The sequence below is a fragment of the Miniopterus natalensis genome, chromosome 7 (assembly GCF_054644295.1).
Source record: "Miniopterus natalensis isolate mMinNat1 chromosome 7, mMinNat1.hap1, whole genome shotgun sequence".
NCBI lineage: Eukaryota > Metazoa > Chordata > Mammalia > Chiroptera > Miniopteridae > Miniopterus > Miniopterus natalensis.
In genome coordinates this window covers 48,378,228-48,450,316 of record NC_142087.1, presented here as the reverse complement: position 1 = coordinate 48,450,316, position 72,089 = coordinate 48,378,228, and the positions used below count along the sequence as shown (strand labels likewise).

General features: G+C 35.8%; 1 pseudogene; it reads right to left on the bottom strand.

The window, feature by feature from the left end:
• Positions 1-17,411: 17,411 nt before the first annotated feature.
• On the bottom strand, positions 17,412-49,368 carry LOC107524186 (succinate dehydrogenase [ubiquinone] iron-sulfur subunit, mitochondrial pseudogene; annotated as a pseudogene).
• Between the last annotated feature and the right edge of the window lie 22,721 nt (positions 49,369-72,089).

Here is a 72,089-nt window from a genome sequence, read left to right as displayed (position 1 = left end):
ACTTCCACAGCTTCCCATGTGGTTAAAGAATGCTCACATATAGTTTACATGCCAAGAGCTAATAAAGTAAAACTGTTTCATTAGTTTAGCATAAAATATGGCATTTATAAGTACATATATGTGTATATACACACTAATGAATCAGAATTTGTACTCAAATGCAATATAAAATATTACATACTTGTACAAAACTTGCATAGATATATCTGTATAGTTTATATATGTATATGTATGTATAATTTGTATATGTGTTTTCTCTCTCTGTATAATGCCAATGAAATATATATCAATACCTACATCATCAAATCCAGGTATATTTTCCTGGATTACAAACTCATCACCCTAACTAAGGTAATAAAATGTATTCTTACTTTCTTGTTGCTAAAATCTTGATGAACATTCTAGCTAAATGTTAAATGCTATATAACTCTCCATCTAAGCATAGAAGCTGCCTCTAAATTAAGTCTGTCTTGCTTTTTTTATTGATTGATTTTTAGAGAAAGAGAAAGGGAGAGGGACAGACAGAGAGAGAATTTTATATATTCTGGATACAAGTACTTTATCATGTAAATTTCTTCCAGCCAGTGGCTACTAGTCTTCTCTTTATGAGAATCTTATAAAGAGCAAAAGCTATTAAGGGTGATAAAACCTGATTTCTAAATTTTTTGACTAATCATTCTTTTGGGGCCATATGCAAAAAAGTCTTTCCTTCACTGAAAGCCTCAAAAATGTTTCTCCTATGGTTTCTTCTTCATCATTACATAAAGGATCTCTGTGTCTGTTTAGGACTTCTTTGATTTCTCTCAGCACTGATTATCATAGTTATTTATTTTTGTGACAAGCTCAGCACCCTGCCCACAAGCAGAGAAAACAACCTAAGCCAACAGCGGTGACCTGAGGGAAGCAGGGCCGCGGCCCCTCGCTGCGGGCACTCCTGCAGCCCGGGGCCTCCGCGTGGGGCGGGCGGGGCGTCCGCAGGGGCCGCGCCTGGGGAGGCCGCCCGATCGCGGTATCCCCGCCACCGAAGGATGGTTATAGCTGTGGTTTTTTTAAATATACCTTTATTGATTTCAGAGAGAGGAAAGGAGAGGGAGAGAGAGAGACAGAAACATCAATGATGAGAGAGTCATTGATCGAGCCCGCAACCCGGGCATGTGCCCTGACCGGGAATCGAACCCGGATCCCCTGGATCCCAGGTCGACGCTCCACCGCTGAGCCGCGCCCGGCGGGCTGATTATAGTTTTTATGTATCGTCTCACACAGCTTCTGTCAAACTTATCTCCATTTCATGGTTCTTGTTACTATTATGTATGACGATTTGCTTTCTGTCAATGTCCAACTGTTTGGAGTTAACAAACGAATAAAATTTATTTTTGTATATTTGTCTTGCATCGCCTTCAACCTCCTTAAGCTCACTTACTAGTTCCAGTAGCATCTTTGTAGATGCCATATGATTGTTCTACGTAGCGGATCCCTTTCTCTGTACATAAAGACAAGTCTACTTCATTTCCAATCCGAATGACATTTATTTTTATTTCTTCGCCAACTGGAAGCTCCGGTACATTATTGATTAGTGGAAAGAGTAGACATCCTTGTCTTATTCTTAATCTTAAGAATAAAGCAATTCGTGTTTCCTTATTAATTATGTTAGCTTACAGGATTTTTCTCTTGATGCTCTTTATCAGGTTGAGAAACTTTTCTTCTGTTCTTCGTTTCCTAAAACTTTTTTTTTATTATGAAAGGTTTTCTTCGTTTTTATTTTATTTTTCTTTAATAAAATGCTTTTCCTGCATCTTGAGATGATTCTATGTTTATCTTTTGTTAATACAATTACATTGATTTATTTACAAATGATAAACCAACCTTGCATGTATGGAGTAAACTCTGCTTGATCATGATATATACTCATTTTTCTATATCCTTGAATGTTATTATATAAAATTTTATTAAGACATTTTTAGAATTATGTTCATAAGAGATATAGATCTATACATTTTCTTTCTTGAAATATCTACACCTTGTTTTGGTATCAAAGTAATACAGGCTTCATAAAATGAATTGCATTACATTCTTTCCTCTTCAGTTTTGGAGAAAAATAAATTGGCTAGAACAGTAATGTTTGGGGAAAACTGTCAAGTGAAACCAGAAGAACCGAGAGGTTTTTATTATTCACTTTTTAAAAAAGAGTTTAAACTATAATTCAATGTCTCTCATAGATATAGGACTATTCATGTTACTAATTTTACCTAGAGTGTGCTTGGATAGTTTGTATCTTGCAAAAAAAATATAGCAATTCCAGTGTTCATGATTACTGTTAACACGGTTTAAACATTTTTCTTTTCTTTTACTTTTCACTTATGTATGATCTTTTATTTAAACTGAGTTTATTGTGAGATGCATATAGAGTTGGGTCCTGTACTCTATTCAACCCAACAATCTCTGCCTTTTAACTGAGATGTTCAGAATATTAATATTGAATATCATTATCAATATGACTGGGTTTAAACCTGCTATTTTTTAATTTATTTTTTATTTGTCTCATCTATTCTTTCCCTTCTTTTGGATAGTGTAATTTTTATGATCAAATTTTATTGCCTTTGTTTGCTCATTAATTATAAATTTTTGTGCTTATTTATTGCTATAGAATTTATTGTATATATCTGTAAGTTATCTGAATGTGTGTTAAAGTGATATCACCATACTTCACAGACACATAACTGCTTTTCATCAAAGTTGGAAAATTGTGTCTTACTATTTCTTCAACTATTTTTTCTGCCTCTACTTCTTTCTCCAGAATTCCATTTATACATTATATATTAATCTAGCACCTCCCAGAAGACAAACCCTTCTTAATAGTCTAACTCTAACCAATGTCCCATGAATTATAAGAATTTCCACTCTGGCTGTGGGGGACAAGGACTGTACTATCCCTAGCTTTGTATGAGCTTTGGTTACATTCCCTTGGTCCTTTCATGTGGTTCTTTTCCAGCCTCAGGTATTTATCCCACATGTAGATGCTGATCGGTACTCAGCTAAATACTTGAAGGAACACCCTGCAAATCTCCGGAGTTTTCTTTCTAGTCAGCTCTCTCCTCTTTCATCCTTTGACCTGTGAAATGTCTCCTACGTGGCTTCCCTAAATTCTAAGCTTAATCTCTTCACCTCAGGAAGAGGAACATCTCCGCTTGAGTCCTGCCCAATCCCACCTCCCTTGGCTCTGCTCAACAGCCTAGAAACTTTCTCTAGGCATTTGCTTGTAGAAATGATAGATATCTTCTTGTTTGTGTCTTGTCTCGCAGAGATCACTGGCCTTCACTGTGAGATGTCTGGTGGCTAAGAATGTTATTACATGTATTTTTCTTCTGCCTGTTGTCTAGTTGTTTCAGGAGAGAGAATAAATCCAGTTATTGCAGTTCTGTTCGTGCTGGAAGCAGAATTAAATACATTTATATCTGAAGTAATGGAACTACATTCTATATACTATTTTACATCCCCCTTTATACTTCCATAACATTTCTCTGAAGTTAAATCTTACGCATTGAATTTCTTGTAATGATTCTTAAAAGAAGCTTTCTATTCCTTTAGAAAAGATCATAAATTTGTAAAAAGGTAAGTTTTTCATGTGTGTAGTACCTGGGAATAGAAAAATAAAATATATTAAAACAAAAGTGATGAAAAAGTCAGTGGGCAAACGTCTTACTTTAGTCTATTGAAACACTTCTGAGAGCCACTGTAATCAATAAATGCACGTCTTTGTCATTTTCATATTCCTTCTGCAATCAGTAATTTAGCATTTAAGGCATGGAATCTGAAAGGGACCCAAAGTTTTGCCTTTGAAGATATTGATTTTAAGCTGGTTTTTAAGAAACAAAAGACTCAGAAAGAACCTTTGACTCTCTCCCCTTTCCTGCCTGAGACATTAAGATAGAAAATACTGCTTCAGAAAGGAAATTTTAGGGTGGTCACCTAGACTAATTTGAATATAATATGGTAACTATGAGGCTTTCAGGCAAGAGATTGTTAGCCAATTACCCCGCCTCCCATTGTTTCTAGGTTCCCTAGCAGAAATTTTCCTGCCACTTGTGTTCAGCTCTTCCTCAACTACCTGTAAATCACCCATTTTCACTTCTAAAATCTAAGACCCCAGTCTCCATGTTTTCTCTTTTGTCCAAAATGTCATATATACCCAATGTTGCCTGTCTTTGGAATTTTATGGTTATGTGAATTCCCCATGTATTAAAATTTGGTTTTCTATTGATCTGTCTCATGTTAATTTAATTATTAGCCCAGCTATAAAAATTTAGAAGGTGGGTAGAAAAAGTATTATTTTAAAAGCCCCTATAAATCCCTTTCCAGAACAAAAACAAATTGTCATACCTGTGATTAGGACCTGATCAGCCTTGCATAGAACAGAGATTGAAGGAGCAGTATTGTCTACTATTATATACTTTAGGGTCATATCAACAAACAAAAAGCCTTTTAAATGTATTACCACTTTTTCTTTTGTATTAATAATATAGTGTATCAGAACTGTAAAGATTAAGTCACTCGTTAAGTCACCACTCCCATAATAAGAGCAGTTATATTACACAGGAGATAACTCAGTGGCTACAGACAAATATCACATGATCTCACTCATGCAGAATCTAATTAACAAAATAAACTGATGAACAAAATAGTTCTCGAGACATAGCAACATGGAACAGACTGAGGAAGCTCAGAGGGCAGGAGGGGTGGGTGGGAGAGATTAACGAAAGAATTTATATGCACATAAGCATAACCCATGCATAGTGTGGTAAAGGCCAGGCCTGGGGATGGGTGAGGGGAAAAGGGGGACATCTGTAATACCTTCAACAATAAAGATAAATTTTAAAAAACACATTATGTATCTATAGCATATATTAATAATAATCTTTTGAAGTGAGAATAACCCAGATTTTACTTGGAAAAAATATTTATTTAACTAATTATCTATCTATATCTATCTATCATCTATCTATCTATCTATCTATCTATCTACCTATCTATCTATCTATCTATCTATCATCTATCTATCTATCATCTATCTATCTATCTATCTATCTATCTATCTATCTATCTATCTATCTATCTATCTATCTATCATCTATCTATCATCTATCTATCTATCATCTATCTATCTATCTATCTATCATCTATCTATCTATCTATCTATCTATCTATCTATCTATCTATCTATCTATCATCTATCTATCTATCATCTATCTATCTATCTATCTATCTATCTATCTATCTATCTATCTATCTATCTATCTATCATCTATCTATCTATCTATCTATCTATCATCTATCTGTCTATCTACCATCTTATTTGGTTCTGGATACCATAACAAAACAACATAGCTTGGGTGGCTTCTCATCATAAATTTATTTCTCTCCCTGGCTGGGTGGCTCATTTGGTTAGGGCATCATACCCATACGCCAAGGTTGTGGGTTCGATCTCTGATTGGGGCACATATAAGAGGCAACCAATGAAAGCATAGATTAAGTGAAATAGCAAATCTCTCTCTCACACACTCTTTCCCCCTTCTTTTTTCTCTCTAAAATCAAGAAATAAAATTGAAGGAAAAAAAGAAACTTAGTTCTCACAGTTGTGGAGTCAGTGTGCCAGCCGTGTGCCAGTGTGCCCTCTGGATGGGAGACTGCAGATTTATTGACTCCTCACATAGTGGAGAGCAGAGAGGGGAAGCAAGCTCTTTCGTGACCCTTTTAAGGATGTTAATCCCATTCTTGAGATCTCCACCCTCATGACCTCATCTAACTTGGATCATCTCCCACAGGTCCCACCTCCTAATGCCTTTACATTGGGGAACACGATTTCAACACAGAATTTTGAAAGAATGGAAACATTCAGTCCATATCTATCTATCTATCTATCTATCTATCTATCTATCTATCTATCTATCTATCTATCTATCATCTATCTATCTATCTATCTATCTATCTATCATCTATCTATCTATCTATCTATCTATCTATCATCTATCATCTATCTATCATCTATCATCTATCTATCTATCTATCATCTATCTATCTATCATCTATCTATCTATATCTATCTATCTATCTATCTATCTATCATCTATCTATCATCTATCTATCTATCATCTATCTATCTACCTATCATCTATCTATCTATCTATCTATCTATCTATCTATCTATCTATCATCTATCTATCTATCTATCTATCTATCTATCTATCTATCAATCATCTATCTATCTATCTATCTATCTATCTATCTATCTATCTATCTATCATCTATCTATCTATCTATCATCTATCTATCTATCTATCTATCTATCTATCTATCTATCTATCTATCTCTATCTATCATCTATCTATCTATCATCTATCATCATCTATCTATCTATCTATCTATCTATCTATCTATCTATCTATCTATCATCTATCTATCTATCTATCATCTATCTATCATCTATCTATCATCTATCTATCATCTGTTTATCTATCTATCTATCTATCTATCTATCATCTATCTATCTATCTATCATCTATCTATCTATCTATCTATCTATCTATCTATCTATCATCTATCTATCTATCTATCATCTATCTATCTATCTATCTATCTATCTATCTATCTATCTATCTATCACCTATCTATCTATCTATCATCTATCTATCATCTATCTATCATCCATCTATCTATCTATCATCTATCTATATATCAATCATCTATCTATCTACCCATCTCTCCATTGTTATGGGTGGGGAGCTTTCCTCACCCCTACTGGTTGCTGATGGGCATGGGCTTTCTTAAAATATCATGAAAAAAGGAGGAGAGAGTGTAAGAAGCTTCACTGCTGTAGAATTACACCCCTGAGTTTCGAAGGTCCCATTTTTCTTTGTCCAGTCAAGGAAGAAGTCTCATTTTGTCCCACTTTGCTCTCAGCAGAGCTAAGATTAAAGCCATTGCCAAGAGTTTCTGTCCCATGTCTGCACAGTCTAACACAGTGCCAGGCTAGTTTAGTATATGTTCCCAGCTGATGTCCATTGCCTGTGAGGTCCACATGCAAGAATCAAGAGCACCAAGAGAATGAGAATTTCTTTGTCTAGGGGATTGTGTATCTGCAAACTTTTGCAGGCTTGCATTGACCTCTCACCCTCTAGCCAGTGATCTCTGTTCCCAGGTTTGACTGACAGGCACCTGCCCTAATCACCCCACTCACTGCATACATGCCCATCTTCCCCTTTGTCCAGTCCCTTCCCCCAGAGCTTTGCAGAGAATGGACCTGTGGTTCTCTGAGGAGTATAAAGTTGCAGCTTCCTGGTGAAGCTGCCCAAATGACATGCCCATGATGTCTGGCTTCCCCCTTTTCTGCTTTTCTATTATTAATAACTAGCTAATTACAACAGTATCTATTTATTTTCTATCTACTTATCTATTTTCCATGTTTGATGTCAGACTCTCTGCCATTACCCATTGCTCCCCTGGTTGCAAATCTCGGGGTCCCTTAGAGGTTAGGGTACACATGGTTGTAGGGGAAGGAGAGGGGGAAGGGAATGGCACAGGTGTGCTCCCTGGAGGAAGAGCATGCTGGGACCTTCATTTTCAGGGGTTTTATTTATTTATTTAAATATGTTTATTGATTTCAAAGAGAGGAAGGGAGAGGAAGAGAGAGAGTTGAGACATAAATCATAAGAGAGTCGTTGTTGATCGGCTGCCTCCTGCACTCCCCCAACTGGGGATCGAGCCCCCAACCCGGGAGTGTGCCCTGACCGGGAATCGAACAGTAATCTCCTGGATCCTAAGCTGATGCTCAACTGCTGAGCCACACCTGGCTGGGCTTCAGGGATTGTAAATGTTGGGCATTAAGGGGATGTTTTAGGGGCAGATCAATAGAATATTCATCAGCTTTATGCAGATGTACCAAAATGAGATTTATTCTCTTCATCTGTCTTTCTTTGAGTGTGGCTGGAAAATGGCACTAATTGGCTTTCTGTTATTTGAGTAGGGTGATTTAAGCTATTTACCCTCTAGTTGCAGAGGAGAAGTACAAACCACTTACTCTTCAGTATCCTTGGTTTAGGTTTAGGGAAGATAGGATTTACTAGGTGGCTGCAAACTACTGTTTAACTATCTTAGTTTCCCTATTCAGTTTGTCTTGGAGTTTTTCTAGCTTCTTACTATTCTATAACATAACCATTCCTCTCCATAGAGTAAGTAGAGGAGAAAATTCATGTAAGCTGATAACACAGTGTTGGTCCCTTTGCCTCCATAAATGCAAGCTATTAATTTCTGTTTCTGTTGAATGGACCTGTGGTTCCTCTGCTCCTCATTTCTCATTATTTGTGATTTTTCTCTCTGCAATGTGTTAACGCTGAGCTGAAGCACAGGCTTGCTTGCTGTTTGTTTGATCGCCCTTCAACCCAACCTCACTGAACACAAGATGATTTCATGTGAACATACTTAATTAAAATCTTGAGGAAATATAAAAACACTGTATTACAGCATTGCCCAGAAAACATTTTTAAAAATTGAAATATCACTGGTCATAAAAATCTGTAACTGTTGTGACCTCTGGGAATTCTTCACAGGTAGGTATCGCCAAGAGATTGCCCAGGTTCTCTTCTCTGTTTTCCAGCTGACTACCCACCAACACACCCTGTCAAATCCTTAGGAGGACAGCCTGGCCAGAGCCACTCACCTCAGTCTCCCAAGCCTCCCATTCTTGGCTAAATAGCTTTATTAAGTGTATTTGTAAACAATTCCGGAGATGGATTCTGTAATTAGCTTTTAAAGAATTTTTATCTTGTAGAAAAGAAGAAAGGGGGAAGGGGTAAAGAGGGAGGGAGAAAGGACAGAAAAAAGGAAGGAGGAAGGAGAAGAAGGGAAGAGCTGGAATTCTTAGGAAGCCAGCCAGTGGAGGTGTAAAGAACATTTTAAGAAACTCTCTTCATTCAATACAATGTAAAGGCTGTGTCTATAAATGCTGTGTCTTCTAGCAAAAGGCATCTTGCTCAAAATAACACTTTTCACGAATTAAATAATTTCACCTGATACTTGCTGCATGAATTGTCATCAATTAAAGTGCCCCATATGCTGAACTTCTGCCCAAAGTACCAATTCTGTGTGAGCTTACAATAGATACAACTTGGTCATGTTGCTTTTTCCCAAACAGCTCATTACACAGTAACTGGATTATTTGATCTTTTTTTAATTTATTTGTCTTTATTGTTGAAAGTATTACAGATGCCCCCTTTTTTCCCCCATTGAACCCCTCCACCTGTACAACCCCCCCCCTCCCACCCCGCCTTTACCTGTGTCCTTGGGTTACGCTTATAAGCATATGAACTCTTTGGTTAATCTCTCCCCACCCACTCCCGCCTTCCCTCAGGTTCCTCAGTCTGGTCTATGCTTCTGTGTCTCTGGATCTATTTTGTTCATCAGTTTATTTTGTTCATTAGATTCCACATATGAATGAGATCATGTGGTACTTGTCTGGATTATCTGATCTTTAAGGTCCTTTCAAATCCTAAGGTTTTAGAAGGATGTGATTTCCTTATGTATTTAAGAGCCTCACAGGAAATTTAAGTATTTTATTAGGCGCTATTTGAATTCGTGGAAAAGGCTGAATGTTGAGCTCTGAATGGTTTACTCAAATGGATTTATATGCTAATGTTACCAGAGATATAGCCAGACTGTATTTATTGACTTGGTGACTATTAGCTATGTAGACTTTTCTAAAATATTCATTACCATATTATCTAAGGAGCTCAAACTGTGAAGGCCATTTACGTTCAGAATTTATCTATATGTGGGTGTGTTTGTCCCATTAGTTTAGGAAATGATCATTTGAAGGCTTAACATGTCTCTTGGAACACAATGTCTCTCCTTGAATTCACCTCCCAAACAGTGAAATAAAGATACAGTCACCTGGTTTGTCTTGCCTCGGATAGGATTCCACCAATGCTGCAGTATTCAGGTACACTACATTTATTTATGTCTTTCCCAGGGTTTCTTTCACTAACTGTTCATATTTTTCTTCTTTTGTTATTCTGTGCCCTGTGGCAGAGCTCAGTCAATCAATTATTGCAGTCAGGGCTGATGCTGCAGGATTCAAACAAAGGCCCACTGGCAACAAAGAAACAGTGGCAAGAGCAAGCTGTAGTCTGTGTGTCTCCGGATCAGCTGATCAATCCATGATTGAATTGTTTTTAAATGTATGTCAATTCAAGAACAGGGCTCAGCAATATATTTGAGGCATGAAAGAAAGGGGGAGGTGTGATTTCAAAACAGTTTTCTTCATAACAGTGTAAAGCTGACCTTGCATTTAAAGATAGAAGATGGGGGGAAAGCTATATGAAAGTGTGAGCAGTATGAATAAGTGCTGTTTATAAAAAGCTGTTTTAATACCTTTGCTAAAGCTGAACAATACAAAGAGACAAAGCTATGAAAAATGCATGCCTTTCCCTGTGATTGATCCTTTTATGGGTCCATTCCTGCCCAGATGATAAAAAGCATTTACAGGGCAAACAAGCTTTAGTGCCTTCATTTTCCCCAAATATGAGAAATGTTCCTTATTTAGAATTTTGCTATTAAACCATTTTTTTTTTATAGTATACCCCCCATTTAAAAAAAAAAAAAAAAAGATTTGAAGTTTTTAACTGAAAAGCTGGAATCCCTTATAGAAATCTTTTTGTTTTGTTTTGCTGCTTTGTTTTTTTTTGGTTTTTTTTTGGTTTTTTTTTTGCAGTTAACAAACTCATTCTTGGCACAAGATACCAGGAGTGATACTAAAAATAAAATAGATTTTGAAATGAGACAAGCCTCCTTTGGAATCTAGATGACACTCTTGAAAAAACACCCAGGACAATTGCCAAATGAAAGTAAGCACTCAACCTACATTAATTCCTAGCTCCCCCTCTTTTTAACTATGTCATTTCTAGGTTTCTCCAGGAAAACATAATTCCATAATAGCAATACATTCCATATTACGTAGAAAAATTCGTATTTATTTAACATTGACATTGTATCAGATGATGGGCTAATTGCTTTTACCTATTGTACCACTCAATTCTCATAATGATTCTCCAAGTAAGCCCCCCACCTCCCCCATCGTGCTTAAGGAAATTTTATTCCGGAGTTATTGAAAACATGCTTCCTGCATGCAGCTGAAGGGGGGCTGGCTTTGCCACCCCCACCTATGTCACTTTGACATGAGAATTACTTTGATCTAAAGGTAATAAAAACCCAGCAGACTCAAGAAAATCCTTTACCTCTCTCTTAACTACCTAAAAGAACTTAGATAGGGGGCTTGCCCTAGAAAGAGAGCTATTGCCAGAGATAACTTTTTTATCTGAAAGGTCTATCTATATGGCAGGGCAAACATCTAATTACCAAACATCTGCTCTTATGGTCTTATGAATTACTCTCCTCCCCTTTGGCACCCCAGCTCCCTATCGCATTCCTTAGTTCAGGATGGCACATAAGCCTTAACTGCCAGGCTTGCCCTTGGGTCTCCTATTTTTATGGGGCTTCCATATGTACAAAATTAAATTTGTTTTCTCCTGTTAATCTGCTTTATGCCAATTTAATTACTGAACCAGCCAAGGGACCTAGAAGGATAGAAGGAATTTTTTTTTTTTTCCCTCTTTAACACAGCTTATAGGTGACAAAATGAGAGGTGAAAACAGATTTTGTTAAATTCAAGGGTGTTTTTATTTCTCTTCATCAATGGTTCTCAAATGTTAGGGCAAATCAGAATCAGTTGGAGGGCTTGTGAAAACACAGATTGCTTGGGCCCCAGCCCTAAGAGTTTCTATTTAGTAGGTCTGGGTGTGGCTTGAAAACTTGCATTTCTTACAAGTTCTCATGTGATGCTGATGCTACTGGTCTGAGGATCACACTTTGTAAACCCTGCTCTATACTGCATTGCCCTCTCATGAGAAAGCCACACTTGAGGTATTTTACATTTTACTACTCACAAGATTTCCTATTAAAGATAAAATACTTGAGAGTCTTTGGAAAGCTGAAATACTACATACTGATGAATTAAATTTTTATTAAATTCTCATTTCTTATGCACCTAGAAATTACATGCAATGATGATGAAAATGACTAAAATATAATTCCTGTCATCCAAGAGCTCATCAACCAGTTGAGATTACAGTCATAAGTATGTACTTAAGTTTATCATTTACAAGGCAAACACAATAAATGCTTCAGCAGGAGACTTTTAGAAAATGTACTCTGGGAATAAGAGAAAATTCTGCTTAAAAGCACACACACACACAAGTCTTACCCTTGTCTTGTTTCATTCTCAAGTCAGTTCCTCCCTCTGTCTCCTTTCTTTAGGCAACATCTACTGGAGCTACATCTTCAAATCCCACTTATACCTCAATCACAAAGTAAGGCTTCTACATCAAACATACCAGGAAAATGGCCATAGGAAAACTCACCCGTAACTTCCTAATTGCAGAACCCAAGGATCTGAAAACGGCTCTATGTTTCCGAGGCATTGGACACTACGGGTCCTTCTCTGCCTTGAAAGTGCCCACCTTGGCCCAGGTAACCTCGTCTTTTCTCCTGCTGCTCCTTCCCACTGACTCCGACCTTTAAGGTCACTTCTCTTCGTTGTCTCAGAACTTCTTCTGCCTCCATCTGGTCTTTAAATTTGCTGTTCTCTGAGTTTTGCCCTAGGCCCTCTTCTCATACCTTACAAATCTTTCTCTACCTCACAAATGAGTGATTTTTATTAAAACACAAGTCTGTTTACTTCCCTTTCAAAAGGCCCCCTGAATCCCAGCTGCCTGCAGGCAAGCACGGCTTCCCACCTGGTCTGACTCATTTCCACCTGATCTGCTGCTTCTCTTTTGATTGCTCAATTTGTGTCCGTCTTCATAGGTCCATTATTTCATTGCCTTTTCCTAACTTAAGATAGATATGATTGAGCTAATTGCATTGTCCACCCTCATGAATACACAAGAGGCTTCTTGTGCAAGGAAAACCTCAACTCAGTGTTTCTTGAGGGTCTCTTACTGCCACGCTCTCACAGAACACTTCGCTTATGACACTTCCAGTCACCAAATGTGTGGACGTTTCCCCCCACACCAAGCAATTCTCAACCGCCACATAGGTGTCCTACGGTTTAACTCAGTTCTGACACTATCTGTCTGAGACAGCATCAGATCCCACAGGTTAAGGGCTTAGTCCCATGAGATCCTTGCCTTCTCCCTGCCATCAGCACACACATTTCAGATTCCAGTTGCAATCCCAAGTTACCCACTGTGCTTCTGACCAACCAGCTATAGATGGTGGTTCCTACAATCTCCCTCCTTGGGTTTTATTAATTTGTTACAGTCATTCACGGAACTCTGGAAACATTTATGTTTACCAGTTTATTAAAAGATATGATAAAGAATACAGGTGAACAGACAGATTAAGAAATATGGAGGCCTGGCAGGTGTGGCTCAGTGGTTGAGCGTCAAACCAAGAGGTCAGAGGTTCGATTCCTTGTCAGGGCACATGCCCAGGTTGCAGGTTTGATCCCCCGTAGGGGGTGTGCAGGAGGCAGCCAATAGATGTGCCTCTCTCTTTGATGTTTCTATCTCTCGATCCCTCTCCTTTCCTCTCTCTCTAAAAATCAATTTTAAAAAAACTCATTAAAAAAAAAGAGAGAGGTAGAGGCCAAGCTATGTGGGAGGTGCGCAAAGCTTGCATGTCTTCTGTGTGTGCCACCCTCCAACACCTTCATGTGTTCACCAACCCAGAAGCTCCCTGAACCCTGTACTTTTGGAATTTTACAAAGGCTTCATCATGTAGGCATGATTGATCATTTCCAGCTCCGTTTCCACTCCTTCCCCTTCTTAACAGAATAAGGAGTGGGGCTGAAAATTCCAAACTTCTGATTATGGCCTGGTCTCCCTTGTGAGCAGCCCTCATCCAGGAGCCATCTAGGAGCCCACCCAGAGTGACCTCAAAAGACACTCTTACCACCCAGGACATTACAAGGGTTTCAAAAGCCCTGTGTCAGGAGCTGGAGACAGAGACCAATACATATTTTCTCACACTCCTCCTTTGCTTTTCTTTTATCTCCTATTCCTCTGATACGCTTCTGTAGCCTTAATACTTTATCGATACTCTGATTCTTCTCATGCCAATAGATCCCAGCACTAATAAATTAACATGTGTCCTTCCATTCCATCTTACCTAAGATTCATGCAATATATGTTAATCCTTGAAAATCACACACTGTTTTTTGTGGTATTTTGTTAAACTATTTTAACTAATCTATTAATTATACTTCTTAATTCCAATTTGTTTCACTTAATGAAAAGAACTTGAAATTTATTTTTCCACATAAAATTCTTCTTAATTTTGCAACAGTTTTTTTTTTTTTTTACTTTTCGTTCATGCTTAATTCTCATTGTTCAGACTTCATAATGCAGGTAATTTCCTAATGTTTTCTTCAAAATTGCTTTCAAAAATAAATATTTTATGATAAAAATTCTAAGGCCGTATCACTCAGTATGAATATTCCATACTTAAATGGTAACTTAACCTTCATACTTAAATGGTAACTTAACTAGATGTAATTTAACTACATATAATTTAATCTATGTTTAAATTTTCCTTGAAAATTTGAAAATATTAACCTATTGTCTTTATTTTAATCTTATATTTAAAGAAAATATAGGTTTTACCTTTAATATATATAATACGTAATATATTAACACAACAGTTTGGTTTTTTTAAGGTTTTTTAAAAATTTAGTGATTTTAGAGAGAGAGGGTATGGAAGAGAGAGAAAGGTAGAGAGAGAAACCAATTTGTTCTTCCATTTATTTGTGCATTCATTGGTTAATTCCTGTATGTGCCCTGAGCAGGAATCAAACCTACAGCCTTGAAGTACTGGGAGGATGCTCCAACCAACTGAGCTACCCAACCAGGGCCCTAATATCTTATATTATATGATTACATAATATAAAATAATTATATAATTTAAAATAAATATAGTATAGTATGTTATATAATTAAATACATTTAATATGCATTGTATTAAAATATATATTTACTATTAATACATATTAAATACAAAGAAATTTATAATGCATGTGTATGGTAAAATAAATAACAATGGAATAAACAATAGTGTATCTGCTGTAGTCTCAGAAATAGAAATTTAGATGTGTTTAAAGTCCCACCCCTGCTTATATTAGGGATTTGCAATCCTGACTTTGTATTTTTCATTCCATTTACTTTTACTTTTTGGTGTTTATCACATAATGCATTTAGTTTTCTACTTTTTGACATTCATATAAATGATATTAGCTGTATAAATAGGTGACTTGCAGTTTTAATCCACTTTATATTCCTGAGTCCTTGACACCTAGAGATGCATTTTATGTATTTTCATTTCTGTGTGGTATCTATTATAGGATTGCTATAAAATGTCTTGAATTTTTTCTCCTATTAACAGCATCTTGTTTCTGTGGGGGGGCAGATTTTGTTTTGTTTCATTTTATTTCTGCAAACAAAGCTACCATTTATATTCTTGAGCATGTCTTATGGTGCACATGTTCAAGTTTTCTGCAGGGTAGATGTTTAGGATGGATTGCTGGATTATAGTATGTGCATTTCTTCAGCTTTAGATGATGGCAAGTTATTTTTCAAAGTGATTGTTCTAATTTGTGGTCCCATCGGCAGTCTTTGTTGTTGTATATCTTCTTTAAAACTTTACATTTTTTGAATTATTTTTTGCCAATATGATAATGAAATTGAATTTTATTGTAGTTTTTGAATACCAATTTGCCAGTTAAATTTTTTTTAACATTTTTGGTAGAGGACATTTATATATCTTCTTCCTGGAAATGCCTGTGCGATTATTTTGATCATTAGTTTATTTATCTTTTTCTTTATAACTTTTATAGATTATTTTTACATCTTCTATAATAATCTATTTGTAAATATATATGATATAGATAATAACCTATCATGGATATGTGTGTGTGTGGATATGTATGTGTGAGTACACACATTGCAAATATCTTCTCCAACTTTGTGACTAACAATTCTGATTAATAGATCTACTTAGTTTCAATGCTAGTCATGTTTAAATTTTTAACTTATGTTTGATGCTCTCTGCATCTTGTTTAAGGAAGTAATTTTCCCACTCTGAGATTGTATAGTGTTCTGTGTTGTCATCTGAAACCTTCCTAGTTATACATTTAAATTTTTAGTTCCTTTGGAAATGTTAATAAAATAGGGATGAAATAAGGATCCAACATAATTTGTCATATAAAAAACCAGTTTTACCAAAAACATTTAATAGCCCATCCTTTCTATAGCTAATCTGTGTTGCTATCTTTGTCAGATATAAGCTGTTCACATATATTTGAGTGTGTTTCTTTCTACTTTCTTCACTCATCTGTTTGACTTATTTGCCCCAATACAAGATTTCTTAGTCATGCTAGCTGTACAGTAACTCTGGATATCTGGTATGGTAAGTTCCCCCACCCCATTTTTTCTTTGTCAAGAATACTTTGACTGTTCTATATCACTTGCTCTCAAATAAAAATTTTAGAGTTATTAAATCTCATGTCAAATTCTAAAACATATTTTGTAATTTTTACTTTGAATTAAAGTAAATACATAAGTCAATTTGTAAAGCATTTACAATATCATACTAACTTTTCTCTATATAAGCATGGTGTATATTTCCATTTACTAAGTATTTCAATAATTTTCTTTATAATATGCATTGTATGTTTTGTAAGACTTATATTTGGTTAATGTCAGTAATATTTTTAAATTACATAAATTACATGTAAATAAAATTTTTTTTGGATTAATTATGTATCCATGATTTTGGCTAAAAAATTTAATGACATATATAGTTCACTGTAGATTTTCAACTTAAATAATTATATAATCTATGAAAATAAAGGTTTATTTTTTCCCTTTCCAATACATATTATTTTATTTCTTTTTCTTGCCTTGCCATACTGATTAGACAATAATCTTCATTGCCTTTTTCATGAATATAAAACACATTAAAAATATTTTACCATTATTTATAATGTGTATATTTGGTATTTGTGAATGTCCTTTATCAGACTAAGTAAAATTCTTTTTATCTATATTTGCTGGTTTTTTGAAATCATAATTGGATGTTCATTTTTTGTTTTCTGCATCTCTTGAGATGATTAAGAATTCATAAATAAACCTCCAAATATGAGGTCGAGTGATTTTTTTGCTGTTTATAAAATAGAATAACATTTATTTATTTCTTAAAATGTTTATTATACATGCTATATTCATAGAAAATCAAGACTTGTGAAGGAACTCAAATTACATGTAAATTATGCTCAGCTGAGATGGTTAAAGTCATGTTTAGCATGAGAACAGTTAAGCTAACGCTTTCTTCTCCTTGTAGGTGGCCATCATTTTATTGATTTCAGCAAGAGCTTTTCCTGGATTCAGCCCCTTTGGACAGGTCCTTATGCAGTTCCTGATGGTGTGGCCAGGTGCTCCTCCATGAAGGTTTTTCTGGAATCCATCATCCTGCATAAGAACAGCAGGTCCCAAATATTTGTCTCCATGCCTCTGGGGCAGCTGCTACTGCAGCAGGCGCAGAGGACACACTCGTACAGCCCATCAGCTTCTCCAGACCTTCTGTGGACTACAGACACCACTGTTTGCCTTCCTGGGATTCATTCTTCTTCAAATAAGGCTCAGTGGATTTGTTCTGAGGATAGAAGCTACTCAATTCAGGAACAAGGTTCTTTATCACACACATATGTAAAAGAGGGTAGAGTTTTGAAACTTGGTTGAGGTCAGTGTCGATCCTCCCAGTGCAAGTCAGAGTGTCGCCTTCACTGATGTTCACTGCACAAGAACCACAGAAACATTCTCTGCATGATCTTCGGAAGGTCAAGGTAGAATCAATTTCATTCTTAATTTTATTAAAGTATCTTACACCATAGGACCACATTTACTCAAAACAATTTCCTAAGTTTGCAGATGAGGTTTACCTCCAGCCTCTTCTCTGAGTTCCATCAGTAGGTGGCAACTTTCTTGATTCAAGGAGCTGTGACTGCAGCTGCCGGGGCCCTCGGCAGACCTGCAGGCAGCCTCACCAAGGGCTGCAGCCAGGGCAGGCGCCCGGAGGAGACGCTGACCCACAACCTGAGCTCCTGAACAAGGTCAAATGATTTCTGGTAAGGAAGCAAAAAAATTCAATTGAGAAAGGACAGTCTTTTCAACAAATGATGCTGGAAAAATTATATATCCATGTGCCTCCAAATCAACCCCATCCGTACCTTATACTATATAGAAAAAAATAACTAAAAAGGAGTTATATTCCCAAATAAAAAAAGTTAATAACTCTAAAACTCCAGAACTGTGCAAAGTGTTTAGATATGACACAGAAAGCATAGTTTACAGAGAAAAAAACATGAATTATACTTCATTATGAATGAGGACTTCTGCTCTTTGAAAGAGACTGTTCAGAGAATTAATATACAGGCCATAGATGGGACAAATACTTGCAAATCAGTAAAATATGTTAAAATATGTTAAAAGGTGTATGTACAGGGTGTATAAGAAGCCCAGAAAAAGCGATGATGTAAAGGAACAATTTAATTTAAAAACAATGGACAAGTGATTAACAGACAATTAAGCAAAGTTAATGTATAGATGATGACCTAGTACATCAAAAGATGGTCAGCATCACTGGTCATTAGGGAAATGCAGTTAATACCACAACGAGGTTCTATAGCATACCCATTAGTATGGCTAAGATTAAAAAGAGTGATCATACCATGTGCTGGCAAAGATGAAGAACAAGTGAATTCTTACACATCGCTAGTGGGAATATAAAATGTATAATCGCTTTGGAAGACAGCTTGTCAGTGTCTTTAGAAATTCAGTACACACCGACCCTATGACCTAGCCATTCAACTACTAGGCATTTACTTAAAAGAAATGAAAGTCTATGTTCACATGAAAACTTGTATACAAAAGTTGATAGAAATTTTGTTTACAGTAGACAAAAACTGGAAGCTACCCAGGTATCCTTCAATAGATGAACAGATGAGCAAATTATGACATAGCCATATAATGGATTATTATTCAGAAATAAAACAGTATGAACTATTTTAATATGCAACAATGTGGAATAATCTATAAATAATTGTGTTGAGTGATAGTATACAGACCAAAGAACTGCATACAATATTCTATTTATATAAAATTCCAGAAAATGCAAACTAATGAATAGTGACAAAAAATAGATCTATGGTTGCTTAAGAATAAAAGATGAGAGGGGTAGGGGGATGGTTCATGAGGAAACTTTTGAGAATAATGGATATATTTATATTTATGATATTGGTTGTGCTGGTGAATTTCCAACTGTATACATATGTCAAAACTTATCAAATTGTACATTTTTGTGTGTATGTCAAAATGTGTATGTATACATATTATGTGTATGTCATTTATACATCATTATTGCTATAATAAGAAACCACTTAGTGAAAAATTTTGAATGCTTTTACCCTTTAAATTTGGGGTCAGAATAGGATGTCTAGTTTTGGGGCTTCAATTCAGCATTGCACTGCTGGTTATAGCCACTGGCAGGAAGGGAAGGAAAGGAATTAAAAGGTCTCAATGCAATTCAATGGAGAAAGACAGGTAAATCTTCATTATATGGCGCTGAATCAACAAGATAACAATACAGGGAAGGAACAATAACTCTTGACCATTAGTTACACTGTGCATAAATATTAATTTTTAGTGGAGTAATATTAATTAAATTCATGGATTTAAAGTAGTCCTATTAAAAAGCTAAAGTGCAAAGCACCTAAAAGACAGTATGACTTATTCAGTTAGCATAATGTTATGTTTATTATTTTGACGGTGGTCATGGTGTCATGGGTGTATGCTTATGTCCAAACTCATCAAATTGTATACATTAAATATGTGCAGAATTTTTTCTATATCAGCTGTACCTCAATAAAATTTACTTTTAAGAGTCTGAGAAAAAGTCTTGGGTGTCTCCCTGGAGACATTCGCCTCCCAGACTCCCCAGGTGGGAGGGCTGCCAGGGGAAGCTGTTGGTTGTTGGGTGCAGGCCGGGCAGGTGCTGGAGAAGTGCCCGGGGGTAGTGGAAGCCACAGGCTTCTTCCACTGCAGAAGCAGGCGGGAAGGATCTGTAACCTTGAAGCAAACCTTTTCCTCTTGCAATGTTTATCTAGCGCCCTCTATTGACAAAATTTAACATGGTGCCAATGGACAAAAGAAAAATCTTTAAATAACTCGGCTCCATTTTCATAGAGCAGGCCAAATTTGTGACTTTGGAACAGAGGTTATAAATCAGTAACCGGCACACTTTCCCAGCTATTTAACTTCCAAAGTTATAATTTCCAGGTATTTATTTCCGAAGTATATTAAAACATATTCATCATAAAATCTTTTGTAAAGGATGTTCATTACAGCTTTGTTCATAATAGCAAAAAAAAAAAATGGAAACAACACAAATATACATTATCAGAAGACTGCATAAGCACAATGTGGTATATTTATACAAAGGGTAATTCATATAGCAATTACAAAAAAAATCACATAACATATGCAAATCTCAAAAACATGTTAAGCTAAAGAAGCAAGACACTAAATAAACAGTGCATGTATAATTCCACTTAAATTATAGAAAATGAAAAACTAATCTTTTGGGTATGAAGAAGGTTGGCTGAACCTGGGGCAGGAAGTATAGATTAGAAAAAACTAGGAAGGCAGAGGGAATTGTTTAGCGTGGTAGTAGAGTTCAATCTTTTGATTGGATGCAGATTAAGTGACTATATACACTCATCAAAATCCATCAAACTGCATTCTTAAATGTGTATGTTACAAGATATAATTTTGGGATAATTAAAAATATACCTCTGAAGTAACTTGAAATATTTAGATCAATTTATCTAAATAAGGTTGTAAGAATAAAAATGTGTACAAATTCTATTTTTTTCTTATTGAAAAATTATGGCAGAAAGAATTTTAGTGAGATTAATTTTATTTTAGTTTTTGACCACATAGTTTTTTAAGTCAAGATGCAACATAAACAAAATTTTTGGACGATCATAATTATTGTCCTATACACTCACTGTTCACTGAAATGTGGCCTCTCTTAATTACTCATTTCTAGAGGCTTTTATATCACTGGAAACAAAGAAAATGAGGGCACATATGTAAACAATTTATATTTCTGTTGAAAGGTTTATATTTTAGGCATAAAACAATAGACAGTAAAAAGACATGTAAACAACAACGTCTCTGAAATGTGAAGTCAAGCAAACCCTGGTCTCCTTTCTCTTTTTTTTAACCCTCACCTGAGGATATGTTTTTCAATGATTCTAGAGAGAGAAAGAAGAGAGAGAGACATCAATGTGAGAGAGAAACATCAATTGGTCACCTCCCCTAGGCAGCACCGGGATTGAACCAGTAAAGCGAGTATGTATGTACCCTGACCCAGAATCAAACCAGATACTCTTCGGGCATGGGACGACACTCTAACCCACTGAGCCATACCAGTCAGGGCCCTGGGCCTACTTTTCACACTTTTTAGTTATCGGGGCACCATGAAGTGAATCAGAAAAAGTTATCCAGTTATTGTGACCTACATAACTTACTATTGCCAAGGGGAGTAAAAATGAGTTTAATCTATTTGAAGGTATGGTCAAGAGTTTTGAAAAACTGCTAAGCCGATAGTTCTGAATAATTTTATAGCACTAAGGTATTACAGATAAAGTCAGCATAATCTTTATAATATCATGACATGGCTATTAGAATTACAAGAATCTGTCCAGCAAATATTTTTAGAAGAAAATTTAACATACTGTGTGCTCTACCTCGTTTACCAATGTGCAGATTGCCAAGATACACTCTGTAGAGCAAAACATGAATGAAAGCAGGCTATCAGATATGTGGTGCAAGTCAGGCAGTCAAATCAAGTAAAGATCTGATTTTGTGTCAAAACAGAGCAATAATTAAATAATGGAGCTGCAAGTCTTAATATTCTCATATTTCCTATTTTCGTAGTAACATATGACCATGATCTGGGTTTCTGTGGCAAGAAGCAAGAATGATATAGAGTCATGGTGTAGATAAATGGCTCCTCATATGTGGTCTTTCTTATAATTATAGAAAGATACATATTAGAAATGAAGTTACGGCTATAACTAAAGAACAAAGCAAAAACTGTGTACCACCAGCAGACCTATGTTCTTGTCAGCATAGACGGTGCTGATGACAAGGGGGCTTGTACACTGTGAAGAAAAAGAAAAATGATTCTGACTCTTCATACTCTGTGACAATTGGTCATTTTCCTAGTAAAATAAATCGAGACATTGTATACAAGTTAAATAAAAAAGAAAGAAGCTAAGTCATATGTTTCATTTAGTTTTAACCTCAAGAGACCCTTTTTCTAAATTAAACAGCAAAACATAGAAAGACTCAGAGAGAAACTGTGGACAAAAGAAAATGTACTGTTTGGAAACCCTGACAAAAAAAAAATAGATAAATGTGAAATACAAAATAAAAATTCATGAAAATGTTCCTAACTGTGATTTTCAGACCATTTTAGTAGCGCAAAGCCATGTTTTAGTCCCATAAGTCACTACTGTTTGGCCATTTAAAATGGCAACATTTACTTGTAGGTATGCAGCTCATATATCAACTCACTTTTTTATTTTTGAGTAGCCAGTTACAGTCTTAAAATTTCTGGATAAATAAAAATATCAAGATTTTCTATTTTCAATAATATGTGGCTTTAGTCACTCATGGAACTAGAAAAACTAGTAGGCATGTGGAATTCCCGGTTGGTATAATTCCACAGATCTACTCTTTCTCAGGTTTTTGTGGGTTCAGTTATCCCATAGCTATCTTCTTTTGTGGCTGCACATGACAATGTACGGCTCTTAGAGCTACTTGATTTCTCATCCGTGTGCAGAGACAGTAAAAAGAGGAGAGAAACATCAGAGAGAAAAAAAATCAAGGTGGAGATGAAGTGATGATATAATTGCATAAATCTCACGCAACCATTTTGATCAAAGTTTAAGTCCCATTACTAAGTTAGCCACTGTGGTTAAGAAGAAGCTGTTTTTTTGGATGTAGTTACCATGTCCAATCTTGAACCAAAAACTGTGAAAAAGAGTGTGGAAGCATGCTGATATAGTTAAGCCAGAAATGGCCATCCTTAGAATTGAGTGATCGCTCCCATCTGAATGTCAGAATACTCAGGATCTTTTTGTAAGGAGGAGGTGGACTGGGCGCTGGGAATGTAAACCACAGTGCCCTGTAGCTAATACATTTGGACTAGTGATGGCTCGTTTCTCATGTGAGAACCAAGAGACCTAAAATCTCCCTTCAAAAATGTTCCACTTGTTAGAGAGGAGAATGGAAACTTTGCAACATAAGAGGGCATGGCATTTCCTTTCTAAACACATCTAATAAGTAATTATATTTTTTCATAGGATGTTAGCAAATAGGATGTCCTACAGTTTTATGTAGGAACAAATAAATTGATTTTTAGCCATTACATATTAATAATAGATAACAGTATGCATGTTATAGCTTTAGACTTAAATTTAGAAAGAATAAAAATTTAAAGAAATATATAGCAACATGTACTGTGTTGGCAAAGTATCATAAATAACATTTATTTATTTAAAAATTTTTATTGAATTTATTGGGGTGACATAGGTTAATAAAATTATACAGATTTCAAGTGTGCAATTCTATAATTCATCATCTGTATTTTGTATTGTGTGTTCACCACCCAAAGTCAAGTCTCTTTCCAACATCATTTATCTCCCCTTTACCCTCTCCTACCTCCCCTCACCTCCCTTTATCTCTTGTAGTCACTGTATTGTTGTCTGTGTCTACAAGGCTTTTTTTTTTCTTAATCCCTTCACTTTTTTCACCCAGCTCCCCAACAATCTTCCCCTCTGACAGCTGCCAGTCTGTTTTCTGTATCTATGAGTCTGTTCCTACTTTGCTTCTTTATTTTGTTCATTAGATTCCACATGTAAGTGAAATCATATCGTATTTGTCTTTCTCGGATTGGCTTATTTCACTGAGCATAACACTCTCTAGGTCCATCCGTGATGTTGCAGATGGTAAGATTTCCTTCTCTTTCACAGCTGAGTAAGCATTCCATTGTGTAAACCTACCACAGGTTTTTCATCCATTCATCTACTGATGGGCACTTGGGGTAATATTTTTTTATTATTTAAAGTGATGTTTAGCAACATGTTTTTTAGCCTCCATGTTTTGGTGTGTTTTTCAGTTTTTTTCTTGTGATTGATTTCTAGATTTATAACATTATAGTCAGAGAAGATGTTTGATATGATTTCAATCTTCTTAACTTTATTGAGACTTGTTTTGTGTCCTTACATGTTGTCTATCCTAGAAAATGTTTCATATGCACTTGAAAATGTATATTCTGCTGCCGTGGGGTAAAATGCTCTGAATGTAAGTTTGTCAATCTTTGAAATAATTCTGAGACTTCATTAAATTTTCATTGCAATCTATGTAACATTTATGTTTAATAAATGTCATAAAAGGTCTTGTTTCAATTTGTGCTTGAACTTTCTGCAGCCAACAATTTCCTCTACCAACACCTGCTAGAAATAATTTCACCCCTAAATATAGTAAGCTTCCCCCTTTATTTGTGTTTTGTTTTATGACCCAATTAACTCTAAATTAAGTAGGCTTTATGATGAAATAACACCATCAAGTTGACATATAAATAATGTCAATAAATATAAATATACATATGTCAGTGCTCAACTGCTGAGCCACTCCAGCTGGGCAGTCTTTAGCTTTATTTACAACATATACATAGACCCAGATCAGCTAGAATTACAACAGTTATTCTGGAAGAAAAGTGTACTCTCCCTTTGGAAGGAATGTTTTCAATACAGACCTTTTTTGTAAGTAAGATATATATATAATTTAAATAAACTTTAAATTTTAGAACAATTTTAGGCTTACAGAAAAAAATTTTAAAATGGTGCAGAGAGTTCTTGTATACCCTACACTACTGTTTTTCCTATTATTAATATCTTACTTTAGTATGGTGCATTTGACATAATTAATGAATGATATTGATGCATTATTACTAATATGAGTCTGTAGTTTATTAGAATTTTCTTGGTTTTTACATAATGCTTGTTATCTGTTCTGAGATCCCATTCCAGATGCTGTATTACATTTTGTAATTATGTCTCCTTAGGCTCCTCTGGGCCATGAGAGTTTCTTCAGTCTTTTCTTGTTTTTAATGACCTCACAATTTTGAGAAATCTTGGTCAGGTATTTTGTGGCATGCCTTTCTATTGGAATTTGTCTGCTAGTTTCCTGATGATTACACTGAGCTTATGGGTTTTGTGGAAGAAAGCTGCAGAGGTAAATGTGCTATTTTTCATCACATCATATCAAGGGCACATGCTATCTATATTATTTATGACTGCTGATGTTAAATTTGATTACCTGGCTGAGGTAGTGGTTGTCATGTTTTTACACTATAGTTACTCTAATTTTCCTCTTTTCATACTGTACTCTTTGGGAGGAAGTCATTATGAACACTAAATGAAAGTGTCATACCTACCTTTTTAATTCATACTTTTTTAAAAAGTCTTACTTTAATAGCTGTTATCTCAAGCAAATAGAAATAGTGATAGTGAGCACCCTGTATTGTTCAAAAATTTAGGTAGAAAGCTTTTAATATTTTATCTTTATTTTTGCTTTTTAAAAATACACTTTATTAGTTTAAGAAGCCACCTGCAATTCTTAAAATGTCAGGTATAGTCAGCCCTTCATATTCATGGTTCTGCATCTGTGGACTCAACAAACTGTGTATCAAAAGTAATTTTTTAAATAGTTATATTGTACCTGGGTTGCTGGTTCAATCCCAGTCCCAGTGGGGACAGCAGATTGATGTCTCTCTCACATCCATGTTTCTCTCTCTCTCTCACTCTCTCTCTATTCCTTTCTTCCTTCCACTCTCCCTCCCTCCTTCCCTCTCTTCCACCCTCTCTAAAAGTCAATAGAAAAAATATCCTCAGGTGAGAATTAATAACAACAAGAAAAAACACACCACTTATGAAATAAGTAGGCAAGTGGTAGACTGGAGGAAAATATTAGTGACACAAAAAATAGTGATAATAGGACTTGTATTCACAATATATAAAAAGTCTTAAAATTCAATAATAAAATGATAAAGAACAAAAGAAAAACTAACAAAAGTCTTAACTGGTCACTTCACCAAAAACACCAATGTGCATATGAATGATTCCAGCATCATTAGTTTTCAGTGAAACGGGTCTGCAATGAGGATTAGGGTTTGGTTGATTCGTTTTGTTTGCAGCTCATTTAGCACATAAGTTCTTCAATGTCAGTGACTGCATTTTCCACATCTTTAAAAAAATACACACACACACACACACACACACTTATTGATTTCAGAAAGAGGGAGGGAGAGGGAGAGAGAAACATCAATGATGAGAATCATTGATCAGCTGCCTCATGCAAGCCCCCCACTGAGGATCGAACCCCAAACTCAAGCATGTGCCCTGACCAGGAATCAAACTGTGATATCCTGGTTCATGGGTCAACGCTCAACCACTGAGCCATGCCAGCTGTGCAATCTTCCATAATCTTTTGATATTAGTAACTAGCATACAGTTGAGGTGCAACAAATATTTGAATGAAAGAATTACACAAAGTCAAAGATAGCTAAGGTAAAAAAGAAAAAAATGGAAAGGAAAGAAGAGAGGAAGCCTAAAAGGAGGAAGGGAATGCTGTCTAGGGAGAAGAAAGCAAACACTTTCTCAGGACCTCTGAGAAGCTGAGAGGTTGTCAGAGAGACAAGAACATGGTCCTTAGTTCTATTTGGTTTGGCACTGTGTATCTTTGCTCTTATATTTGATGAGTCACTGAACATATTTCTTTCACTTTCAAGAAGGTTCTTGCTTGAAATTATCCTTGAAAAGTAAGTAGTTACAAAGCTCTTCAAAATTTTGGCACAGAAACTGAACTCATTCCAGGTTCACTTTCAGTTCTATTGTCAGCTCTTTATTCTTGTTGAGAACTGTGATATCATTATGTTCTTGCACCAAGTTTTTCTTCAGGTTTTTAAACACCTTCTTCACGACTAGATCTGTGCCATAGTTTTTGCTTCTTGGTAGCGATTTTATTAAATGCTCTCATGACTGTGAGTCCCAAACTGAAACTCTCTTCCTTACACAGCTTTTACTATATTTCAGCCTGGGTTGACACTGTTGATTGACCTCATTGAGTTTGCCCTTTTTGTGTTGGAAGACCCTGATAATTATATGAAAACCATAAGCGACTACAAATCAGTTTCAAAACATGAGACTTATTTTGAGATCAAACACTTAGAGTAATATTAAAACCTTATCTATTTAATAATTATCACACATTAGTCAGTATATAGAAATTCTTTCAGAGCATGATGAGCCCTGCTGTGGTAAGTGCTCTAACATCACTTTTAAAAAATTAGATGCCTTTCTTTTTGCTGATCTGTGATTTTCTTCCTTAAAACATGAAACTCAATTAGTTTAAGATCTTTTCCCTTTGCAATTCTTCCTTCTCCAGATCTTTAAACAATGTGTTTACTTTAAAATTTGAGATATTTGCTAGACATTACAATAAAAAGAAACACAAAAAAGAACTTTGTATTTTTTCCCTTTCCATTCTTTTTTTTTCCTTCTTACTTTTTTATTGAGTTTATTGAGGTGACATTGGTTAATAAAATTATATAGGTTTCAGGTGTACAATTCTGTATCATCTGCATATGGTATTGTGTGTTCACTCCCCCAAATCAAGTCTCCTTCCATCCCCATTTATCCCCATTTGTCCCCACTGTGCCCTCACCCCCCTTTCCCTCTGGTAATTACCATACTGTTTGTGTCTATGAGTTGGTACTTTGCAAGATCAACTAACTAATTCTCTCTCGGTAACCTTTGGTAAGCATAGATGATTAAAAAGGTCTTATTATCTACTTGCTAAATATCAACTGACATTTTGTTGTCTATACTGATTTGAAGATTGAAATAGGATAAATACTTAGGTGCATAGTCAAGTTATGATACTTTATTCTACCCTTTCTTAAAAACTAAGAATAGATTTTAAAAACATACCCTGTTATAGATTAAAAAGATGGTGAGACATCTAATTTTTTTTTCAACAAAGTTTATGCAAAGAGATAACATAACCTCAGAAACTCTGACCTTTCACCTCGTTGGAAAGAAGGGTAGATCACAACAAATATAGCTCCAACTTATGCCGAATGCATGGTTGAAATTGCTTTGATATGTTAAAAGTGTTCTGTAGCTTTCAAGAAGCAAGAGTTCTTTTCTGACCCCAGGATTTTTACATTTCCCATTATGTAGATCGATTGTTTGGAAAGACCAAGGTGACTGATGGTGTCTGAGTTTCACAAGGTGGGAACAAATTTGATTGTCTGTGAACTGGGAGAGAAATGAATGCTCAAAGCAATTGTCAGTTACATTTTTGTTGTTGTTGGCTTCACATTTGCTCCAAATCCAATAAAGCTTTGAAGCCTCTAATAATTTTCAAATGGTCATTGAATGACAATTTTAACAAAATTCAAATGGTAGAAAGACAAAATTGAAAGTTATAGGTAAATAAAAAGGAGTCTTGGATATTATTTCTGATTCACATCACTTTTATTATCTAGCTCTGCACTAGAATGTAATGAAATATTTCCCATGCACAGAAAGGATTTCCCCACAGATGTGCTGGAGAAGTTTCTATGATGTCTCTCCTGTGAAGGACTTAAATTCAGAACAGCTAATATGAATAATAGTTTTTGAAACATGTCTACTCACAAATTTTTAGATATTCATAAAATTAATGAAAATAATGGTTGTTTAGTTTTTAAAAAAGTAATCTCTTAATTAATAAGAAGGATTCAAAATCACAAAATATTACATAGGAAAGTGGCAAGAAAAATTACTTTTTGTAATCTGTGTCCTCTCCTTTCAGGAATGAGCATGTGAGTAGTCACCAGCATGTGACAACCAATTTACATCAGATTTGGAGGTACTTTCTAACTTTCCTTGATCTCTTTTGTGTTCAGTGAGCAACACTTGGTTTACAATTTGTCTTCAAACACAAACTGGCAATGGGGAAAGAATGCTCAGACCACTGAACATGAAATATATAGTTTATTTGACAGCTATAATTCTTAGTGTAAATTATTTCACTCATATCTTCATTTATACAATAGTTCTCTAGTGTGTTTGGAATCCATGGAAGAGTGATCCTTGAACACACTGACACAATTCAATTTAAGGGCATGAAAAGTGACGATCACATCTTAGATTACCTACCAGGTACTGCAACTCTATAAAGTTCTTCCTAAGAGCAAACATTTCGCATCCTTGATTTTATCAGGATGTAATTGCAAAATTCTTGCTGCAAAATTCTCTTTAAAATCTATATATAGGGCTTCTAGTCAAGATGGCAGAGTAGGTAAATTTGGTACTTGAACGCTCCCACAACAACATCAAAATTACAACTACAGAATAATTATCATTCAGAACTGCCTGGTATCTAGCTAGACAGAAGTCCTATAACTAAGGATATAAAGATGCCACAGTGAGATTGGTAGGAGGGGTGGAGATGTGGAAGAGGTTGTCCCACACTTTCCTGTGGTGATTAAAAATTGAGAAGAATATTTTGGCTACAGAAGTCTCCTCTAAGGAGGGAGAGGTCCCAGACCCACACCAAGCTCACCAGCCCAGGATTCCAGTGCCAAGAAGAGAAGTCCTCATAATTTCTATATATGAAAACAAGTGGGAATTGTGGCTGAGTGAGGCAAAGAGCTGTTGGAGTCCCAAGCACACTTCTTAAAGGACCCACACATGTACTTCCTCAGACTCACTCTCTCTGAGCTCCACAACTTGGACAGCAGCTCAAAAGGCACCAGGGACAGGCAAGGAGGAACTAAATTATCTGGCATCAGGACAAGAGCTGAAGGGGCAGCTTTTTCCCAAACAGAAGTGCTGGCAGAGGGCATTGTTCTTTTTCTGAGCCCACCTCCCACAGAGTCAACAGGCAGGTACCAAATCTTAGTCTCCATCAAAACACTGCTCTGCCCTGGTGATTCCCTGAAACCCCTCCCAACCCAATTTGCAGGCCCACCAAAGCCTATTCCAGTGGCTTTTCCATACAAATTACCTGTCTTTGTTCATGCTGCAAACTTTCCTAAAACCTCTCAAAAAAGTAGCATTTGGCTTGGTGTGCCCCAAACATTTTACTAAGTGGCACCAGGCTTGGCACTAGCAGCAGCCGGCCTTGTTTCACAGCTTGGCCTCTCCTAGGGACCTCCAAGTCCAATACAAGTAGCAGCCATCTGCAGGTTGCTTTGTAGCTCATGCTGGGTGACCCCAAGTAGGGCACAGGTGGTGGCTGATCTCAGCCTGCACCTCCCTGAAGGCCTGAGAGAGAGGCCACCCAGTGGACAGATTCAGACCATGATGAAGCATTACCCAACCACCTCCATGAATGACACACTCAACGGGTTGACTCAGGGGGCACCAGAGCCCTGTTGAAGTGAGTCCTGCTCCATGGGGTTGGCCCCTGCAAAGCTGATCCTCCACAGTGTCACTGCCAGTCCTTCCAGCCGATCTGCCAGGAAGTAAATCCCTCCCATCAATGTGCCAACAGCAATCAAAGCTCAACTGCAACAGGAGTGTTTATAGCCCACATGGGTGGAGGGGCACACCTGGAGCAACCAATGAGGTGACTAAAAATCTGAGCCAATGAACCCCACAGGACACCTACTACATAAGGCCACTCTATCAAGATCAGGAGACGTAGCAGCTCTTCCCAACATATAGAAACAAACACAGAGAAACAGCCAAAATGAAGAGACAAAGAAATATATCCCCAATTAAAGAACAGAATAAAATTCCAGAAAAACTAAGAACTAAACAAAAGAACTGAACAATGTGGAGGCAAGCCACCTACCAGATTCAGAGTTCAAAATGCTAGCTATAAGAATGCTCAGTGAACTTAGGGGAAGGACACAGAAACTTGGAGAGAACTTCAACAAAGAGTTATGATACATAAAAAACATAAAAATAGAGATAGAAAACATTAAAAAGAACCAGAAATTAAAAATATATAATAACTAAAGTGAAGAATCCTTTACACAGAATCAAGGGTAGAGCAGATAAAACAGAAGATCAAGTAAGTGATTTGGAAGATGAGAGCCAAAAACAATCAAGCAGAATTTTAAAAAAATGAGATTGCTTAAGGAGCCTCTGGGATAACTTCAAGTGTACCAACATTTGCATCATGGGACTTCCAGAATAAGGAGAGGGAGTAAAAAACTGAAAACTTATTTGAAAAATAATGATGGAAAACTTCCCTAACCTGGTAAAGGAAATAAACATAAAAGTCCAGGAAGGACAGAGAATCCCAAACAAGATGAACCCAAAGAGGCCCCCACCAAGACACATCATAATTAAAATGCCAAAGATTAAAGACAAAGAGAGAATTTTAAAAGCAGCAAGAGAAAGTCAGTTACTGGCTCAGAAAAAAACATTGATAAAATAAATAGTAATGCTATGGTCTAAATGTTTGTATCCCCCCAAACTTATGTATTAAAATCTTAACCCTCAAGGATGATGGTGTTAGGAGAAGGGGCATTTGGGTGGTTCTTAGGTCATGAGGCTGGAGCCCTCATGAACAGGATTAGTGCCTTTATAAAAGAGGTGCCAGAGTGCTTTCTTGCCTCTTCCACCATGTCGAGAACACAGCAAGAAGGCAACAGCCTTGAACTAAAAAAAGGGCTCTCACCAGAATATGAACTTTTTGGCACCTTGATCTTGGACTTTCCAACCCCCAGAACTGTGAAAAATAAATTTAAATTGTTTATAAAACTACCCAGTCTGTGGCATTTTGTTAAAGTAGCCCAAATGGACTAAGGTAAGTAAATAGTAAATACAAATAAAATAAAATAACTCCTCTCCATTAACACATGCACAGTAATTGAGTGAGCCATCACTGAGGGAGTTTCATGTTAGAAGAGAAGGTGAAGTAGAACAAAATGATTACAAGTGTAAGCTTACACTCAGATTGTCTAGTATGAATCCCAGCTCTCACCTTGGGGCACCTACCAATGTTCTTTTTGTCTTGGTTTTGCATCTTATGATGGAGATGACAATAATGCTTCTAGGGTCTGTGAATAATAAATGAGTTTATATAGTGAAAGCACTGGGCAAATAGTAAGCATTAAATTAATGTTAGATCATTATGGCAATAGCATACCCTAGGAGTTTGCAGCTTTAAAAATCGCCAGGTTACAAATGGCAGACTTGGAACTGTTGCTTTCCTGGAATAATTTGAAATCATCTCTGTTTTAAATAAACAAACAAACCTCTAATGGTTAACACTACCAGTGTGGAGAGCAAAGGTAAATCTGTCTTTCTTGAGATCGCTTATGACAGGATGCACATCTACATAAATGATAAGCCCACCTCTAATGAAAGACTCCGTCTCCCACCAGACTATCATGTGTGACAACTGGTAAAAAAATATACTTACTGAAATAGAAAAATGTCTCTATAGGTACATACCTTATATTTTTACATTTTTGTGTGCTTGTCAATGAAATGAAATATTTATTGGTGTTTTAAGGTCTTTTTTATAGCAAACTTTAGGTATAGAAATGTTTTCACAGCAGATATAATGTTTCTTTGATATTTGTGACATTTTACTGTAGATTACAAGATTCTCTGAATACATGGAACAGTAGATATATTAATGCAGTCCAGTTTCTTTCCACAAGCAATACATCACCCAAAGTAAAATAAATGGTTTTCAACGAGAGATTTAATCATAAGCTAAAGAGAAATGGAAGCTTTAAAGACAAGATTTAAAGAAAAGAAATGAAGCCATAACTGGAGAGGCGGATGGGATGTGTGGAAGTGTATCCTGGCTGATTTTCCCACCTTATACTTTCTCCACAAAGACCTAGTGAGTAAGGGGTTGACTGGCATTTGCTGAAGACAGTCTTCAGCTGGTTAAATTTAAATTATTTATTGAATTAATCCCCTCTGTAATTAATGGTGTATCTATGTGGTCAAAGAATCAATTTTTTAAAAAAATATCAATTGACTACATGACAAAATTTTTATGAGTGAAAGAAGGAATAATCTTTCTCTGGATCATGAAGAGAATTAGAAATGGAACATCCTAAGATTTTCCCAGTTATTCTAGAAAAGCCCAAGTAAAAAGCCCAGTGCATGCTTACCCAAGCACTTCTACATCACAATGCCCCGCTTTCTCTGCCCTTGGAAGAGCCATGCAAACTTCAGGGCTTACAATTTCTCCCAATAGTCCCATTTATTTCTCTGGGGATTTTCTAGGTTGGGTTTAAAAAATTAAAAAACAAAAACAAAATCTGCAGCGCTCAAAAGTCTTTATAAAAAATGCATGTGTCTAATAATCATGTCTATATATTTTTTCTCATGTAGTGTATTACTGCTCCTTTTAATTAGAATTTTTTTAAATAAGCATTCAAATGTTATACTTGCAACACAGAGTTGGAGGCTCACTTTATATCATTTCTAACCGCCCCCCAACCTCTCCCAGCAGAACATTATTAAAGCTAAAACTACTTACACCAGGTAGGAAGAAAATAATCCCTCTAAAGGATTCGCTCTTTAAAATTATTCCACTGGCTAAACCAATCACACTATCTGCCCTAAAATGGTTGATTATAAAAATTTGTTACTTGGTTCAAAAAAGTTTCCTTTGGCCAAACTATAATGACTCCTCTTACTAAAAATAAAATATAAATAATAAAATAAAATAAAATAACCTGTATTTTCTTACTAAAATAACCTTTAGAATCTTCAACTTCGATTAAATTATTCTACAATTTTTGAAAAGCTGTTGCTAAAACTGCAACTCTATATCCAAAGATGAAAGGTCACTTAAAACTTCCAGTGTGCCAATTTAGTTAATGAATGCAAAGAGAAAGCTTCCCCTTACAAAACATGGTTAAAATCTGATAATAGTATTTTCTAAGGTGCGTGAATTTTAACGAGCTGACAGTTTGACCTTAGCTCTTCTTTTTTTAAAAAACCATAAAAAAGTTTCATTTCTTCCATCTTCTTTTCAGTCATTCTATTATTATTGGAACAAATGTATGTGGTTTTCAAGAACTAGAACTGAATTAATAGGGAAAACAACCAAGTTAAACAGGTTTTATGTGTTAAGAGAAATTCATATTGTACAAAATAATTTTTTATTAGAAAAATTAGCTTACAAACAGTGGTATACCTTCTGAATGGGGAACAATGTTTGCTACAAGAATATGCTATTTAATGGGAAAATGGCAATAAATTACCATGCATTAAAATACACGCTACATTGTATATTTTATCTCACACATTTTTGTCTGTTTCAAATCCCTAAACTTACATAATACAGGGAAACTGACATTCAAAGCAATCTTTATGAACAGTTTTTCTGTTTCATAGCTTCAAGATAAGAGCTTCCATCTGCTGCAAAAAAAGTCTCTGTCAACAGAATCCACTTGATCAAAGAGTTTTTGTCAGTTATTAAAAGAGGGAAAATCCACAAATTTGTGATTCTCTGTTATCTCTCCCATTTTCTGTTTACAGCTTATACAATTTTCATGCTTTCAAATTGCAACAATAGTTTAACATTTTAAGTACATTTTTGGCACATCATTTGAGAAGCATTAGGGATATTTGCATGTATTCTGTTCTTTAGTAGCTCGGTGATGGCTTTCATCTGTCCCGATTGCCCCAAAGGAAATGGAGCCTTGCCTTTGCCTATAGTCATCATCTCTAGAAATTTAAGTCACCTTTATTGGTGACTGAATTGACTCTGAGTGATTTACTCAGTTGAGGTGAATAATTCTGTGCTTAGCCCTTTGCCCTACCCCCCCAAAGCAAAGATGCCATTGCACTTAGGCAAAAATCAGTCTGTTTAAGAAAATCCTAAGACATTTACACAATTGAAATAAAATTATTCTTCTGTAGGTGACATGAAACATAAAATAGCAGTATGATATGGGAGAAAGATCTGAAAGCTTTTTCTGGCTGTTTTTCTACAAAGCAATAAAATAATACGCTATGTAGGGTAAGTAAAAATACTCATGAAAAATATATTTCTTTTTAAAAACTACAGTGTTGTTGTTGTTTTTATTTTGATGCTGAAAGCATTGTGGTCAATTTTAATCACTTTCAAATGAATCCTGACACACTGGTGGTTTATTCAAATATCTAATTATGTCATCTTCATCATGTATTACAATTACTAGAGAGGGCCTGGCCTAAAAACGTAAAATTGTCTTCTGTAGCTTCTCCTTCTCTCCTGTGAAATCTCACCTGTTTAGCAACTCTTCAATGTCATTGATCACTCAAAAAATCAAATCCAAACCCATAAGACTGTACCTAATCTGTCCCATACTCTTCCTCAAACTATACATTAGTCACACTCTTACTTTATGCCCTGGTCTGTCTCAGAGAATTTGGTTGTCAAAATTCACTATCACCTAATATCATTTTCACACATGCTTCCTCGGGCAGGTGAGTTCTTCCCTCCTCTCTTTAGTTGGCTAAATGTACCTATTGCTATTAATATTTTAATTTTAATTTTTGTTTCCATCAAGGCAATACATTTTTTTAAAAAAATCTAATGGGATTATGTGAAAAACAAAAGTTCCCCCTTTTCCTAACCTCCATGCACCCTAAAGTCTTGATTCCCTAGAGCACAGCCAGCTGCATAATTTGGTAAAAATGAAAACATGGGACCTTTTGTTCTAAAAGTAAGAAAAAAAAATTGTTAAAGTTACTAGAGCATAACACTTTTTTTTCTTTCTTCTGTATTCTCTCAACTTATTAGGTTTTTATTTTTATTTAATGTAATTTAACTAAAATTTAAATTATTAGATGAACCTTGCCATTTATTTTTATATTATGCAATGACAATATTAAATGTAAATGCAAAAACATTTAGCTTGTATATGGAATCACCCAAACGACAAAATTTGTATTTTATAGCTTGCATATAAATATGCATTTACTTCTTACCAACAGTGGGCATTCTGCACAAAATTAGCTCAATTGTTTTTATTTTATTTCTTCATGCATGCACATTCTATTACCACTCTCTACCTGGGGCTTATCTTTCCCTTTCCTTCTATCATCAATTTTAGAGTAAGTGGTTAGCTATTTCAGGGAAGTTCTACTTCAACTAACTCAGTGTAGATGCAACATGCATACTTTCCACTCACTTGAATCTTGCTGAATTCCCGCCTATCATGGGTCCACCAGAAGTCTGTGCTCTCAGTCTGTGCACCTCAAGCGTTATATGCAAATATGTTGGCAAGGAATGGTAGACACATATGCTGCATGTATCTCCTGCTTGCACACATGCTCTATTGTCCCATTAAACTTTCCTTACAAAACCTGAGCTCAAAGATAAAATTATTAAAAATTTCAAGACTGCAACAGCAGAGCATTAAACCAAACACAAGCACCCCTAGATCTGGGGTCCTGTGTGAATTCACAGCCCACATGTCCATGAAGCCAGCCTGCGACAGAAGCAACCACTTTTAACTATTTGAGTGGTCTTGTCTGAAATATCTAAATAATGCATAATAAACTCACTCATATTTTATCAGCATTAAATATTATTAATTACACTAAAAAATGCAAGGATTTAACATTCTGACACTGCATATTTATATAATTACCTCCTCTCAGTATAATTATATAATAATTTTATTAATTAATAATCAGTGATCAAGTTATGACTTAAAATCTTATTTACAGTTGAGCAAGGTAGTATATTAAAATTATAGAATCATTTTTTCTATAACTTTCTGTTTTCACTAAAGTTAATAACCTCCTTACTAATTTACTTTGTTTTCTCTTAGTTTAACTCCAAAATCTTTAGAATTTCTTCTTAACATGGAAGCTAATTATCAGCATATATATATATATATATATATATATATATATATATATATATATATATAAATTGGAGCCTGTATTTATATTACTCTAGATTTGCAAATCATTCACATTCTCCTGGACTTTCTACTAACATTATCCTGAAATTTTTTTCTCCTTTCTCTTATATTGAGTTCCCTGTTTCCTGGGTTCCATTTCCCCCCCTATTTCTTTGGATTATAATACAATATATCACCAATGAGTTCCTAAGAATGGGAACTTGGGAGGCAAAACTTTTGAGGCCTTGCATGGCTGAAAATATCTCCAAAATTGATTAGTAATTTGAGTAAAGAATTTGAAGTTAGAAATAACTTTCAATTAGAACATTGAGGGCTATGTGACATTGCTTTCTAACTTTAGATGTTACAATGAGAAATTCAGTGCCTTTTTTAATACCACTTATTTGTATGAGATTGATTCTTTTTCTCTCTGAAATCTTCTAGGATGGCAGGCTTTTGTTTCTTTTGTTTTTCAATACTTCGCTTGCATTGCTTTTGGTAATAAATCTACTTCCATCTTTTTTTGTTCTTTTGTGTATAGCACGTCTTTTTACCCTGGCTGTTTTGGTTTTGAGAAATTTGATAATAACGTAACTTGGTCTAGTTTTTTTTTTTTGCTTTGTTCTATGTTTAGGGAAAAGACATTTGGAGCTTAAGATTCATTGAGATTTGTGGACCTGTGGGTTTTTAGCTTTTGCCAAACTTTGAAAAATGTCAGCTGTTATTTTTTCAGACATTTTCAGTTTCCCCACTCCTTTCAGAAATTCCAATTACATGTACATAGGTCCCCTTGAAGTTGCCTCACATCTTATAATTACTGTTCATTTTTTTATAGTTCCCTTTTCTCTCTGTGCTTCATTTTGGAATGCTTCTTTTGTTCTGTCTTCAAGTTCTCTGATCTTTTCTTCTGCTATTAATCTCACTGAGTACATTTTTTCATCTTAGATATTTTAGTTTTCATTTTGGGAAGTTTGATCTTAGTCTTTTCATATATTTTCTTTCTCTACTCAAACTTTTTGAACATGTGGAATACAATTATAATAACTACTTTAATGTCCTTGTCTGATAATTCTAACATCCAAGTTAGTTCTGGGTCCGTTTTGATTAATTTTTCTCCACATTATGGGCCTTATTTTTCTCCTTATTTTCATGCCTGTTAATTTTTTATTGGATGCATCATAGGGTGAATTTTACCTTTTTGGATATTACATATGTTTATATTATTATAACCATTCTTAGTCTTTGTTCTGGGGTACAGTTTAGTTACTCAGAAAGGTTTCCTTCTTTTGGTCTTGTTTTTAAGGTTTTCTAAGTAGAACTGGAGCAAACCCAATCTAGGGGAAGTTCTTCCTCAGTTCTAAGGCAAGACCCTTCTGTGTACTCAGTTGGCCACAAATCATGAGGTTTTCTTGTCTGGAGGGTGGAAACAGGCATCATTGCACAGCCCAGTGTGAGCAAGAGCACTGTTACATCTCATTCTTTCTCCTTAGATCTCTAGGGTTTTCTCTCTGAGCTTCTCCCTCTCCTTCAGTCCCCAGCCCTTGAACTACATCTGGTTTGTTCTCAGAGATTGTTCTCTTCATGTCCTTTTTCCCCAAGTCAGGGGGTCTTCCAGGATCTACTTGAGTTCTCCCTCCCTGTGCCACAGCCTGAAAACTCACTCAGATCAATAGCTGGGCTTATTATAGGGCTCAGTTGATTTGTTTCTCAGTTTTCAGATTATGGTTCTTTGTTGTCTGATGTCCAACCTCTTAGCATCCATTGTTTCATATATTTTGTCTGTTTACCATTGTTTCAAGCAGAAGAGTAAATCTGTTCCTTGTTGCTCAATCTTGAAAAGAAATAGGAGTCCCACCCATGTTTTTAATTTCAGAGAATTTATTATTTGACACTATTTTCTATCTTTAAAAAAAAAAAAAAAATGTGATCAATGCTTTGTCTTATCTTTCTGAAGCTTGGTTTCCTGGCTTGTTTTTGCAAGTTGCCTTTGGCCATTTCTGGTCAGTGAAATGTGAGATATATGAGGTTGAGACAGTAAAAGGACCCTGACTGACTCTCCAATCTCTATCATCCTATACTTAGGAGTCCAGGAGTGCTCCAGATGGCCCAACATTTCTCAGACTGGATCTCTGAATGACCTCCTAAATACCTATAATGGACTTTGCATGAGTAAGAAATGCATGTTTATATGTTAAGCCCTGATGATTGGAGGTTGTTTTCTATGTAGCAGAAGTCTAGTCTATCTTGACTAATATCCTAACTTCCAGAGAAAATGCTGAAAGACCATAGTAACTTTATTTCCCTAACTTTTTGCTTTTTGCTTAATAATATATATTACAATGTGTTTTCTCCACTAAAATCTCTTTGAAGACAGAGATAGTAAATACCAATTACTCAGAAAATATTGTCTGAATAGATGAATGGCAGAGTTTAATTCTTTCACTGTAACATATTAAGCATAATTGATATTTATGATTATAATAACCATATGGATTGAGACAATGTAGATGTATTAGCGGTAAAAATGAAATATAATAATTTAACTGCATTTATATATAATATTTGGAGAAAATCCTTAACTTTTCTTTTCTTGGCTTTTTCTAATTCATTTAAGTAGTAAGGATTTATTGTACAACTAGTAATCATATGCTGTGCTTGTTTCTAGGATATGGCCCAAGGAATTAAGAGAGAATATTTGAATTGAATTCTAGGACTTACAACCTTATCTGGGATTTCAGGGCAGGGAAATGGCACAATAGACTTTATTTAAAAAAATGTATGGCCATATAATTTCAATGTTTTCTGCAATGATTTTAAATACTATTTTCTATATTGGAAAGATTACTTCTAAATCCAAAAGCATTTGTCTATGAGCTAGTTGTATGGAAACCTAAACAGAAATATAGCTCTAAATATGTTAGCTCCAAAACTGTATGTGGCAGAGAGTTTTCTTTATTTCCTTCTTTCTCTTCTCTTCTGTTTTTTTTTTTTTTCTTCCATGGAAGTAAACTTTTACTCTAATAAAATACCATTTATTACTTGACACGGATTCATTATTAGTGTCTGGTTGACAAATTTTGACAATCAAATTTTGTTTTAGTTGTTTCCTTGTTTCATGTACAGAATTGTAGCTCCCTGAGGACAGGGCAAAGGCTATAGAATATCTTTTGTCATGATCATTATGTAGCTGTTCACATAGATAATTTACATGGAGTTCTCTTAACTGTATGAGCTCAGAAAAGGCTTGATTAAATCTATGTCAGAATTTCTTACATTCATCTTATACAATCAACATTTTTAAGTGCACATTATGTGCAAATACTTTTTCTAAGTGCAGGGGTTATAAACAGGGAAATATAAAGGTAAACTCTCCTCTTTCATGAAGTTTACAATTCTAAAATATGAAGATCATATTGTGACAAGTGCTACAGGCAAATGTAAATCTAGGAAGGAATAAGAGAGTGCCGGAGGATGACAATAATGTTTTTAATAATTTGATACTCGAAGGTCTTACAACACAATGAGTATCTAATAGACTCTATAAAATGTTGAACATTTTTTTCATCATAAAAGGTTGCAGTCTATTTTCCTGAGACTGCTATCTACCTTTTCTTTTTATCTCTGTCCTTAAAATTACTGTAAATAATAAGTGACCTATAACAACTCCTTGGTGGATCCTGTGAAATACATTCTAATTAATGTGTTTAAAATGCACTGGCTTTAAAAGGGAAATACATATATATTTTTCATTGTATGGATTGAGTATTTGAAATCTAAATAATTAAAATGATCAAAGCAACATTAAATGAGTTAGTGTTATATCTGGAAATAGAATTCATATCTTTTAATTTCAGCAAGTGTGTCAAGTGTGCACATGACAAAAAAAGTGCTTTCTGAGTGCTACATGTTATTTAATATTAGAAAGCAAATATTTTTCAAGTTATATAAGTTTCTACAGTCTGCTATTTCATTTAACTTGACTTCAAGTGATCAAAACCTGGAAGAATAAATTCACAGATATTTCTTTTCAATTATATTTCTACGTGATTTGGTAACATCTTTTTTTGAACTAAGTTTTGGCCTCAGGAGATCTGATGTTTGTTTTCAACCTAATGATTTTTTTGACTGATCTTACCCAAGTCTTATAATCTCCTGCTTGAGTTTCCTCATCTGAAAAACAGAGATAAGAATAGTTTCTTGCTGTTACTGTTAGGATCAAAATGTGAATAGCTCTAAAGCTTTGGTGTACAGAAGAATCAAGATGGTACAACAAAACATGGTGTGTTGACTTTAACCTGATCCGGCACCTGGGGTACTTGCCCTCTACTGCCAGAGCAAATGTATCCCACAAGTCACAACTATTAAAGCTTGACTTTTGCAAAGGGCAAATTTAAGCCACCTGTTATGTTTGGTTGGTATCCCACTTTCATCCACTCTCTGAAATTTTAAAGTCAACAATAAAAGACATAGAGGAAAGGATAGCTGCGTTATTAATAACAAAATTGACTGTGTTCTCTCTCTCTCAGGCTCTCTGTCCCATTGCCATTCTGCATCCAGCATCTGTCTCCATGCTCAAATGGACAATTAACTGTGAAAGCTTTTGACACAGTCAGCTTCTCCACTCCACAATGTACACGGTTAAAATACATGCTCTCTTTACTTAAGGAGCTTAGGATCACATGGGGGAGACAAGGGTAACATGGAAAACAGCAACAAACTACTCAGAAATAGACACTAAGTCACTCTGATAGAAATGATAACTGATTTAGGAGTTATCACTTATACCTTATAATTAGGTATATTAGAACAAACTATATTTCTAACCATTTCATGCCATCCCTTTGAGTCAATACTATATACACTGTCTTTCTACACATTTATTTATTTATTTATTTATTTATTTATTTATTTATTTATTATTTGTTTATTTATTTGAAATCCTCACCTGAGGATATGCTTTTCATTGATTCTAGAGTGAGAGGAAAGGATGGGAGGAGAGAGAGAGGAAACATCAATGTGAGAGAGAAACAGCGATTGGCTGCCTCCCAAACACGCCCCAGTGGGAGACGGAAACCACAACCTGGGTATGTGCCCTGACCAGGAATCGAATCCTAGACCCTTCGGTGCATGAGAAGACGCTCCAACCAACTGAGCCTCGCTGGCCCGGGCATTCTAGACATTTAGAAGTCTCTTCTTCATTGCTGCCTCTTCCTATATCTAGAGACTTAAGTCACTTTCAACTTCTTAATTTTGCATTAAATTAAAATACTTTAAATATATACTTCTAATTACCACCACATTTTTTCACAAGTTTCTAAAAATGTGATTCTAAACTCTATCAGACTTAATACCTTTTGTTACAAATATATATATTTAAAATACTTATTATTGATTTTTAGCAAGATAGGACAGGAGAGGGAGAGAGACAAACATGGATCCTGCTGCCTTTTGCACCCCCTTCCTGGAGATGGAGCCTGAAACCCGGCATGTCCCCTGAGCAGGAATTGAATAGGCAACGTTTCGGTGCCAGGGAGGACACCCAACCGACTGAGCCACACTGGTCAGGGCTACAAATATTTTTAACACCCAAATTTCTATCCTAAACTGAAATGCAAAGATAATAACCTACATATTATGTCATATATATATGTATATATATATGTAGGTATGTATTGATCTTCACTTGAGGGTATGTTTTAATTAATTTATTTTTTTAGAGAGAGAGGAAGGGAGAGGGAGAGAGAAACATCATTGTGAGAGAAACATTGATTGGTTGCCTCCCGTACATACCTCCATCAGGGATAGAACCGGCAACCTAGATATGTGCCCTGACCGGTAACTGAGCCTGAAACCTTTTGGTGTATGGAACAATATTCCAACCAACTGAGCCACCTGGCCAGGGCATGTTATGTTATATATATATATATATATATATATATATATATATATATATATATTTTAAAATCAGTATAAAGCTCTAAAAGTAATATAAGGAAAGATGATAAAATTACCTTATAATAATGTACATTTCAGTTTGAAAACATTTAGACATGACTACACATAAAAGAAGCAGTGAAATAATAATATAACACAAGCTGTGGTGATATATTGCACCTCTCATTTGGCATGAACTGAAGAAAAGTTTAGTAGCAATAGCTGCTATTCAGCTCCAGGTGCTTGTTACCAGGTATGAATGTTACCCTAGTATTCTTACATCTTCTAATTTCCCACAAAAATCCAGAATTCAGGATTTTGATATATAATCTCTTAATTTTTAAGTATTTACAATTAAAAATTTCAAAACAAAGCATTAAAAAATAAACATCTTTTGACTACGTAAACCTCAAAATAACAGTTTTGATATAGTGAAAGTTGACTAACTGTAGCCATTTTAAAATAGGGCCAGAAAAGCCATTCTAGAAAAACTGCCATACATGTCTTTTCCTTGAACTTTTGGATTGTTTGGACTGGGCCAAACTAACATTGTCTTACGACTGAAGACAACAAACTCTCTGTCTGAAGACAGAATCAGTAACCAATCGTGTATAGCCCAGAGTAGCTGAGTTTATCAGCACCTATAGAACTCTTCCTTTCATGTCATTACTCCTTTCATTTTCTCATAAAATCCCCTGGCCTTTTTTTTTTTCTTTTCCCCCTGGCCTTTTTCTGTAATCGAGACACTATTTGGGCTGTTGCCTGAATCTGTGACCCCAGATATGCACTTCTTTGATCCCAAATAAATGCTTACTGCTTCTTATTTCACATTTTTAAAATTTCATGTTGACAACCTCTGGTGTCCATGCATTGAGATTAGCCTCAGTTCATGATATATTGGCCTTTTAATGAGAGAGTGCAAGGAAAGAAATTCCAAGGTTGCCTTGTGTTCTTTCCTTCCTAAGCAGATATTTCTTTTATAAATTTAATGTACTGAATAAAACTAAATACAAAGCTTAAGGGAAATGTAGCAACTAGGAAAAATAAGGTGACTTTTTAGCTAAAATAGACCCCTGCTCTAAAACTTAGCATCATTTGCGAGCATAAAGGACATCTTTATTTTTCTAAATCAAGCCTTTGAGAATGATATTCAATAAATGGGAAAATTATTTCATTCTTCATGTTCAAGTAAATTAGCATAACAAAGCTGCTTAATGTGAGAGTTCACAAAGCTCGATTAATACATTAATCCTTACATTTTACAATGGGCTTTATTTTTGCAAATTATTTCTATAAGAAACCTCCCATGCTTTTATTTTTTTTCTTTCTTTCAAAATATTAACTCTATAGGAACTGTCATTTTAATGAGTAATATACAAGTTTCAATCCAGGGTGTGGCATCCTCTTGGAGGAATGCTGGTGTGGGGAGAGGCACAGGGTCTTTTCCTTGCTTAAAGGACCTATGTGAGTGATACTTCAGTAAGGCGTTCATATCATGTATTGCCTTTCCATTCTATAACAGACCATGAAACAACTTTTTTTTTTTTGCTCAGCTCCTTGCTGGGCCAGTTCTGAAACTCTCTCAAATCATTCCTACAGTTATCACTACAAAATGCTTCAAGAATTCACTGAGGCTTCATTAGCCATGTGTGAGCACATAAAATATTCGAAATGTTTAAATTCAGGAAGATTAATGTGTAGTTCAGGACTCAGGTTTTTCTTTTTGCAATTTACTTGGGAAGAGGGCTTGATTTCAAGTCCAAGTATCTGACCAAAGCTGATGCTTTTACATCCATGTTGTCACTAACAAATAATTTCATTTAGTGAATATTCATTTTGGCATTTCATAGTCTACCCATTTTGAAACTATAAAATTGGGGAAGCAAAAATGAAAAACTTAAAATTTTTATTTAAACATGATTACGAGATCCTACTGGACTGACTTGCTGAGAAATTTAGTCTTCTTTGTTATGGTCACTCTTATTTTCCATAGGGTCATAAAAAATTTGAGAAAACTTGTCTGGATAGGGGAGAACTAGAGAAAAGCCTCTAATCATTGAGCCTTCAATAATATTCTCTTTTTTAAGTCTACAAAGTCTCTTATATATGGGCCATTTAAAGGCATACCATCATGGATGATAGGGGTCTCCTTCCTAGGAAAAAACAAACAAAAAACCTGTCTTGCCTGGCTGGCATGGCTCAGAGGTTGAGCATTGGCCTATAATCAAGGCGATCGAGGTTTGATTCCTGGTCAGGGCACATGTTGGGTTGTGGGCTCGATCCCCAGTGGGAGCCATGCAGGAGGCAGCAAATCAATGACTCTCTCATCATTGATGTTTCTGTCTCTCTCTCCCTCTCCCTTCTTCTCTCTGTAATCAATAAAGATATATTCAAAAAAAAACAAAACACACAAACAAAAAGACCCCCCACTTTGCCTTGATTCTAGAGGCCAATCTTTTCACAGTCCTAGCCATTTCCCTGGGGTTCACTCAGGAACAGGACCCACCAGACCCTGTCTCCTTCTTCCATATACCATGCCCTACATCAGTTCCACTTAGCATTATCCCACTCAGGAATCTCGTATCCAGAAAACAAAGCCTAGGAAACAGATTGTTTGGAGGCAACTTGTGTTTTAGCTTAACAACAAGCATCCTTTCAGCCAGCAATGCCCCAAAACCTGGATTCCTTACTGGAAGCAAGTGCAACAACCAGAGGTTACCATCTCCAGAATCATCCCATAACATTATTCAGTTAAAAAAAAAGTGCATTTCTTAATAGCAATGATGATGCTATGTCATAGTTCGTATCACATGGTTCAGTTACTAAACCAAAATTTTTCAAACCTGAAACTTCTTCATATAAAATCCATACTAATAGTTAGTTGGCTGAAAAGTTCACTTTTATATGAGGGGGTTGGGGATTTTGAGAGAATTGGGGAAATTGATTAATTCAAATTAATTAAACAGAGAGGTCATTAGACTCAGGTGGTTCCAGTGCCTTAACAACCTGTGGAAGCAATCCAAAACCTAAGGACAACCTCTCACAAGCAGACCACAAGGCTTTCCCAAATAAGGCAAACATTTAACCTGTAGTGAGTCAAATAAGTTTCTTGCTTTGTTTCCACCTTTTCTCTATAGAAGCTTTTCCCCTGCCTTCTTGACACTTCCACTTTGACATCGCCTCATTCAAATTAATTTTTGCTCAAATAAACTCTTAAAAATCTAAATATGTCTCAATTTCTCTTTTAACACTGCCCAGGCTATTGGGTTTGAATATTTATTTTTTATTTTTATTTTTTAAATATATCTTTTTGATTTCAGAGAGAGGAGAGGAGAGGGAGAGAGAGAGATAGAAACATCAATGGTGAGAGAGTCATTGATCGAGCCTGCAACCTGGGCATGTGCCCTGACTGGGAATCGAACCCCAATCGCCTGGATCCTAGGTCGATGCTCAACCGCTGAGCCACGCCCGGCCGGGCTGGGTTTGAGTATGTTTTAACAAAACATCTAATCCCATGATTGCCAAGTGGCTTATAAATCTATGTGCCACAATATTTTGGCCACAGTCTGAAAATATAACTTGTGTGTAGTATTACTTTCAAATGTTTATGAATTTTGTTGTGATTAGTAAAATTTAAACTTATTTAAAAATATTAATACATGAATAATATCTTTCTACATTATGTATTTTAAAAATCAATGAATGATGAAAGTAAAATTATTATCATGCTGAGAGGGACCATGGTCTACAATTTTTTTACATTAAAAATTGGTGGTAAAGTAAATCAGAAAGGCCAGTGCTTCTGCTGCATCAACTGGAAAAAAAAGCCAGAGAATTACAAAATGAAATTCAATTTTTAAAGGCATCAAAGAAGTGTGAAAACAATGAAGACCAGGTAAACCACAATTATAGAGAAAAGAGAGTCACTCAAAGTGGGGACATTTGTCAATTCTGGATGTTGACTGAAGATCAGTGTTAGCCTAGGCAGGAGGACTCTGCTGCTGTGGGGAAAGGAGAAACTGGAGAAGCTTTTTGTTCTCGCTTATGACTTGAGCGGCAAATATGACAGTTGAACAAAATCAAATACACAGATACTTGCTGAGTTTTAGGGCACTGTGGTGGTACAGAGAGAGCTCAGCTGAACTCTCCTTAAAGACAGAGGAAATTTCCTTCAATCTTTCAATGATCAGAAAACAAAAACACACTAAATAGAAGGACTAGCGTAGTTCAGTATGTGATTGTCCACCCTTACAAGATATGGCACAAGTTCTCAAGCTGCTTAGGTGAAGAGGCTGGCGAGGTAAGCTGAAAATCTCTGAAGGAGTAAATTAAGTGTTCGGATATAATTTATTTTATTTTTAAATATGTCTTTATTGATTTCAGAGAGAGGGAGAGAGAGGGAAAAAGAGAGAGAAACACCAATGATGAGAGTCAGTGATCAGCTGCTTCTTACACGCCCCCTACTGGGGATCAAGCCTGCAACCGGGGCATGTGCTCTGACGGGGAATCCAACCTTGTCATAGGTCATTGCTTAACTGCTGAGCCATGCCAACCTGGCTTCCAGTATAATTTTAAGTTTCAGGAGACAAATACTGGGGAAGGGCCATGCCTTACAAACAGAGTAAACAGAGGTAGACAGAGTTTTACCAAAACCATAACCTAACCCCAACCCAGAGCAATTCTTGATGGATCAACCCCCACATAGTCTGTCTGCCTGACAACAGAGAGAAGATATACTCTGTGGAGGGTCACATCATCTGAACCCTCTAAGATTTGTACATGCATAAAGTCTCACATAATATAAAAAGGAAATAACAATTGTTATAAAATAAAAGACAATAGAAATAGATCACAGGTGACCCAGTAAATAAAAGAGTTAGTGGACAGGGGCTTTCAAATAACTATAATTAATGCATTCCCAAAAAAAGAGGAAAATATGAGTAATATAGGAGGAGGGATGGATAATTTATCTCTTAAATCAGTTGCCTCAGCTTTCCTGGTGAAGGAGAGAAGGGGGGATGAAGATGGAGAAGAGAGGGAAGAAGGAGAAGAAAATTGAGGAGGAGGGAAGAAGGGGGGACTGTGTGCTTTGTCTTGTGGGGATGTTTTAAAGGTTAGCAGACTATGACACCCCCCAAAATGTACTGCATTGGTATATTGATTATTTTGAGCTGTAGGCACTTGAAAAACAGCAAATGCAGGGAAGGTCTTTCTCTGAACTTCCCTTACCTGCCTAAAGACAAACTCTCCAAAAGGAGCTCAGTTGTCAGGAATCCCCTCCCCTGAAGTTTCATCAACCAGGGAAGATTGACTCTTATCACAGGAGAAGGAACTAGAAGCTGGCACCACCTTCATATACACTTTGCCCCAAACAGTGGTACCTCCTGCCTGCTCTTCTAAGGGTCCACTCATCTTCCTGAAAATCATTTGCTCTCCCCTGAGAGGCCTACTTACATTCCCTCTTCCCTTTCCCTATTAAGATGTCATTTAATCCTGAGCTTTAAGACAACTTGGGGAGTTACTCATTTTTCCCTGAGCATCTCCCAAGTATATATGAGATACATATGAATAAACTTCAGTTTGTTTTTCTGTTGTTTATCTTTTATTACAGGGGTCTCAGCTAAGAACTCAGAATTATAGAGGGAAAATAACTTTCCTCTCTTACAGTTTGGAATTTATACTGAGCAACCTCCATTTCTGCCCCTGTGTACTCTCCAACCTTCTCCATCTGGCTTTTTGACCTATAACTTGACCTCTGTGGAAGCCATCAGCTGAGCTCTGTTGAACTTTTTGGCTGACTTCTATGGTAGGCCTCACCTAGATTCCATGGCTTTCCCAGAACCTCCTAATGGTCAAACCTAAGAGGAAGCCATGAAGTCTAGATGAGGCCAACCATAGAAGTCAGCCCTGAGTTCAACAGAGCTCAGCTGATGGCCTCCACAGAGGTCAAGCTCCAGGTCAAAGAGTACCTGAATTGTGAAAGACTTGCATGATGAAACAGAACATCAACTACAATCTATTTCTTATGATGCTTGAATCCACCTGCTGCATAATAAGTTTAACCCATTTGGGAGCAGCTCCTCCAGGACTTTGGTTTCTTGACCTAGAAAAACTAAAAAGAGGAAAGTCAGTAGGCTGAAATACAGCTTGTGCTGCTGCAGCCAATCTCAAGTTATATACAGATTTTCATTTTCTCCCTCTTCTACATCCCATTCAAGAACCTGTGCCCCTTGGCTAGAAACTATGACAATCTGAACTTACCTGGTGAACCACCACGACCTTCATCCCTGTGTTATCTGAACCATTCTCAGGCAAGGTTAAACAGGTCATATTTTGCCATATTTACCTTATAAACTTTAGCAAATATAATGTTGAAGTGTTGTTATACACCCTCACTCAACTCATTTTCTTTCCTCCTTTCCAAGGCTACTCATCATCCTAAAGGACTTGAAATCTCTTGCATATTTTCCACACCATCTTTACAAGGAATGTAAATCTCAAGGAGGAACTCTCTAGGAGGTATTCGAAGGTACAGTGATGGCTGAACATTCTCACAGGGTGGCAATGCTTTTCCCAGTCAGATGAATGCAGAGATGGGAGTAGATGACCTTCAAAGAGGAGAAAAAGTATACACATAGTGGCTTCATAAAACAGTGTGCCTAAGCAGAATGACAAATATTTTAACATGTAAGCAGCTTTGGGTAACTGAAAGAGAAACATCTGAAAATCTATGCAGGGGCCATAAAATGAAGGGGACTCTGTTGCTCTGCTAATAGCAGTGAACTTTATTTTGTTTAAGATGAGGAGATACTGAATGATCTTAAGCCAGGTATTGAATTGGCAAGGGTTGCAAATCTGGATTCTGGAAGTAGTATGTCTGGATTCAAACACTGGGTCTGACTGAACAACAAAAAAACCCAAAAAGAGAGAAAGAACTCCTGGACGTGGACAACAGTGTGGTGACTGCAGAGGGGGGAGGGAGGTGGAGGGGGGTATGGGGGGATAAATGGTGATGGAAGATTTGAGCTGGGGTGCTGAACACACAACACAGAGTATACAGATGATTTGTTGTAGCATTGTGCACCTGAAGCACATATAGTTTTTAACCAGTGTCACCCCAATAAATTTAATTTAAAAAAAATTAAAAGAACACAAATGTTGAAATGTTGTTTTTTTTCCCCCCACTAGCAGTGTGACCCTGGGGAAATTATTTAATATCCCTGTTAAGCTGATGAGTTTTCTCATCTGTAAAACAACAAAAATACCACATATGCTGGTTGTAAGAATGAAATTTATTGAACTAAAACTTTTAAAGTGCTCTGAGCAGTTCCGGGCCTGCAGTAAGTGCCATATAAATTTTTGTTCCTACAATAATTGTTATTCTTTTTCACTTGAGTTACTCAACATTCACTTTATTAACTCTTTCCACATGCAAGGCACCGTAATACTCAAACCTTAACAATAAAAAGATGAGCAAAGTAAATATGTGCCCTTCACATACTTAACTTTCAGATATAAAGCTGTGCAGTGATTGACTGCCAGAATACAGGCAGATCCCAGAGGCTGCCAGGGCTGAGATGGAACTCAAGTCTTCCTGAGTGGAGAAGTAAGGCTTCCCCTTATCTAGACTTCATAAATGACTAAATTTTCCCAGGCAGAAAAATGGGTAGGAAAGATTGTCAATGTTAAAAGTGGCATGGTATCCTAGAAGAGCTTATCTTGGATGTTCTGCAAACTGAGTCATGTGGTTCTAGTTCAGAGTGTATGGAGAAGCCATTGCAAATATTATAAATAGGTAGGCAGATGCCAAATCATTAAGGGCCTTTAATGCCCAACAAGAAAGTAGTACTTATTTTTAGGCTTTTATATATCTTTCAAGGCTTTTACTAAGGACATCGTAAGGCCAGGATAAGTCACAGACCACTGTAGGCATTATTATTACTTTTTAATAACTGAGGAATATAGCTATAATTCAAACGAAACTGCAGTATATGATCTTGTTTGTGTGTATTTAGTTAGAAATATCTAAGAATTACTCAAACGACAAAACTATCTTTTTTAGTTCTTTAAAAGAATCACTTTCTTTATTCAATTTAATTTTATACAAAGGAAGAAAGAAAAGAAAAAAAAAGAATAAGAAAGAGAGGGAGAAGAGAAAGAAAGGACGCCAAAAGGGATATAGGGAGTGAGGTAATAAGCAAGGAAAGAACAGTGAAAGGAAGAAAATCAGAATAAGTTTTACAATTAAAGATGAAGAAAATTAGAAATTGTAGAATAAAAACTTCTTGGGCATAGCTGAAGTTAAAAAAAAAGAATATTCACTTCCAATATTGTGACAGTGCAATCTTTTAGTGTAATGAGCAGGATACCAAAAGGTGTCCTCCAAACAGTAGTTCCTTAGTACAATTAATCCTCTGATTTAATTTCTCTTTATATAAGAAAAACCCTTGGTGGAAACACGTAATATAAGAATAATACATTTTTACCTGTAACTCTCATTCGGGAATCCATATGCAGAATCTACTGCTCAGCCTCTAAAACAGCTAAAATTGACATTTTAGTGCATTAAAAATAAACCAAACTGATGAGAGTGCTTCCAATTCTGTCACCATTGCACCCATTCAAGAGATCAAACCCACCACATTTCTACCATTTCTTGGCTAAATTCTCTGACTTCTTGCAAAGTTTTTTCTTTTGTTCCTCCTTACCCTCCTTCATTAATAACCTCTCTAGATGATTTTGTGTAACTCTTAACAGGATATGTCAAACTGGGAACACTGATGTGCAACTGTGCAGTGTTTCTAACAGGACTCATCTGACACAGCTAATCAAGAGTCTTTGGCCCACAAGCTGAGCAACATTTTAAACCAGTTATTGGGTAGAAAAAATACTCTGCTGAAAAGCTGTTTAAAATTATAGTGCATGGTTGGTGGTTGATAGGAGAAAGTGTTGTCTCTTTTTTTCTAAACAAAATATTTTCTCCTTAGGTTGCAAGCTTTTTTTAAACTGTTATTAAAGTACCTGCCTTCCTATAGTAAAACTTTGTGTAGCAGCGAAGTCAACTGACCAAGTCATATTTTAGGCTAGCTATTGATGAGGCAATCTGTAAAACTTATGCAGTAAGCAAGACTATGGCAACCTAGTAATGTGGAGTTCATTAAGACAATTTGTCTGGGAAAACACAAAAACTGTATCTGGGATTCATACTCTCCTATGTATACCAAGAGGCATAGAATACAAACACAGAATTAAAATGACAAAGGAAAGAGATCTAATCTTTTTATAACTCCTGAGTGGTTTGGCTTTGTAGCCATGTCCTGGGACCCAATTACATTGGATCATTTATCAATGTGATTAAAAGCCATGCTGATAGTACTCTTATCTACTACTGATAATTATTTGTTCTGCTATTAAGCATTCATTATCCCATGTTGTAAAAAAATACAATAATTGTCATATTTTCAATGACAAGTTCAATTATAAGTGGGGGAAATCAAATATTCAGGGGATTTTTGTTTGTTTAATACTTGTGGCATGTGTTTGTTATTGTGGCTCTCAAATTACAATGCCAGTTCTCCATGGGAAACTTCTTAATTCCTTCTGTGAAGAATGCTTATAATTCATACATCTGTCACTAGAAGGTAAGAATGAGGCCTGATGTTGTCAGCCCAGATCGCCAGACTAGGTTTCCTTCCAATGAGGTAATTAAAAGAGAAATGTAACATTTGTGCTAACAATACTTTTGAATCTTAAGTCAGAACATATTTTTAAAAATATGTCCTGTTAACAAATACTCTAAATGTGGTCATTATATATATACTACCCAATCTAAACAATGTGATATTTTTTATGAAAATAGTTTTACTGTCAAAAAACAAAGGCCCAGCTGGGCGTGGCTCAGCTGTTGAGCGTCCACCTAGGATCCAGGTGATTGGGGTTCGATTCCCAGTCAGAGCACATGCCCGGGTTGCGGGCTCGATCAATGACTCTCTCATCATTGATGTTTCTATCTCTCTCCCTCTCCTTTCCTCTCTCTGAAATCAATAAAGATATATTAAAAAAAAGTTTTAAAAAAACAAAAACATAGATTAAGGTTATTAAAAACCTTTATAATTAAGACCAAGATTCTAATCCTTTTGCCATGTAAGGACACAGTGAAAAGTCCCTAACTATGAACCATCAGGAGGGTCTTCACCAGGAGGCAACAGCTTGATCTTGGACTTCCCAGCCTCCAGAACTACAAGTTCAGATATGGATCATTCAAATTCCAATTCTTGAACTGATATGATCAAGATGACAACATGGCCCGGCCGGGCAAAGCTCAGCATTTGAGCATTGACCTAGGATCCAGGAGATAGTGGTTCGATTCATGGTGAGGGCACATGCCCAGGTTTGTGGGCTCGATCAATGACTCTCTCATCATTGATGATTTTATCTCTCTCTCTCCCTCTCCCTTCCTCTCTCTGAAATCAATAAAGATATATTTAAAATTAAAAAAAATTTAAAAAAAGATGGAAACATGGGTCATCCTCAACTTTAGTTCCCCTTATAAGAAGACCAACTAGCAACTCTCCATAGATAAGATACAATTATGAAAATCCCACAACCCCCTGGAGAAGGCTGAAACACCCCCTTCAAATCAAAGTCCAAGAAGGGGCTCATTAGAAGGATAAGATGTACCATTTCACTCTGATTGATTTGCCCCTCCCCTAGGCCAGCACAGAACGGACACTGAGAGGAGTCTCCTGAGCCTATGGTTTCTCCAGTGGGAAAAGGGAGCTCTCGGTGAGCATCCAGTTTCCCCAGCAACATCAAATGTTTTCCAGGAGGTCCACATGGGTCTCCTCTTGGGGATTAATGGGGGAATCTTGTGGGGCTTGACAAATGGGAACCAGATAGAAACAGAGATGGGAGCAGGGCTTACAGTAACCAGGGATCTGATCTCGATGGTTCACATTCTTGCTAGGAGTAGTACCTGAGCAGAGATACTAACCAGTGACCCTGCCCATCTGCAGAACCTAGCAAGTGGCCCTGTCTTGCCAAGGAGCTTGGATGGCAGTACTGCCTGATTTGGACTCCCAGCCAATAGGCCATACTGGCTGTGGAGCCGGTTCTATGGGCATAGCTAGTCAGTGAAGCCATATTGGCAGCTCTGTCTAATTACTGAGCATAGCCTCCAGTCCTGTCTGACCAGGAAGCCTGGTCAGAGAACCCAGGCAGAGCTCGTGATTGTCCTTTGTTTCCTATCAGTTTGTAAAAATGTATATTCTAATAAATTCTCTCAAATAACCTTGAAATAACTTTTATTCAGGTTCCAGACTTTAAAATAGTCTTCTATTCCTTAACCTTTAATTAAAATGCATCTAAACAGAGCAAATTTTAGAAAAATTTGGGAAAAACCAGGAATTCCTTCACATCTTTGATAGGTTGCCAACTGAAGTTAAAAGAGCATAATATCACAAAAAAGAGTAGACTGATATATAAAAACATTTGTATTCTATTCTTTAAATTATTTTAAATCAATTTAGATATTTTATTTAAGGAACAGTTCTATTGTGTTAAGTTTTTCTTTGAACTTTCTTTGTGAATGAAGAAAATAAAGCAAGAATGTTAGAATTTTTCCTCCCAGTGCAGACAATTAAGATCCATAACCAAGCATTTTTTGGCACACAAAGTCCAAATTAATACCCAGTTATTACAGTAACTGAAGTTTCCCCAGTGTACATCTAAGTACATGAAAGAAACGAATATATTCCCTTCAGCTGTGAAAAAAGGTAGGCCTCTGTCTTAGTTCAGGCTGCTATAACAGATTACCATAGACTCGGTGGCTTATACAACAGGAATTTATTTCTTACAATTCTGGAGACTGGCAAGTCGAAGATCAAGTCACCAGCAGATTTAATGTTAGGGGAGGGTCTCCTTTCTGGTTCATAGGTGGCCAACTTCTCACTGCAGCATCACATGGCAGAAGAGATGAAGGAGTTTTCTAGAGTCCCTTTCATAAGGGCACTAATTCCCTCTGTGAGAGCTCTACTCTCATGACCCAACCCCCTCCCTATGGCCTCACCTGCAAATACCATATTGGGCATTAGGTCTCAACATATGAATTTTGGGGCAACACAGACCTTCATCCTGTAGCAGTCCCTTACTCTGGAACGGCATAGCCATGATAGACATAAGGATGTCATTTTAAGAATTACAGCAGGATCTACATCTCAATAATTCTTAGAAAATTGTGGGGGGAGGAAAAGAGGGGAGTGTGCTCTTATTGCACATCCAGTTTTTGAAGAAACACCTATATAATCCAAGGTGGGAGTATTTTAATGGCATTCACCCTCTCTCTTCTAATTCCATTCATTCATTGACTCAATCTTTTATTTACCAAGATAATTATCTAGTAATCTAAGAAACAAATTATCCTGAGTTAGATTAACTATTAAAATTTAATATAATCACAACAAATTTTAAAACAATGTTTTTTTGTTTTCCTTTTTGATCCCCTGTCCTATAGCTTAAAACTGAATCTGTATGCTTCAGACAGAGCATGTACTTGAAGAGTCTTTGAGTAACTCTCTGAGCAACTTATCCACATGTAGGAAAGAACAACAAAACCAAAACTAAAACAAAATCTATTAAAGGTGAAGCCAGTTTATCTAATTCATCCAGGTTATGTATTTGCCTCACTTAGTTGCACGTGAGACAATAACACTAAAATTATATCATTAAGTAACAATTGAATACCTCTTCAAAGACAATAGAAAATGTCCACAGAGTAAAATAATTCAGTGTACCAGCTAATTGTCAGAGTTTCTAAAGGTGATGTATTTAATGCAGTATGTAATTAAAGGCATTCTTTTAACTATGTGCATATTGTAAGGTTAGGTGCAATGATATGTGCAAAGATAAATAAAACAATCTATTCAACTGGAAAGCATATTTAATGAACCATCTTTTCAAATTGGAATAATAATTGAACCCCTTTTTTAATATGTCTTTTTAAATTGATTTTTAGAGAGAGAGGGAGAGAGAGAAGCACTGATTGGTTGCCTCCTGCTTGCCCCCTATTAGGGATCAAGCCTGCAACCACTGAACCAAACCGGTTAGGGCAAGAATTCCACTTTTAATATTAAGAAATCAATGTTATTTTGGCCCATTTTAAGCTAATATTAAAGAGTCATGAGGTGGAGAACTCAGACATATTCCACAAATAATATTAGATTAATGTTGGTCATTCTTTACAATGAACTAAAGATCTTAATGGATAGTTTGTTGAAATATTGAGGCCTTGTGTTATATATTAATGAGTTTAAACATAGATTTAAATTGTGTTCAGTAGGCCTACACTGATCCAGTGTTCCTAAAGCAGTGGAGAAGCCGCGTGCTTGTCAGCGGGATGCAGGGCGCCCTGCCTCTCCTGGCTCCTGCTCCCTCGGCACTGTCAGGAGCGCACGCACGTCTGAGCAGAGTGCTCCCGCGGCCTTTTACTACCTATTTGCTAATCTTAGGAGCTCGAGCTCATTTCCAGAAAGCGTGGTCTCTGCAGGGCGTAGAAACCTAAAAGATTGTAAAATTTTATAGAATTTATGTCAATTTATAGGTCACTTTATGCTGGTGGGAATTTTAGAATATATTATAATATTTATTCACATTTGAAAGAATTCAGAGTGCCGTTTTCACTGCTCAATGCAAAATAGTGTATTCTGGCCTCATTATGTCTTATACCAAAATGAATGCCATGATGATAGTACTGGGCTTCTTTTGAAAGTCTTAAGTTAATCTTTATCCTATCTCTTAAGTTCTCTCTGATATTTGTACTATACACTAGAAACTTAGGCAAAATTTGATTGTTACTTTCTCTTTGATCACTATACATTGTTATAATATAATATTTGGTTGGGAAAATTCTTTGGCGGGATTGATAATACAATGTGGTAGTCAATGGCTACTAGATAAATTAGATATTTACCCATATATTGACACTCATGTAAAAAAAAACAACAACTAATAATTTCTGACTTCTTCAACTAAGTAGAAGTGTGACCTTTGGGAATTTATTTATTCTACTGTTTTATTTTCTCCTTTGTTCACTATGGATGAAAACGTCTATCCCAATTATTTTAAGGTATTGTTTAGATAATCACCTTAAATAATATACATTCATTGGCTTTAAATTTATTATAAATATTTACTGAATGAATATTATAGTCACTGTTCTAATCAAGCTTAATTTTTTTATGTTTTAATTTATCTTTATTATTGAAAGTAATACAAATGTCTCCCCTTTTCCCGCATTGATCCCCTCCACTCAGCACACTACCCCTCAGGCCTTCACCACACTATTGTCTGTGTCAATGGGTTATGCACATATGCATATAAGTTCTTAGGTTAATTTCTTCCCACCCACCCACCCCTGCCTTCCCTCTGAGATTCTTCAGTTTGTTCCATGCTTCTATGTCTCTGGATCTATTTAGTTCATCATTTTATTTTGTTCATTAGATTCCACATAGGAGTAAGATCTGTGATACTTTTCTTTCTCTGACTGGTTTATTTCAAGTTAAAAATTTTTAATTTTCAAGTGTCCTTGCCTTATTTATCAAAGACTGTCCCAAAAAGTTTCAATTTTGATGTTTATGAATATCTATTACTGAAGAAAAGTTATGGGCTCAAATAAGTTTGGAAAAATCTTATTAAATCATGTTAAACAAGTTCCTTTAAATCAGTTTGTCTTAGAGCTTTTAATATATTAATGTGGATTGGGAGTCTCCAAGATAATATAGTAAGCATAATTTTTCCTTTATATATCGAAGGATATCTTAGGACTATTGTTCTTTAAATCAAACTTTGGGAAAATTTTGTTTTATCATAAACTCAAACTAATTTATGTAAAACAAATGCATTTTGGGAGAATCTTATAAGAGGTAGAAGTGACTTGAGGGTAAGCAATAAATGCCTGTATCCTTCAACTTAATCACATATAAAAATCTACTCTCATTATTTAAATATATTTTTTTCTAATTTAAAGTCTGATTTTAAAAATAATTACCTCATTTATTTTCTGTATTATTTTCTTATATTTCATTTTTCTCATACAATTTTCCTACTGAGAAATGAAAATTAAAAGTGCACATTTGGAGAAATTAATATTCTTCCTTATCACAAATTATCCAACATCTTTCCTAAAACAGAAAAAAAATAAGCATGAGAAGAAAAGTGTGCATATCAGGAAGCTCTAAGGTCACAAAAATTGTAGAATTGTAGCCATAAAAAAAGAAATGGATCATGGCCATCTCAAGAAAAAGTACAGAACAATATTTTATTTGGCCACAAATTCAATTCTCTTAGGCAAATATGAAATTAGAAGTAGAGAAAATCTACATGCATCGCTATACAAAGGCTTACGTCCTTCGATATTCTGCCAAGGACACAGAGTACACCTGGAGAATACAGTGGAACTGAAGCCAGCCCGTACCTGCTAGGTGCCCATTCCTGCACTGAGCTGACAAAGACTATTTCAATGGGCTCAGTAAATAAAAAACACAGCAAGGAAATAAAGGCTTATCTAAAAGTAACTATTATGTGTTCTAAAATGAGACAGCTATAATCTCTCAAAGAGTAGACAGAAAGTGATCTAACAATTTTTGTTTAATGCCAAAGGGACTTTCCACAACATCTTTTATAAGTTGGCCAACAGTTCTAAGGTGCTGTCACCACAAAACCAGTGGAAAGAATTTTTTTCCCAGCTTAGAAGTGCAATTAACACTGTCAAATCCCCTTCTCTCCCTCAAAAGGTTAGGCGGGAGGGATAGATGCAATTACAGTTTCCTGACAAACTGCTTCCAAATTTCCCTTCTAAATCAGCCCCATGCTTTCACAATACCTACAATTATGGAGACACATGGGTTACATTAGTGACTTTATAATAGGCAAAGCAAATAGTCACGTGTCAATTCTTATCTTTTTAACTTTTCACCGTATTTGCTACTGTTAAATTTCTGCTTACTTGGTGAAACATCCTTCTCTATAAACTTCCCTAAAATTTGTGAGATATTTTTCCCTTCTTCTTTTTTAAAAAATATATCTTTATTGATTTCAGAGAGAGGAAGGGAGAGGGAGAGAGAGAGAGAAACATCAATGCCAAGAGAGTCATTAATCGGCTGCAGCCGGTAACCCAGGCATGTGCCCCAACCAGGAATCGAACCCTGATCACCTGGATCCTAGGTCGATGCTCAATTGCTGAGCCACACCCAGCCGGGCTCCCTTCTTCTTATTTTGCTCTTTACTTCTGTCTTCTGTTTCTGTTTTTGGTTCTTAGGTACAAAGGGTTGAGTTAATTACATCTTTCTTATTATTATCCACATTTAAAACATTTCTCTTATCTCCAAGGATATAGCTATTATGCATGTAAGCACACTCACGTGGGGGTTAATATTCATTTATTGTTTCATATCTTTTTATCTCTATTTCCCATTTACATTCTCCTTAGCTCCCACAGGCAAATGTTCTAATGTATTTTATATGTTTCATTGAATTTGTATGTACAATTTTAAAGTAAGTAATTTGACTCACTTGTTACGTTTTTAGTTTTTTTAAATATGTTTTTATTGATTTCAGAGAGAGGAAGGGAGAGGAAAAGAGAGACGGAAACATCAATGATGAGAGAGTCATTGATCTGCTGCCTCCTGCACACCCCCACTGGGGATCCAGCCTGCAACCCAGGCCCGCGCCCTGACCGGGAATCGAACCACAATCTCCTGGGTCCTAGGTCGATGCTCAACCGCTGAGCCATGCCAGCTGGGCACTTATTATGTTTTTAATTAACTGAACTAATATTTTGTTAGAGTCCTTATTTTGTTCTTTTTTTGTTTTTTTCTATCACCAGTATTTCAGATTCAAACATGGGTTCCTTTTCACTACTACATGGCACTCCACAGAGTAACCTTCAGCTTTTGCGAGGTTGCACTACAAAAAAAAAAAAAAAAAAATCACATGAATTCCATTGACATAAAAACAAAACTTTTTTATTTCCATCACATGTTGCCTATGTCTCTGCTTTACATTCTCTTCACACTGAGATCTATGTGAAGGAAGGGCCCCTGTCTGCAGTAGAGTCGTTCTATGACCGAAGAAAAGAGCCACAGGAGACCCAAGCCATCTTTCTGAAAAACTTCCGCTTAGAAAGGCTACATGTCATTTCCACGCATACTTCAGTGGTGAAGGTAAGTCTCATTTCCAGTGTGAAGGGGATTAGGTGGGAAATATAATTTTTTTTCCCCACAGGATGGGCCCGATGAAGAGGGTCTTATAAGGAGTACAGTGAATATTTTAACGATAATACACCTGCCACACACCCTATGTATGTTCCACACTACCATTTCCTCATATATTAGTATTAGTTTGTCTTTAACTCCCCACTTTCACGAATGACAATTGGATAAATATTCCCCACTTGTTCCATAAGTGCCAAATGAACATTTCTCTGGATTATAAACTCAGAAGTGGAATTACTGAATTATAAACAAATACTGAAACTGAGTAAAAACTGAGATTATTCTGCAAGGCAACTACAAAACTCTATACTTTCTATATCAGTACATGAAAGCCCTTGGTTTTTATATGACAACCATCACTAATCACTATCCAATTTTATAAATTTTGAAAAACTGATGTATAATGAGTAATAGTTCATTGTTTTAATGGGTATTTTTCTTATCCTTAGTGATTTTAAGTATCTACTCATATTGCTATTTCTTTCTTATGTTTTTTATGCTCATTCCCCATATCCCAATGTCTCTGTAAATAATTTTGTTGTTTCCCCAGGATTTATCCTTGGACTTTCTTTTTTTAATCTTCACTAAGGATGTTTTTTCCATTGCTTTTCAGAAAGAGTGGAAGGAGCGGGGAGAGAGAGAAACGTCTATGTGAGACAGACACATCGTGATTGGCTGCCTCCGTCATGAGCCCCAACCCTGACAGGGGCTGAGGATCGAGCCTGTAACAGAGGTACATGCCCTTGGCTAGAATTGAACCTGGGGCCCTTCAGTCTGTGGACCAACACTCTAGCCACTGGGCCAGACTGACTAGGGCTCCTTGAGACTTTTTGTTTCATTTGCTGAGTATCTGTAGGAGCTCTCATTCCACACCTGTATCTTTAACAGCCACTTTTACAAAAATAGTTCTCACATTTATTTCTTTATTTCACTACCAACTGTTATCAATCACCCCACTCTTAGTCTGTTGAATGCTAATAGATCATCGTAATAGGTCTCCAGTAGCTCTTTGTTATAATCTACTCTGACTGGGCCTTCTCTCAAATATACCTCTTTCATTCAAGAATAGAAGGCTGCTGTACACACCCAGCTTTATGGATTGGTGAGCAAGATAATACCCAGCTTCATGATGGACAGCTCAGGTCACATGGTAACTGATGGCCCATGGTTAAGCATTCAGCCTCTGCTAAGGCTCAGTAGCAAGCCAAATGATATTTCCCAAATGGAGAGTAATTATCCACAGACGATGATAGCAGCCTGGACCTCTTACAGAGCCCTTTATTTTGGGGGGGTCTTCACTCAAAACTAGTAATTTTATGGGTCACTAGGTAAACAGGGAAGAGTAAAACACTCAGATGAGGAATATGTTGCCTCAAAAATCCAAAGAGGCACATTAGGTGTTGTGCCTCTTTCTGGTTGTAGGAGGGAACAGATGCAATGAATTATTCTTTACCTTAGAAAGGATATCCTGACATGCCCCACAGCACTGGAGCCCTAGAAATCTTACTGAAGTATAAGGCTCCTGAGCTTTTGTCAGTTTTATTTCCACCACCCCCAATACATAAATATCTTACCAATAAGTTTAAAGTAGTTGTCACTTCTTTACTAAGCTCAATGTAATGGGCCAGTGTGGTATCTTATGGAAGGGGAAGGCAATTAAGATTCGTATGAACTATATTTTGAAATAAGCCTGGAGAATTAATGTTGTGGACTGAATTTTGTCTCCTATAGCCCTTATGTTGAAGCCTAACCTCCAATATGGTATAATTAAATATAGGGCCTTTAAGGAGGTAATTAAAATTAAATAATGTCATAAGGCTGGGGCCCTTATTCAATAGAACTACTGTCCTTATAAGAAGAGGGAGAGATACCAGGATTACACATGCACTGGGAAAAGGCCATGTGAAAACACAGTGAGAAGGTAACTATTTATAAGCCAAAGAGAGAAGTCCTAAGAGCAACCAAACCTACTGACACATTGACTTCCAGCCTCTAGAACTGTGAGAAAATGAATTTCTGTTAAGGCATGCACTCTGGGCTATTTTTTATTATTATTTAAATGTCAGCCCTAGAAGACTGATACAGCTCACATACACTTGAGGTAGGACAGTGAAGGAATATTGTTGGCATATTTGAAAACTAACTGCTTCTGGTTGTTTTTATTAACAGGGATGGAGAAAAAAGCATTTGCCAGATCAATAGCTGCATATCAGTTACCAGGGAATGTATACATTTCCACAAACAACAAAACCACATCTGGCACCACAATTGGAGTCACCACCTGATTAAGCTTGTGATACTTCACTGTCATTCTCCAAGGTCCACTTCTATTCTTCACAAGTCAAGTAGGCAATCGTTTGAATGGGGATGTGGTCAGAATTACTACTCCTGCATCTCTCAAGTCTTTACTGGTGGCACTAATGTTTGCAATCTCTCCAGGAATGAAGTATTGCTTTTGGTTTACTGTTTTCCAAGGTAGAGGTAATTCTAATGGATTTCATTTGCCATTTCTCAACAAAGCAATCCTCATTCCACTGGTAATGGAACCAATGTGGGGATTCTGCCAGTTGTTGAGTATATCTAATCCAATTATTTATTTAGGAACTGGGAAAATAATCACTTGTTGTGGTTGGAGACACACTGAGCCTACTATGAAGCAGGCCTGAGCTAAAATTTCGTTGATCACCCAATCATCATAAACTCCTTCACTGACTAGTAAACCACAGTGACATTTTGGGGTCTCCTGGAATTAGTGTCAATTCAGAGTCAGTGTCTAGAAGTTCCTGAAATGCCTGATTATTTTTTCCCCCAATGCACAGTATTAGGTCCTTTTGCAGAAGGCTGGGAGGAAAATTAACAGTATAAATTTTTGTCAGTGTACCAAAGGACTTTCCAAGGGGAACTAATCTACCCTTTATTCAAAATGTTCCAGGTCTGTTAATTGGCTTATGTTTAAGAATGGATTGACAGGGCCATGACTCTCTCTTTTTATAATTCAGGTTAGACTTTTAATAACTTAACCTAAAACTTTTCTACTTATAGAGATCAACTAAAAATTTAATAGATTTTCTATCTATTTCACTTCTAGGAACAACCTGATCAACTAGCCAACACCATAGGTCTGCCCAAGTCATACGACTTTGATTGCTGCTTTGTTCTGCTGTCCATTAAGATAACTACATCTATTTTGACTTGAGCAATTGAGTGCTGCCACTTGGCCCCTGATACCCTGGATCCAATTATACTCCCATTGCATTTAAGTTTCTCAATTCAGCAACCACGGCTCTCACTGTAAGATCTGGCCCACAGAGAAAAGTCATTGCAGAGTTCTGTAAAAATGATTAAAATTTATTTCTTACGGTCATGGTGAAAGGTAAATCTTCTGAATTCTCTCAAGTAAGCCCTAAATGATAAATCTACTCTAAGAGTCCCACCTCCCTACATCTTTGTGTCTCTTTCTCTATAATATGTCAAGGCAGGTCTGATATTTCTAACTCATTTTACTGTGAGCTACCTTTTGGTCCATGTTTAGGTCAACCAACCCTTTCTAATGCTATTAGAGCCCTTTCTGACTCCCTGAACTGCAACATTAAATGCAGAATCTCTGCTTAGTGGGTCCATATCAATAAATTTAGGCTGATCTATCTTTATATTTCTTCCACCATTATTCCACTCCCTTAATATCCATTCTCATACATATTCCCTGAATTTCTGTCTATATGAATTAAGAAAATTCAAGTCATTATTTTGGAGAGTAGCACACCTCCTTATGTGTCATACTTTGCACTTCACTCAGGGGCTTACTGGAACTTGAATCTAGTTATAAGTATGGTAGCAAAAAGGGATAGGATAAGTCATGAGAAGAATCAGCGATGTCTTGCAAGACAACTGCTTAAGAGGACACCAGTAGAATTTCTTTAGGCAATACAAGGTTAATTCCTTCAGATGGTATGACGAGGCTGTTTCTACTGGTACATCAGAATTTAGGAGCTTGATGTCTCCAACTTGATCATGTTCTCACACATCCCAATTCCAATTTTGAGGATCCCATTTCTTCCCAATCAGTGCTCTTACTTGATAAAAGTAGATACTCTCTGAGTCTGGGAATACAATTTGGGTTGTTATTCAGCCATTAACAGGTTGAGACTTTGGATTTGTTTTTCCTCAATCTCAGCCCTATGGCTCCAGGTGGCAAGGTCTCTTTCAGGGTACACATGAAAGCTTTCAGGTAATTTATGTGGTGCTTGAGCTAGGACTTCTAACCCCTGAGTTCATCCTTTTTGTTCCCTACTTTGTCCAGCAACATTAAGAGTAACCAACCAATATCATTTTATTTGTCAGAAGTATCATATACACTGTAACCTAGATCCTTGCTTCCTATAAGTGTTTGATTAAGAGCATATGATAGTGATATTTTGCTCACCTCTATTGACAGATAATGTCATGGACTACCAGTGTTCTATTTATTAATGGAAACAGAGTCATTAGTATCTTTCAATCTAATCAGAGCAGACAGCCATTCTAGAAATCCTAGAATTAATTCAGAAGAGTCATCCTTAAAATTTTGTTCCTATAAAATCACTCTCTATATCAAAATCTGTATTAGTTAGAGTTCTCCAGAGAAACGGAACCAACAAGAAGTGTGTATACATGTACAAAAAGATCTATTATAAGGAATTGGCTTACATGATTATAAAGGCTGGCAAGTTCGAAACATGCAGGGTGGGCTGCTAGGCTAGAGACTTAAGACAGCCAATATTCTAGTTCGTAGGAAGGTTGGTAAGCTGCTGTGAGAAACTGGAAGAGCTGATGTTGCATATAAATTCCAAAAACAGTCTTCTGGGGAATTCTCTCTTGCTCAGGGAAGTCCAGTTTTTTGTTCTCTTCAAGCATTCAATTGATTGAATAAGAAGCACCCATGTTATAAAGGGCAATCTGCTATCCTCAAAGACCACCAGTTAAAACACAGGGATCATGACCTCAGATTTGGCAATGAATTCCAACAAAAGAAAACAAATCAACTAGACATCATCAGACTTAATAAATTTTGTGCTTCAAAAGACACACAAAAAGACAACCCACAAAATGGTAGAAAATATTTTCAAATCATATATCTGATAAGGCACTTATATCAAGAGTATGTGTGTGTGTGTATATATATATATATATATATATATATAAAGTATATATCAATTTCTTACAACTCAATAAAATACAACCTAATTTAAAAACAAGCAAAGGATCTGAATCAACAATTCTCCAAAGAAGATATAAAAAAATGACTAGTATGTACATGCTTGTTATCTTTAGTGACCAGGGAAATGCAAAACAAAATGCCAATGACATATTACTTCTCATCCAGTGGGATGGCTAGAATAAAAAAAGATAGAAAATAACAAATGTTGGTGAGATTATGGAGGAATTGGAACCCTCGTACATTGTTGGTGGAAATGTAAAGTGATTTGTCCTGTTTGAAAAAAAGGTCTGTCAGTTCCTTAAACATAGAGTTGCTATATGATCTAGCAATTCTACAACTAGGTGTTTATCCAAGATAAATAAATATATATGTAGATACAAAAACATGTACACAAATGTACATAGCAGCATTATGCATAATAGCCCAAATGTAGAAACAAAATTAATGTCCATCAACTGATGAACAGATAAATAAAACACACCATGCTACCACATGAATGAATCTTGAAAACATTATGCTAAGTGAAAGAAACCAGTCAAAAATATCATGTATTATATGATTCCATTTATATGAAAAGTCAAGAATAAGCAAGTCTATACAAACAGAAAGTAGATTAGTGGTTGTCTATGGCTGTGGGGAGGGAAATTGAGTGGTAACATCTAAGGGATACTGGATTTCATTTTGAAATAATGAAAATAGTCTAAAATTGATTCTGGTGATGGATGCACAGCTCTTCATATACTGAAGGTCATTGAACTGTAAACTTTAAATCAGTGAAGTATATGGCATGTGGATTATATCTGGATAAAGCTGTTAAAATACTTATAAAAATACATCTAAGTTCTAATAAGAAATCACAAGGAATATTTGAAAATATTTTGAACTTTATGGAAATGAAATACAAAATATGTTTTATATGTAGTATATATTTATATGTGTGTAATGTATGTAATCTGTGAATTACAGTTAAACCCGATTTTAGAGGGGGGAATTATACCTTAAATGTTTAAATTAAGAAGAAAGGTTCAAGAACAAAATCTAAGTTTCCAATTAAGAAGACAAAGCTCCTGGCCAGGCGTGGCTCAGCAGTTGAGTGTCGACCTAGGATCCAGGCGATCGGGGTTCAATTCCTGGTCAGGGCACATGCCCAGGTTGCGGGCTCCATCAATGACTCTGTCATCATTGATTTTTCTCTCTCTCTCTCCCTCTCCTTTCCTCTCTCTGAAATCGATAAAGATATATTAAAAAAACAAAAAAGACAGAGAAATGCAAATTAAATCCAAATTTATATAAGAAGGAAGTAATATTTGTAAGAGTGTAAGTCAGTAGAATAAAAAATAGACAACTATGAGGAAAACCAAAAATTATTTTTTTGAAAAAATTATAATTGATTAACCTTTTGCTAGATAGATCAACAAAAAGAGAGAGAAAATGTCAGTTATCAATATCAAAATCAAAGAGGGGGCCTTGCTACAGATCATAAAAATAGTAAAATGTAAATGAGGAAATATAATAAACAACTTAATGCCAATAAATTAAATAGCTTAGATGTAATAAAAATTTTTGAAATTCTAAAACTATCAGATGAACTGACTCAAGAGTAAATAAAAAATCTGAATCTCCCTAAGTCTATTAAATAAAGAAAATGAAGTGTTCATTAAAAACCATCCCACAAAGAAAACTCTAAGCCATTATGACTAGCAATTTATATCAAACATTTAAAGAAGAAATTATGTCTTACACATCTTTCAATAAATAGAAGAGGGAAGAAACACTTCCCAACTGACTTTATGAGGAAATAATTACCATGGTACCAAAGTGGACAAAGACAATACAAAAAAATATGTAAATCACTTATGAATATTTATACAATTTTTTTTTAATTTAGGAAATTAAATCCAACAATATGTAAAAAAGATAATACAGCAAGATAAAGTGAGGCTTATTCATAAATGTGGGATTTAATATTTTTAAAAATTGATAAGCATTTAGCAGAATAATGGAAGAAAATATGTAATCAATCATTTCAATAGATGCAGAAAAGTATTTGACACAGTTTAAAAATGCAGTCATGATAAAAGCCCTCCACAAACCAAAAATAAAAAGAAATCTTCTCAACCTGATAAATGTTATTTAGAATTTATACGGAATTGCAAAGAAGCCAGAAATAATAGAGTACATACTGTACGAATTCATTTTCGTGAAGTTGTTGACCAGAAAAAAATGTATCTATGGAAATAAAAATTAGACATGAAGTACCTGATGGGGTTATGGGGATTTACTGGATGAGAACTTTCTGTATTGGTGGAAATGTCTTATATGTTGTTTCTGGTGGTGTTTACAGGATATATACATTTGTCAAAACTTACTGGCTTTTTCACTTAAGACCTGTGCCTTTCACTGTACATAAACTTTATATCAATAATTTAAAATTTTATAATTCTATGAAGGATGTGTCTAAGCAGAACTTTGTCGGAGATTTAGCATATAGATAAAGCTGAGATAAATATGGGAAGCGTGAGAAATTAGTGAGAAACATTAAATAAGCAGAAGGACCTCAAGAATAACAGCCTGAGTGAAACAGGAAAATCAGGCACTGCTCGTGACGTTTTTTATATCCTAAGCTGATAAAAGGGCACATCTTTGGCAAGGAAGGGATCAATGATAATTGGATTTAGGGAAATTTAGATTATTAAAGAAGCTTGAGCAGCAAATCCATTCAAATACCAATACCAGATTATATGAACACATTAAGGGCCTGTGTTGGAAGTGCTAATAGAAAATAAGAGAAAAATAGAAAGGGGAAGTACACGTAATGGCCAATGGAGCCAGGAGGGGTAAATCATGCAGAGTTCTTTTTCTCAGTCAAGCAGCATCATTTTTTATTCCAAGAGCCACAATTTCTCCTCCTGTGCAAGTTTGATCTCTGCCCATGCATTTGCTCGAGCTATGTGGGAAACTAATTCCCAGTGCCTGCTGATTTGAGACTAAGTGCAAGTTTAGGAAAGGTTTTCAACGTGTCAATTTCCCCTGCTACGCTCCATGGAGGACTGGTGGCCTGGGCATCATAACCTCACTTAGATCTGCCTGAGGTGAACAGTTTCTCCAGGGGGTGGGGTGGCAAGGTACAAAAAGTCAATTTATGACACTCTTCTGTTCCTACAAGATCACAGTCAGCCCTATTTGATTTTTATGTACCCAGTGGGAGAGTATAGGTGATAATGTTCGGGAGTACTTTGCATTTAAACGATTCCTTTATTCAAAGAGATTTACAAATGTTATATCATTAAACCAGGTTCCCTTGGAGGTACATTAGAAGTAAATACAAAATTATAATGCCTTTTTCAGTGGGACAATGTTATGTGGTTCAGGAAGAGAAGCCTAAAGGATGTCATTCAAGAATAGTGCACACTAATCAATATGTAACAATAATAACAACTTACATAGTTTTAGTTCTGCCTCCCTCATTAGCTCTAGAATTTGCTAATAACTACTTGATCTTTGAAACGACTTGCCTTTATCTCATAAATGGGACAAAGAATAGCTTCCTTTCTAATTCTTAAGATGTTATGAGCATCAAATATGACAACACACAGGGTGTCCCAAATAAATATATACACATTTTAACAGCTGATAGCTCAGTTTTGAAAATGAAAACGTATTTTAATAAACACTGTCTTTATAAGAATTCAAACTGTTCCATTTTGGGGGACAGCCTATATATGGAAACGGACAGATAAAAAATGTTTTGTGCAGATGTAAGAATGAATGAACCATTTCTTGTTTATCTTCATCCTACTGGAGAGCAGGCCTTCAACACGTTTTGTATGACTGTTGTTAGCTAATGAAGTAACAGGAACTTCAAGGCACGTACATTAAGCTTTAACTTTGAACTGTATGGTTTTTAATATTTAAAGATATATTAAGGTCATTCACCTTGTTTTAACAAGAAAGACACTATCTGGATTGCTAAATGATACACGGTTAGTTAATAACAGGTTGAAATTAGACTCTAGATGATCTAGCGCTTTATGCTTAGTGGTTTTAAAACTATGGTTAGAAAGAATTCTGGTTTAGTTTAAGGCAAGTTTCATAAATATTTGAATCCTGTAAAAAAATTTCAAAAAAAAAGAAAGTATCAGAGCAATTTAAAACCAAGCCTCAAAAATAAAATCACATAACAGAACGAGTAGACAAATATTCTCTTTCTGAAGAAGATAAAAAAGAAAACAATATTTATTATATAAATATGACAAGATAGTTATTACTTTTTAAAGCAGGGAAAATAAATTTAGTCACAGAAGTCTTGAAAGGATCTGTTGAGAGATTATAGAAACAAGGTAAATTATTCAGTAAAATTTTCTTAGTTAGACCTAGCTAATTTGGAATTTTGATAATGTGTACAGTGCTAAGCCAAATACAACTTCATACATCTGTTTAAAAAAAGGGAGGAGGTGTATTAAAAAATACATGGGCTCTAAGGGCAGTGGCACATATTTACAGATAATGTGTTTAGAGATGCCATTGTTCATAAAAGCCTTAAAAGCACTAAATTAAATGCTTCCCTTGTGTTCCTTGCTAATTACCTCTTGCTTATGAAGGTAGAATTTTGGTAGTGTATTTCAAGCTAAGCACCTATGACTGAAAGTCATAAAAGTTTCTTCATTTTGAAAAGCCTATAATTCAAATTTTTTACATTTTAAAATTGCCCACCTTGTGCTTACAAATTGCCAAGAATCAGTCACTCAGCTAGCTGAACAAAGGCAAAAAAAGATGAAGGAAAAGTCAAATCTTACAGATTTGGTGGCAAAATGATTGCCCACCATGTTCAGTTAGAACTCTGAGCACAGGTTAAGAAGGAGGAAGGAAGGCAGACTTGCCGGCCATCAGAATTAGGGATGTCCAAAGCATACCTGAGGAATTATAAATTTGACTTTGAAATTCTTGATGAAAAGGCACTATAGGAAACATAATTATTAGCACAGCATTTAATGTTTTAATTGGATGCGTTTTGCTATGCTGTGCCAAAGTAATTTTTGAAGTTGATTGCATTTTTGCAGGCCTTCCTATTCTTTGAAGCTCAGTCAACCTTAGTAAGGGAGAAAAAGGAGGTAGATTATATAAATGAGGGAAAAAGCTAATGATTTAAGAATGTGTGGTTTTCCCTGACATGAAATATCACTCTTAAGTTTCTCATTTGGAGGCAACATCCTTCTTTTATAGAGAGGAGAGTATTGTATTAGGCAGAAAATCATTATGGTGTTGGGTATTTAAGAAATTTTGTTTGTATTAAATTATCCTGGCATCTGTACTGTACAATACTCTACTGGCTTTGATTATAAAGGCCTTTAATCATTGATAGCATTTATGTGTTAAGTACAGCTTTTTGGGGGGGAGGGTATATAAGCCCAATTGTTGGTTATTTCTTACAAAGTAAAAAGTACAATATCAATAAATTTTAATTTATTTTATTATAATTTAATATTGATAAGTATGGAAAGTATAGACAAAATTTTCCTTAAAAAACAAAATTTTTACAAGTACATTATTTTAGTTGGCTTAGTAATTTTTTAATACATAAAACCAAAATATAATTATTAAAGACTTACCACTTCTTTCAGCCATGTACATTATTCTTTGCAAATTACTCAGGGAAAAAATATGTAGGTTCAATTCATGGGAAGGTTCTTTGATCATCATATAAATAAACAGGCTGCCTTCCTTTTATAGGATTCTTTCTTGAATATGATTTCTTTCATCAAGCAGTTTACTTCATCTCTGTGAACATCAAGGTAGTTTGCCTCAGAACTTCAAACAGACATTTCCTACACATTGACAGGAAATACATTAAACACTATAAATGACAAACTTCCTCTCAACTTCCCAGCAAGACAGAGCAGGAGACATTTTACATTGCACCCCAACTGGTAGGAGGCACATCCTACATTGTAGTCATAATATTCTAGACAAACAACAAGCATTCCTTTCCCTTGAAGGCAAAAAATAAAATAAAATAAGGGAAATTTGTATGCTGATAAAATGAGCTCGCTTGAAAGAACATGGGGAGCAAATCAAGACAGATGACTGAAGAGGTGATCATAAACTAAACATTTTAAGACTGAATATTTATTACAATAAGAAAGTTTACAATAAAAAATTCAGTGAAATGGGTCCAAGTATTAGGCATGGTATTACTTTAGCTTGAGAGAGTCAATGAGAATTTGATGTTTTTGTTTTACTAAGCCAGCTCTGATTTGCCTGAATTCTTTAACTCCCACTTGGCTCAGCAACTTTATGATTCTTGGCAGTGGGTGAAATGCATTTTTTCAGATCTTTGAAAGTTGCCCAATTTCTTGTTGAATGAACCAGTCAACTGGCTGTGAAGCCAATTTTCCTAGCTTCAGAAATTAAAGAATTTTTTAATTGACACTAAACTAGTATCTAAATAGGAGCAATGATATTGTTGTGTCCTGATACTTAGGTTGTTAAGTTGGTAATCTTATTAAGGAAGTTTTTTTTCAGAAAACTTTTTTACTAAGGCCAAATGGAGATAACATAGACTCTATATTAAGGAATAAATACTATAC